Here is a 66472-nt window from a genome sequence, read left to right as displayed (position 1 = left end):
TGAATGAATGAAGCTTCAAGCCCGTGGCAATGTGGTGGCAGAAATGGTGGCCTTTCAGTACCTCCATTGCCATCTGTGCCCACAGAAGCCATAATCAGCTTCCTCCAGCAGAGCCAAAACTGCTGCTCTCTCTCCCTCGGTGGTGGGGAGGTGGGGAGAGGGGCAGAGAACCCACTAGGGCTCAATCTTATCATTCCAGAAAAGGGCCCTCGGCCCCTCCTCACCCAGGCACCTCCCAGGCTCCTCTCCTCCCTAGGCCTCTGTCCCTGGTGTCTCAGAGCAGTGCCCTTGGTGGGAGAGGGCTGAAAAGTGTGGTCAGACACGATCAGAGCCACAGCAATTCTGTCAGCCTGACTCTGGTCCCAGACCTCATTCCTTTAAGTCTCAGGGACCAAGGGGAAAGCAGACAGACCTGGGGTTTGTGGCTGTACACAATGGAGGCTTCTCATTCAACCTTAGATGCCCCTGTCTATAATTAGCAAGGTTACTTCCAGCACTACTTGTCAGCAAACTCCTGCAAATAATGTTGCTGTGAATGACCTTTTTCATCTTGCAAATGGGAGAGAAAAATGGTGAGGATCCTCACCCGTGAAAGAGATGAAATGGCACAGTTTTATTCACTACAGCATTATTGGTATTATCAAAAGAAAGGAAAAAACCTGAACATCCATCTACAGGGGGCTGATTATATCATTTATGACACAGAAATGTTGTGAACTATTATGCAATCATTAAAATGAATGGGGCCAATCCTTGTGTACTGAAATGGAAGGAGTCCCAAGATATATTGTTAAGTAAAAGGTAGTAAAGTACAGAACGGTGAAAATGAGATGCTACAATTTGTGTAAAGGAAATACATAGCTCTGCATTTGCTTGAAAATTATATAGAGAGAATATTACTAGAAAAATACATACAAATTGGTAAATTTTTGCCTCTAAGAAGAAAATTGGGGTGGCAAGGGATAGGGAGGGGTAACATGAGATGACTTTTCGCTAAATTATCTTCTTGACTTTCTAAATTTTGCATCATATACACATATTCATTACATATACAAAAATTAAGCTGAATTTTTTTTTTTTTTTTTTTTTTGCGGTACGCAGTCCCCTCAGTGTTGTGGCCTCTCCCGTTGCGGAGCACAGGCTCCAGACGCGCAGGCTCAGCGGCCATGGCTTACGGGCCCAGCCGCTCCGCAGCATGTGGGATCTTCCCGGATCGGGGCACGAACCCATGTGCCCTGCATCGGCAGGCGGACTCTCAACCACTGCGCCACCAGGGAAGCCCTAAGCTGAAGTTTTTTAAATGGCATCTACAACTCATGGGGATCTTGAGATGCTCCTGACTCTTTCCTGGTCTACGAAGGCTGAAGTTCTCTCCCCTGAGGGCTGAGGAGCCAAGGAGCCGTTGCCACCATAATTCTTGGAAGAGCGGAGAAGAGAACCCAGGAATACAGCTCCCCGGGAGCGTTCATAGCCCCTTCCACATGTGAGGTCACACGTCCCTCAGCAGAGACCACCGCTGTACCCTCTCCATGACCTGGCAACTCCAAGCCACTCCACACCCGTGCTGCCTCCAAATGAATCTTCTAGAAGTTCACGTCTGCTCTTGCCTAAACACTTTAACAGCTTCCACTGTCAACCAATTAAATCTAAACTCTGGGGAGTCTGGCCCAGGCAGTAGTATTTTATAATTCTTCAAGTGACTCTAATGTACAGCTCAAATGGAAAGCCATGGCCTTGGAACACTGCTGTCCAATAGAACTTTCTGAGCTAATGGAAATGTTCTGTATCTGCTCTGTCCAATACAGTAGCCAATAGCCACATGAGACCACTGAATACTTAAAGAGTGGCTCATGTGACTGAAGAAGGGAATATTTAGTTTTAATTAACTTACATTTAAATAGATACGTTAAAAGAATAGCTTTAGAGAATGAATCCAATGATTCTCACTTTTTAAAAAACAGAATCCAGGAGTTCCCTGGTGGCCTAGTGGTTAGGATTCCGGGCTTTCACTGCTGTGGCCCAGGTTCAGTCCCTGGTTGGGGAACTGAGATCCTGCAAGCTGCATGGTGGCCAAAAAAATTAAATAATAAATAAAAATAGAATCCTCTTTAAAAAAATATATTTTTCTTATACAGGATATTATACATACAGAAGAGTTATAAAACATAAGCATTTTTAAGAAAACTAGCTAAGGGAATTCCCTGGTGGTCCACTGGTTAGGACACCTCATTCTCACCGCCAACGGCCTGGGTTCAATCCCTGGTCCAGGAACTAAGATCCCACAAGTCTGTTCTAAGCCTGTTCTCAACATCCCCCTTTACAGATGGAAAACTGAGGCACAGAAAGGTTGAGTAACTTGTGGCTGGTCACACAGTTGGTAAGTGGTGGAGTGGGACTCAAACGCAGGTAAATGGGTTCCCAAGCCCATGTGAACACCCACATTCATTGTAGTAGTGCCAGCTTTACCAGCGCATAAGGCTAGTACCTAGAAGCTCACTGCAAGGTAACCCATTTTCTTGAACTATTACTCAATCGAATCTGATAAATACAGTGATCACTGATTTTATCAAGCATTTACCATGTTCCTGGCTCTATTCAAAGCACTTTAAAATACATTAAATTCATTCAATCCTCATCACAACCCTTTTTACAGACATGGAAACTGAAACTCACCCATTTCACAGACATGCAAACTGAGACTGGGAGCAGTGAAGTAGGTTTCCTAAAGCAATACAGTGTGTCACAGTGGTGGAGCAGGTACTTAGACCCTGTTATCTCTGACTCCTTGTAAAATGCATAAAACCATGAATGCTTTTTTTTTTTTTTTTTTTTTTTTTTTTGCAGTACACGGGCCTCCCACTGTTGTGGCCTCTCCCGTTGCGGAGCACAGGCTCTGGACGCACAGGCTCAGAGGCCATGGCTCATGGGCCCAGCCGCTCCGCGGTATGTGGGATCTTCCCAGACCGGGGCACGAACCCGTGTCCCCTGCATCAGCAGGCAGACTCTCAACCACTGGGCCACCAGGGAAGCCCATGAATGCTTTTTTATTTGGGGAGGCACCAGTGGGAGGGGCCAATGGAGGCGGTTTTGAAAACCACTGTTCTAAACTTCCCATCCTTCTCTCCTCCATTTTCCAGAAGGGGTAACCGGGCCCAAGAAGTAGTAATGGGAGCAGGTCACACAGCGTTGAGGGCTGGGACCGGAGCCAAACCCCTCGACTCTCTCTTAGGAGTTAAAGGGAAGGAACCTCCTTTGAAACTAATGAGCAGGTAAGTTTTTCACTCAGATGATCTCCTTTTCACTTTACAACCACACCATAAGGGTGGCTATTTGTATTAGTACTTTTGCAGTGGAAGAAAATTTTGTTTAGAAATTCTAGTTAAGTCATTTGCTAAAAGCAAGTTTCAAACAAACACAGATTGTTTCCACTAGACTAAATTGCCCCTTCCTCTAGTACTCTAAATTCCACAACCCTACTGCTGTGCCAGTTCCTCCTTCTTCCTGACATGGAAAGAAGAAGTCCGCCACCATCTTCCCTGACCTAGCTCCTCCAGACTCGCTTCAGAACCCTAGAGCCAGATCTGCACCCTCAAGCCTTCTCTGCTCTAGGGCCCCAAGTCCACTGTCTGTCTTGACCTCCCCCCCACACAAATGTAGACTCAGGCACCAGCATCAAAGGAATCATCTCACTGAGACATCTATGAATTGGTTCCAAGCTGGACTAGCAGCCGGGGGCCTGTGGCCGAGTGTTTTAGACGTTACTAATCAACAGAGGTCCAAAGCAGCAGCACCTTGGGTGATGAAATAGAAATGTGGGCACCCCACACCTACTGAGTTAGAATCTGCTTTTTAAGAGGATCCCCAGGTGATTCATTTGCACATTAAAGTCTGCAAAGCGCTCAATTAGACCTGAATCCCAGGGGAAGCAGGTTTATGCCCGCCCCTGTAACTGACCCTCTGTGGCTCTTGGCTTGGTTGGTAGGGGCAGCTGTGAATTGGTTGATGATGTTATTGTAAGGAGAACTTGGATATTAAATTGCAACCAAGGCCTGGGAGATTATTGCAACAAAGGGAACCCTGGTTGTTTTATTGCAACCAGCATCTGCATGGCAGACTGAATGAGAGGCCCAAGAGATTTGTTGCAAAAAGAATTGAAGAAGCCTTATTGCCATCTCCATACAACAAAGTGGAGAAATGGATAGGAGTCTTTGGTTTAAACTAAATTGGGGTGTGCTAAATTGGAAAATAGTTTAAAAAACATGTTTGTTGCACTGAAATGGCATATTTATAATACTGGCCTGACACTAAATAAAAGGAAACCAATTGTGACACTGGATTTACTGAAACATTTCTAAGAACTTGTGACAAGATTCTCTCCTAACAACAATAAGAACAACAAAGAAGGGTATTAGCCTGACAGAATCTGGACTATCACACTGACTGCATTTCAAACTGGAATGCATGGTAGAGTAAACACCAACTGGATCTAGCTGCTCTGTTGCAACAAGTTTGGATTTGCTATTGAAACAAATCGACAGGTCTGTGGCTGAGGGCATGCATGAGGACCTTGCAGAGTGCCCCGCTGTGCCAGCAGCCTGGGGCCTGGAGTGCCTGTGGACAGGGCCAGCCACCTCCTATCACAAGGTGGGATTATGCCGAGAGGCCACATTTTACAAAGGCAACAATTGTGAAATGCATTGCCATGGACAGAAGGACAACCAACTGATATGAAGGCCTGCAGGGAGCAAGGTCAGGCCTCAGCTAATGATAAGCAGCCCTTCCATGTCTGTGATGTTGGCAGGAAAGTAATGTGATCCCACCTCACAGTTGAAGAAACTGAGGCTCAGGGAGAAGTTCAGGGGGTAGCCCAAGTTCTCATGACTAGTGAACAGCAGGGTAGGATGTGGATCTGGGCCTTTTGGCTTCATCCTGCGCTTCTTTTTCAGGGAGACTTTGCACATGCTTTGAAGTAGGATCAGGAAACTTGTGGGAAGAAAAACACACATATTTTCTCTCTTCAAACCTAGAATATTTTGTTGCAAAATTTTAAGGATCTGGACATACTATAACATAAGATCCAAACAGCTTATTTCTAAGTTACCATAGGTGTCTGGAATTTCGGCAAATCCAAGATCAACAGAGTGACAGCAAATCAAAGATGTAATTACGGCAAAGTCTTGTTTGGCTTAATGGTAAGCGACGTGAATTCAAGTTTTGGCTCTATCAGTTCTTAACATATAACCTAGTCTGAAATGTTGTCTCTGGAATCCAGCAAGCTCACATTCGTCCTTTAAGGCCCAACTCAAAAGTCACCACTTTGTGAAGCCTTCCCAGATTTTTCCCCACTCTCACCGCCCCGAGAAAGCTAGTGACTTCACGTTTTATCGATGGTTTGGGATTTACTGGCATTCTACTGTCTCTTCCCACTAGAACAGAGCTCATCTTTGAGGGCTTAACTGGTGGTAAAGCCCAGATCTCTTTTGCCAGGAAGTAGCAGAGAACCGAGACCTGTCTAATGCACATGGAACGTGGCCACTTTGTGCCACAACCCCTCCGAAGCTTCCTCGATACCGAATTCCACAAAGGCCGTCGTAGGGCGCAATCCCCGACGTTTCAGGAGCCGCCCCACAGACTGTAAGCACGTCGAGGTCCAGGCCAAACCTCTGTGCGCTCAGGGGCGCGGTGCCCAGCTCTCGCCCCGGCGCCCAGCACGCTGCCATGCACTGGGTGCCCAGCAAACATTCGTGGATGGGGATGGAGCCGAGGGCAGGGAGACACTGCGCCTAGACGTCGACAGTTGGCAGCGCCGAAGCCGCAGTTGGGAGCGACCCGAGGGGCCGGGGGAGGGGCGCCAGGCCGCTCCGTCCTGCCGGGCGCCAGCTCCTCCCGGGCGGGCGGGCACCCACCGACAGCGGGCACACAAAGCCTACTCGGCTTGCTCGGCAATCGGCTCCTCACGCCTGTGTCGCCGCGCACCGCCAGGCGGCTCCAGGTTGGGCGTCGGGCAGTGGCAGGCACAGGGCGTCAAGAAGCCGCACTCATCAAACCGCCGCGGGAGGGAGCGCGGAGGAGGGAGGAGGAGGAGGAGTGAGAAAGGGAGGAGGGAGGAGGAGGAGTGGGGACCGGGAGGGGGGTGGAGGAAGAGGCCTCGCGCAGCGGAGGGAGCAATTGAATTTCAAACACAAACAACTGCACGAGCGCGCACCCACCGCGCCGGAGCGTTGCCCCCGATCCGCGCCCGCCCCGTCCGTGCGGCGCGCGGGCGGAGACGCCGTGGCCGCGCAGGAGCCCGGGCCGGGGGCCACCATCGAGGCGGGGGCCGCGCGAGGGCCGGAGCGGAGCGGCGCCGCCACCGCCGCACGCGCAAACTTGGGCTCGCGCTTTCCGGCCCGGCGCGGAGCCCGGGGCGCCCGGAGCCCCGCCATGTCGCGATCCAACCGGCAGAAGGAGTACAAATGCGGGGACCTGGTGTTCGCCAAGATGAAGGGCTATCCACACTGGCCGGCCCGGGTGAGCAGGGCGGCCCGCCGCCCCCTATCCACCTCCAGACTTGGGTTGCATAACACCCGAGAGGGCAAGAGCGCTCCGCGCGGAGGGGGTGGGGGTGGGGGGCGTCTGAGTCCCCGAATCTTTCCCGAGCGACTCAAGCCCACCCGCCGGTTATATAATGGTGGAGGCGGGGTGGTGGGGGTGGTGGTGGCGGCAGCGGCGAACACCTGGCCACACGGCGTCCGCGCGTGGTGGCGTGTGCGCGGCGTGGGGATCTGAGGGCGCCGGTCACTTCCCGGCCCCCGGCTCCGCGTGCTCAGTTCCGCCCCCAGCCCCCATACTCCCAGCGGTTTCGGGCGCGCTGCCTGGGTTTGGGCCAGCAGTGTAACTCCTCCCACCACCACCCCCAGGCGCCACCGCTACCCCCTTCAGGGACCCCCTTAGAGACCCCCAGTTTCTTCACTGATTGTTACCCCCAGTTCAAACTCTCCTCTTCCTACATTAGATGGTTAAGAAGGATCTCAGCCCTGAAAGGCTAGATGGAGGCGGAGTTCACTTCTAGAAAACTTTGGCTTGGGGTATCCGTAAGAGGTCTGAAGTTGGGAGGGTCGAGGAATCGTTGGGGGGGCGGCAGAAGAGGGGATCCGTCTAGCTTGGAAATCACCGGCTAGTACCCTTCACTCCTCAGGTCCACAAAAATATTTCTCCGTATGCTGCCGACTCAGATTGGGGGCTGAAGGTGGCAGAGCCCTTGTTGGGATTGGGAAGTCCAGTCCAGACTGCCCTGCCTCTTAGTGGAGGTGGGGGGAACCCGAGTTGCTTCTCCTCCCCATTTCTGAGCCTCTCCCGCCAGAACGGCCCAGTCTGCCATGTGGTTGATTAAGCCCGCCAATGTGAGGCGCCCACCCTCCCCCCACCCCAGCACCTGGCCAGGTGGGAGGGTGGGGCCCAAATGCCCAGCCTGGCGCATTCATCATGTTTCCCCTAAGAACTGAGACAGGTGAAGTAAGGAGTAAGGGAGGTTGCCAGAGGGTGCTGGAGGAGGTTGGGGGTGTCACAGGGCACAGTGTCTCTGGCACCTTATTTCAACGTTGGTGTAGAGAGAGGCCTTTGGTATCGGCCCTAGAGTATAGGACTCCTGTAGAGTGTAATCCAAGGGCAGAGAGGAGTAGAGGGAGGGAGTCTTCTGGGCAAGGGGACCAAGTGCAGAACTGCCTTATGGCTGTGGGTTGCTCTTTTCCACATGAGTCTGTGTCTTCATCTGGGCCAGACCCTGCTCTGAGCTTGGGAAGTTGCCCCAGGCTCCCTTGGGTCCTGTTCAGTGTCCAGACCAACTTTGGGGCCACTCCGAGAAAATCCAGGAGACCCTTCCTCACTCAGTACCCTCTCCTGAGGAATATACCTAATCCCATATGCTTTGAGCTCCTTGTTCCCTGCAACTTCTAGATGTCTGGCCTCCGGAATGGGAGTGAAGTACAGAGTGAAGCAGGGCTCTCCAAGCCTCCAGGGCCTTCTAGGGGACTTGGGTTTGGGGGGTGGGGGGCAGTGTGAGGAAGCAGCCACAGACAGCCTTGTGTGTGCATGTATGTGTGTGGTGTGTGAACACTCATGTACTTTACCCTGCACCTTTGATCCATCTGGCTTCTTGGTCCAGATGCCAAGGTCCTGGTGGGCAGGGCAAGAACTGAACACAGGTCTCTACTGCTTCTACCTCCTGGGGGTGGGACAAAGTCCAGAGACTGAGGAGGGGGCTCAGCTGGAATGGGGGTTGTAGGGAACCCCTTCAGGCTGCAGGGAAGAGAGAAAGGGGGGCCCATGCAGACCCACATTGGCCCCTGTGAAGAAGGCCTTCAGGTTTCTGGTAGCCTTTGGAGTGAGGGCAGCGCCTGGGACTGGGGATGCTGTCCATTTCCTCTGTTCACCCTAGGCCTCCAGGACAGAAGGGCAGGACAGGGAGGCAGTCTCTTGCTCTGTTGAGGCCTGGGCCCTTTAGATAAAGTTCGGGTTGGGGGAGGGAGATCAGACTGGATCCCAAAGAGATAGGACCCCACCCTTTGCCTGTGCTCCGGGCCTTGATTCTGAAAATTGGAGAGAGTGGTACACCCAAGGTTGTTATCTTCCGAATACCTCACCATCCTTGGGTGCTGTCTTAGTCTTGTGAGTGGCAGAGCCTGAAGGGGGGCCTGGCTCCTCCTGAGATGGAGGAGGAGTAGGGGGGCCTCGCTGACTGCTCCATCTAATAGGCAACCAGAGTCCTCAGCCATGGTGAAGGCCACTGTGTGGGCTTTCCTTCCTCAGCCCCTACTTCTGGGGAGGATGGCTGACTCTGGGTGAGACTGGAACAGCCCAGTGCTTGGAGAGTTCAGCCAGAGGGACCACGTGGTAGGCAAGACCTGCCTGGAAGGATGGTGTGACTCCATCTTAACCTTCTCCTTTCCTCTTCCTCCTGCCAGACTTCCTGGGGGATCTCCAAGCACTTAACAGTTAACCTCCAAGACTCAGGGATTTTCCCCCTGAGGTTCCTTCCTCCTTTCTCCACTTCCTGTTTCACAGTCCCAGGAAACCTGAGCAGCCAGAGGGCCTCGCCCATCTGTCCGCCCTCTGCCCTCCCCCCACATCCAGGCACCACCTTCTCTTTTCTGCCTCTTGGGCTTGCCACACTTTCCTGACCCCAACTGTCTCCTGCCCCACATTTTACGGTTCATGGGTCAGGTTGGGCCTGGGCCTTGGGTGTGGTGGTCAGAACCCTGGCTGGCAGTCAGGATGGGCTTAGCCTTCTCTGCTGCCTTTCTATGTGCTGAGCTGGTGCCCCTGGGCCTGGATTTGGTATGAGGCTGGGGGAGAGGTGTTCAGTCCTCTCTCCCCACTCCTCACCTGGGTACTTCAGGCCTTAGAAGGTGCCCTGGGCTCTGGGAGGATGGGACTTGTGCTCAGGCCTGTGTGATGGAATGAGGCACGTGCAGAGGGCAGAGGGTGGGGGGGTGGGGTGGGGGTGGGAGTGGATGAGCCCCAGCCGGGGTGGGGGTGGGGGAAAGTAACTTGCCAGGATTCCTGGAATGGCTGAGAAGTAGCAGAGCCCCCTCCCCTGTTGGCCAGTGGAGGAGGTGCAGTGGGGTACCCAGCACTCATCTGGCCCCACCCTGACCCACTTAGCTTTGACTCACTTGTTCTGAGTCACAACCTGGATATAAAGGCACCGCCTGGGAGACACATGTCTGTATTGGGAGTACAGGCCTCCCCTGAGACTTCATATCCTCTATGTCGTCGACGAAGAACCTCCCTTCACTTCCAAATGCAGAAAGACATTTCCTTTGTGGCTTGAAGGATGAAGGGTCCACTAGAGAAGGAATGTCTCCCCTTTTTGGGGTGAGGGGTTGGGAATTCCATTAAGTTAAAGGAGCACGCCTCTCCTGGCCCTTCCCCCACGGTTGCCTACACTCGAGGTGAGGTGGGATTGGGGTGGTTTTATGCTTTGGGGGTAGATGCCCATCTGCCCAGGCCCCTGGCCTCCCTCTTTCCTCTTTCTTCTCGACCTACCCTTTATCTGGCTAGAAGTCAGCAGGGCGGGTATATCTGGTGTGTCCCGTTCTGTCTATTTTTAATTCCCATCCATTCTTTGGTTTCTCCCCCGCCCCTGAGGCTGGGCAGCTGGTGGCCTCCTGGATCCCCTGTCACAGCGTTCAGCTACCTCTCTTTGAGTTCGCTTCCCACGGGAAAGAGACTGACGGGCAGAGCGCTGCTTTGCCTGGTCTGAGCTCCTTGAGAGGACCTCATGTCTCCTGTTTCTGACCCCTTCACTCACCATCCCCCCTTTCCTGAGCCTCAGTTTCTCCCTTTTCATCACATGTTTCCTACAAGCCTGTTAACGTCCTGGCTCAAGTGTGGCACTGAAAATGCAGAGCCCAAAGTAGTTCCCAGCTGGGACCCTTAGATATCCCCCTCCCCCCGCCCCGTCCTCTTTCCTGGTGCTCGATGATCCACCAACAAGAGGCCTAGGAAAGAGCTTTTGCTATTATTGTCCTCTGCCTGTCTCCTGGGATCTCTAAGCCTTGGAGGCCCTCATTTTATTTTTTGCTTCCCCCTCTGAGAGGAGGGTGGGGAGCTAGCAACAGGACCCAGGTATCCTAGCAGAGGACTGGCTCCTCCTTTGCCCACACCCCAGCTCTGCCTTCCTGAGAAGGGCCCGCAGCCCTCAGCCCTAGCTGTGGTTTCAGGCACAGCCAGGGACCCAGGTGCCAGACTCCAGGCTTGGGGGTGGGGTGTGTGTTAGTGTCCCCTCCTCCCCAATCTGGAGAGAGGGCCTGGGGGGGGAGGGGCAGTCACATTCCTGGTTGCTGAGTGGCCCCGGGGGCGGGGTTGGGTTGTCATGGCGATGGGGATTGAGCTGGGGTGGGGGACAGCGTGCCTTTCCACCCCCAGCTCTCACACCCCAGTGTCTTCCCGATTGTGGGGAGGGCCCAGTTTGTGCTGAGCCTTCCTGGGGGGGAGGGGCTGGACCTCTGTCCCCAGAGGCCACAGGGCAAGGGGGGAGGTGCTCAGGAGCTTGAAGACTCCATGTCTGGAGCAAGATGCCCCTCAGATTCTTGCTCAGGTTCCACCCCATCTCCTGGGTGTGTCTCAGCTTATTTCCATCCACCTAGCCTCCCTGTCTCCCCAGGCCCCCAGTCAGGCACTCTGTCCTAGTCTCTGTGTGTTTAATCACTGCCTTGGCCTGTCTGTCTCTTTCCTATTTGCACCCCGGGCCCCAGCCAACATGGCCACCTGGCCTCTGTCCGGTGGGAAGCCCGGCCGCTAGGGCTGCTGCAAGTGTTGCTGGGAGTTGTAGTCCTCTTCCCCCGTCCCCCACACCTCCTCCCCCCCCCCAGCTCAGCTTGGCCTGGGCTTCCAGGGCCTGATCTGGGAGAGGCTATCTGGGCCACTGTCTCTCACCATTTCCCTGACCTCAGACCTCTGCACCTTCTCCACCACAGCGTCCCTTATGCCCCCAGGACATTTGAGGCAGAGGATCAAGTCAGGAGCTCTAGTTCTGAAATCTGGCCCTCACTAACTTGTCCTGTCATCTTGGGCAAATCACTTTTCTTTACTGGGCCTCAGTTTCCTTGTCTGTAAAATAAGAGAGTCTGACTACATGACATGACTTTCAGAGAGTTCCCCAGAAGTCTTTTGGAGCTGCTACTGATGGGGGATATTGAATAGGCAGCCCTTGGCCTCACCTCTCCACTTCAGTCAGAGCAGGCTGCTTTGGTCTGTTTCATAGAGTCATTCAGCATATCTTCACTGTGCACTCACTGGGTGCTAGGCACTGTGTTGGGCTTATAAACAGACCTCTCTGTTCTCGGGGCAGGTATAGTCCACGTAGACATTAAGCAAACGGTAACATGAAGAACTGTAAAACTAGAATTGTGAAAAGCACTGTGAAGGAGAGGTGCTGAGAATTTTATCTGGGAAGCCAACCAGGTTGGGAGAGGTGGGGAAGCTTTCTGGAGGAAGTGATGATGGGGCTGAGGTTGGAAGGCTGATCAGGAGTTACTATAGGAGACTGAAAGGTCAGTGTGGCTGGAGCAGAGAGCAGAGGGGCAGCGTACTGGGGAGAGGATGATAGCGAGCACATATGCGGGACGTACTACACTATGGTCATTTAATCCTTACAACGCTATGGCTTAAGTACTGTGACCATCTCCATTTTACAGTTGAGAAAATTGAGGTTCTGTCAGTTGCCCAAGCTCATACAAATACTGTTGGCAGCATTGGAATTCAGACCTTGACATTAGGGACAATGGTGAACAGGTGGGCCCTAGAGTCCTGAAAAGCGACCGGAAGGTTTCTAGCAGGGGGAATGAAATGCTCAGACCCGCACTTGGAAAGGCCCCCTCTGGCTGCAGTGTGGAGAATGAGTTGTAGTGGGGCAAGAATAGAGGTTGAGAGAAGAGAGGGAGGCTGTGGTTTCAGTCCAGGCAAGAGGGGACAGTGGTTGGACCCGGGTGTTGGCAAAGACGTGGAGCTTATGGGCAGGATCTGTTTATGGACGCTGTTTGGTTTGTGAAAGAGAGGCGGGGATTCTGCTGGGCTTTTATGCCTGACTTCTTTTGAACAAAGTCACACTGCTAAAAATGGTTCAGAAACCCCTTTGGTGAACTCCTGGGTCCCTCTCAGTCTGATTTTTCACAGATGTGCCTTAGAGATCAGCCCCTTAACCCCTACCCTCCGGCCCCAAATTCGTGACCTCAAGACTCCAGCTCACGCTCACTTTACTCATCTTGCTCTCAGATTGACGAGATGCCTGAGGCTGCCGTGAAATCAACAGCCAACAAATACCAAGTCTTTTTTTTCGGGACCCACGAGACGTGAGTGAGGGGGCAGAGGTGGGGAGGGCCACGGGGGGACCACTTTGGGGAACGAGCAGTGGTGACGGCACGCCTTCCCTGTGGGGCTGCGCAGCTCAGATGCGGTGAGGGACTCGAGAGCACAGTCTCCCATCTCTCACCAGGGCATTCCTGGGCCCCAAAGACCTCTTCCCTTACGAGGAGTCCAAGGAGAAGTTTGGCAAGCCCAACAAACGGAAAGGGTTCAGCGAGGGGCTGTGGGAGATCGAGAACAACCCTACCGTCAAGGCTTCTGGCTACCAGGTGAGCTGCCATCCGCCCCAGAGACCTCCTGGAAAGCGGGTGTGGCCATAGGTGCCGGGAGCCCCTGGGCCCACGTGTGCTGCTTCAGGAACAGGGGGCTCAGACACCAACACCAGGGCTTTCAGAGTAGGAGCTCGTGGGGTGGGGGGTTGGGGGAGGCTTCTTGCAGAGGGGAAGGGGTTCCGGGTGTGTGATGTAGCTGTGGTCAGGGGCCACCTGTTAGACAGCGCCTGGGGGGGCAGGAACAGGATGGAGGCGGTAAGTGGGGACAGGCCTTTGGCAGGCCCAGTGTGAGTATAGGATGTGGCCTTAACTCTTTCCACAAAGGCTTCCAGGAGGAGGTGCTCGTGAGCCGGGCAGGATGAGGCGGGAGGGTGGGGGGCGGGGGTTGGCGGGGAAAGGGTCCCAGCTCCCTCTGGGAGAAGTTGACCCGAGGTTTTGCCTCCTGCTCCAGCCCTCCCCCCTCCTGCACAGAGCCCTGCCTGCCCGGCCAGTGGGTTTACCCCGGGGCTAATCCGACAGAGGTGGGTCTCAAATCACTTGTGAGACTGGGCACCTGGGTGGGGGCGGGGGAGAGGTGGGAGAAGGAAGGAGTGAGTGGCCGAGGGAGGGGTCTGGGGAGGGGGCCCAGCGTGGCAGTCGCTGGTGCCACTCAGCCTTTGCTGTCTCCGCCGCAGTCCTCCCAGAAAAAGAGCTGTGTGGAAGAGCCCGAGCCCGAAGCCACCGAGGGTGATGGCGATAAGAAGGGAAATGCTGAAGGCAGCAGTGATGAGGAAGGGAAGCTGGTCATTGATGAGCCGACCAAGGAGAAGAATGAGAAGGGGGCGCTGAAGAGGAGAGCGGGAGACCTGCTGGAGGTAACTGACCCCTACCTGGGGCCCCGGAGCAAGGCTCCTAGTCTGAGGAGGGACGTTACGACTTTTTCAGGGAGTGCCCGTCTGAGAGACAGACTCAGCCCCTAGTTTTGGGGAGTCCCTTGCTGAGAAGATGGGACACAGGAGACCTCTCAGCTAGCAGAGGGTTGGAGGACTGTGGGTCTGCCTAGGAAGGAGAGCCTCTGGGGAAAGGAGGGGGAGGCTGGTGTCCTCCCTCTCTAGCCTCAACCCACCTCATCTCTGCTAACCCTGCCCAGGACTCCCCCAAACGTCCCAAGGAGACAGAAGACCCCGAAGGGGAGGAGAAGGAAGGGGCCACCTTGGAGGGTGAGAGGCCCGTTCCAGTGGAGGTGGAGAAGAACAGCACCCCCTCGGAGCCGGGCTCTGGCCGGGGGCCTCCTCAGGAGGAAGAAGAGGAGGAAGAAGAGGAAGAGGCTGCCAAGGAAGATGCTGAGGCCCCGGGCATCAGAGACCATGAGAGGTGAGTGAGCCCCCTGCCCCTAGGCAGCTGGGCTGGGAGGGCCCAGCCCCCTGCTGAGAGGAGGAGGAGGAGGGCCTGTAGCAGTCAGCCTCCAGGGAGGCAGGGTGGGCTCTCCCAGGAGGCCGGCACTGGCTGGGGCCCGGCCAGGCCAAGGCCACACCATTAACCCTTCTCCCCTCCAACCCTCCCCCGCAGCCTGTAGCCACCAATGTTTCAAGAGGAGCCCCCGCCCCGTTCCTGCTGCTGTCTGGGTGCTACTGGGGAAACTGGCCATGGCCTGCAAACTGGGAACCCCTTCCCCACCCCAACCCACTCTCCTCTTCCACTCACTCTCCCCCTTCTGAGCTCAGACCCTGGAGATTGACCCGGATGGGGCAGGCCACCTGGCCCTCACCTCCATGTCCCCACACCCCTGTGACCTGAGTCAGGTCCATGTCTTCTGCTCTGTGGGATGAGATGAGGCCACTGTGTCCCTCCCTGCCTGGAGCTGTTTCCCAGTGTATTTGTTAGGGCCTGGACTGGCTATTTCCATCTTCTGACACCCCTCTCGCCCTTCCCCGGGCATTCTAGACCTCTGGGTTGGTTGGGATCAGGGCTATGAGTGGAAGGGATGGAGTGTAAGTAGCACGGTGGGCTTCTGGGGCCTGGGAGGGGCAATCTTCAAGTTGGGGTGGGGGAGTGGGCAAGAGGATGGCATCTTGTCCCTTCCTCCCGCACCTGTTCTCCCAGCTACCTGGATTCAGGGAAAGTGGGACAGCTTGTGGGAGAGGGGCTCCCTTCAATAAATCCTTGATGGTTGACAATGCCCATTCTCTTACGCCAACCCTAGGTGTTATGGGAGTTACAGTTTATCATCAAAAGATTTGGGGTCTTCCAAGTTCTTTGGGTCAAGGACCTGAGATCTGAAGGGTTAACTTCACCCAGCTCCTGTGGGAGTGTTGAGGAGTATCCATGCACCTTTAGACCTCAGGCCAGAGATGGGATGCCCTGGGGAGACCCTTAGCTGCCCTTTTCCCTCTCCCCACAGTGCTCAAGGCCAGCCTACAGTCACATACGTCACCCAGACATAAAGGAAAAGACACATTTTTTAGAAAATGTTTTTAATAAAAGAAAATTACAAAAAAAAAAAATTTTAAAGACCCCCCATCCCTTTGTGTGCCCCCCACTCTGCTCCTTTCTTCCCCACTGTTGCCCCCATTTCTGAGGTGCACTTGGAGGCTCCCCTTCTGTTTGGGGCTTGATGACTTTTCTTGTTGTAGTTGGGGCTTTGGTGTTCCTTCTGGTGTCATTTCCCATCCACATACCCTCACCTGGTCCCCTCAGTGTTGTCACCAGATCCAATTTGTAACCCACTGAGAGGCCAGAGGGAAATAAGCACCCTCTCCCAGCCTCTTTCTAGTGGTCTATTTGGCTCTTCCGTCTCTCGTCTCTTTCACCCTTGCCCCCCTCCCTTGGGCTCTGATGAAAAATTGCTGACTGTAGCTTTGGAAGTTTAGCTCTGAGAACCGTAGATGATTTCAGTTCTAGGAAAATAAAACCCATTGATTACTACATTGGATTTTGACTGATTCTTTGGGGGTGTATTAGTTAACTGATGGTGCAGGGGAATGGGAAAGGGAATGCAAATGATTTCCAAATCCACTTTTCAGATTGAGGTAAGGTGTGCCAGCCTTCTCCATTCTCAGTCTGTTAGAGATATCTAAAATTCTACATGAGGGCAAAGTCACAGAATATGGTGCCCAGTATTCTACTTCTGCCCAGCCACTGTTTAACACAGTTTCCCTCATAAGCACCTGGGAAAGTTTTTCTAAAAGTTTGCACAAGAAGTAGGGTGTGGGACTTCCCTGGTGGTCCAATGGGAAAGACTCCCCGCTTCCAGTGCAGGGGACCTGGGTTCGATACCTGGTCAGGGAACTGGATCCCGCATGCATGCCACAACTAAGAACTCCACATGCCGCAACGAAGATCCCACGTGCTGCAACTGAGACACGGTGCAGCCAAAATAAATAAATATTTTAAAAAAGAAGAGGTAGGTTGTGAGAGGTGACAGTATCAGTCACAGCTCACGATGGCCAGGGAAGTTAGGGTGTTGGGGCTGGTTGTAGAAACAACTTTGACCCTCAAGGGCAAAGCCAGGGATGCCCGCTACTGATAACGTGATGAGGGTCGGGGAGGTTGATAGCATGGAATCCTCCCAATACTCCTGAATTAAGTGGAATGGCTGGATTAGATCCTCTCAGGTTTCTTTCAGTCTGACATTTTGTGACTGGATCATCCACTGGCATTGGAAGGGCCCACGTTTCATCCCTTAGTTTAGAAAGCCTATGACACTTTCTTCACTGCCTTGGCTCCTTCCAGCAGAGGGCGGGCGGGGAGAGTATTGACTGTAGCCTCACTAGAAAGCGAGGCCCTCTGCTTTGAAGAAGCCGCAATCACCTAGAAAATGGAGCCGTCGTCTCTAGTAACTACAATTCCCAGCGGCCTCCACGCAGAGCACGTGCAGGAATGTGCCAGGCGCGATAGCATATTCCGCTTTGCCTTCAATTCCCGACGTGCTTCACGGTGCTCTTAGGCTTCCTAGATTTCCTACAAGGCCAAATTTCCTGTTTCTCGCTTGCTTTGCAGCAGCGGACTACAACTCCCAGCATGCAGAGAGGCTAGATTATCGTTGCGCGTCCATTGTACCATTAGACTACTTTTCCCAGAAAGCCGGGGGACGCTGTGGGGCGGGGCTTAGGTCCCACGTGCAGAAGGGACTGGCGGAGGCTCCGGGGCTCAGCGGGAAGCGGAGGTGAGAACCGCGTGGCCCGGACGTTTTGGCAGCTTTGGGCTGGTCCGAGAGCGGGAGCGGGAAGAGCCTTCTTTTACCCTGGCATGGCTTAGTGGCTTCGTCCGAGGTCTCCCTGCTTCGGAAGCTCGGAGCGGGTGGTTGCTGAAGACTGCTGGGGGATGGACATCACCCGTACCTAAGATGGGGCCGGCGGGGCCTTTGGAGCCGGGGTCTGAGGGAGCAGACGCTCTACCTCACTACCTAGCACGGCGCCCCAGAGCGCGCCATGAAAGCCCCACTGCGGAAGGGCACCAGCCTCTCCAGGGTTTGGAGAAAAAAAAGGAAAACATCTAGGGGGCTGGCTTCTGGGATCTCCTCCCAGAGCTTCAGATCTTGAATAGCTGAGGTTAAGGGACGTCTTGCAGCAATCACGCAGGAGTCTCGGGTCTTAAGATTGTCTTTTTTGGGGGCCGCACTGCGCGGCCTGCGGAATCTTAGTTCCCCCACCAGGGTTGGAACCCGTGCCCCCTACAGTCCTTCAGTGGAAGCGCAAAGTCTTAAGCACTGGACCGCCAGAGAATTCTGCTTCTATCAAGTCATGAACTAGGGCAAGTCTCCAGCTCTCAGGGCCTTGGTTTCCTCGTCCCCTGTCAACCTCCCGCGGAGAGCAGTGTGAAGATCAAATGCTGGGAATAGTGAAGTTCCTAGCATTAGACCTGTCACATAGTAGTGCTCCCTAAGCATTTTTTGATTCTGAATGGGAACACCAAGGCCCCTAACATTCATCCAGCATTAATTAAAAATAATATTAGGTCTTTTCCGTATAGAGAAGAGAAATGACCTGATATCTCACTGTTCAGATAAACCAGCTGATGTATTATTTTAAAGGTACGTGGTTAGAAAATGCAAACGTTATGGAAAGGAACAAGATGGAAAGAAATAGCCCTCCCAAACTTCCTCATCTCCAAAACAAGTACTTTATTTGTTCCCTGTTGCCTTCTTGTAAATATTTATGTCTGTGATAGAATATATATTTTTTAATTTACCCAAAAAAGGATACTATCCACATGATTCTGTACATTGCTTTGTTAAAATGTTAAAAATAACTCGAATGACAGAAACAACCCTGTAAAGTTTTATGGATGATGAAACTGAAGCTCGGAAGTCAAGTTGCCTAGGGTCACAGAATAAGTTGATGGTGGAGCGGGCACTAGAACCCAGGTCGTCTGATTCCCAATCCAGAGCTTTTAATGTCATTAGAGTGCACTTTAATTGTACTTTTAAGTTAGGCTTTATTCTTAGCTATGAAACAAGGTTAATGGTACCTCCTTCATCAGTTGTCCTTGGGCTTAAATGAGATGATACAGGAAAGCACTTAGCATGGCAACTGGAAGGTAGCAAGTGCTCAGCAAACTGAAGCACTTACTATTTTTGCCTTCAGTTGTCTCACCGCCCCATTGGTTTAGTCCATTATCCAAAATTGGGAGGCTTAGAGTACATACTTAGTTTGGAAATGTAGGACTCTATAATCCTAGAGTCTGGTTCTGGGTCCTTTTCCTTTAGAAAAGAAACTATCTTAGGGAGAAGTGGTTATTTCCTGATTGAGATTAGGAATTGGACATTTTGTAGGGACATTTTAATCCCAGTTTTTATCTCTGCCACCTGTTTGATTGTTTTACCTTATAACTGCCTGTTTTCTGGCTTTACGCCAGTGTTTTGTCCATTACTTGTTTTCTTTCCATCTTGCTGTTGGTGCATTTATTAAATAACTTTTTATTGAGTACCTACTACATGCCAGGCCCTGCTGGGATCTGCTGGATTCAAGGGTGATCTAGATAACATGGTCCCTGGCCTCAATGAAGTTTTGGACTTTGAAGTCAGATATATGTGGCTTTGAATGCTGATTCTCCCACATAGTAGCCTTATGACCATTGACAAGTCACTTAACTTCTCTGAGTCTCTATCGTCATCTGTAAAGCGAAGATAATATCTTGTGAGGATTCAGTAAGATCAAGTCCATTGAGCCATGAAGTAAGTGCTTAAGAAAATGTTGCTTCCCTTGTTTCTTTGCCCCTTTCTTTGTCCTACCCCAGAGCCGACTAGGAAGATTTCTGGGTCTTTCACCGGCCAGGGGATTTCTCACAGTCTCCAGCCATGCGGCTCTCTGCTTTGCTGGCCTTGGCATCCAAGGTCACTCTGCCTCCCAATTACCGCTATGGGATGAGCCGCCCAGGCTCCTTGTCAGACAAGAAGAAGAACCCTCCAGGGACTAGGCGGCGCCGGGTGGCTGTGGAACCTATCTCTGATGAAGACTGGCATCTGTTCTGTGGGGACAGGGTGAGAATCTCAGATGGGGTAGGGTGGCGGGGTGCTCCTGGGCAAGGATCTCCTTCCCTGATGGTCATCTCTTCCCACAGGTCGAGATCCTAGAAGGCAAGGACGCTGGGAAGCAAGGCAAAGTGGTTCAAGTTATCCGGCAGCGAAACTGGGTGGTCGTGGAGGGGCTGAATACAGTAAGTGAAGAGTGAGGATGGCGATGCTCAGGAAGCCTGTGCCATCCGTCCCTGTCCACTAAGAGCAGCACAGGGAGGCCAGAGACTGGCTGAGGGGATGGTGAGACAACTGAACCTTCTGCTTTTCAACTTGAATGCTCTGAGTTGTGGTAGACAAGCCCCCTTCTCACCTCCTGGGTTCTGATAGCCCCCTCCTCTTTTGGACAGCATTATCGCTATGTTGGCAAGACCGTGGATTACCGGGGAACCATGATCCCCAGCGAAGCACCCTTGCTCCACAACCAGGTCAAACTTGTGGATCCTGTGGACAGGCAAGCACATGGGGCTCTGGTCAGAGGGTTTCTTGCCCTCTGAGTCCACACAGCTGTTGACCATGTTTATCCAAAGGGAATGGTGGGTTGGATGTGCTGAAAATTGAGAGGGGCCATCCATGACCCCCCGTAGGAAACCCCAGTGCAGGGGTAGCAGAGAAACGAGATGGTGACCTTAGTGTTCTTAGTCATTGACTTTCGGGTTGGAACATAGGAGGGAGACCTAACTCCCTGGCTGGCCTCACTTCTTCTATCCCCTAGGAAACCCACTGAGGTGGAGTGGAGATTCACTGAGGCAGGAGAGCGGGTACGAGTCTCCAGAAGATCAGGAAGAATTATCCCTAAACCTGAATTTCCCAGAGCTGATGGCATCGTCCCTGAAACATGGATTGGTGAGGCTGGGTGAGGCGGCAAGAAGTGGGGGGGTGGGAGGAGTGGGAGTAAGGGATGTTAAGAAGCCCTCCCACCCATCTTCTTTTCTCTGGCTCAATAGGTGGCCCCAAAGACACGTCAGTGGAAGATGCTCTAGAAAAAACCTATGTGCCCAGTCTAAAGACACTGGAGGAGGAGGTGATGGAGGCGATGGGGATCCAGGAGACTCGGAGACATAAGAAAGTCTATTGGTATTGAGTCTGGGGAGAGCTGCTTCTCCCCTCCTTGCCTTAACCTTGAAGATTGGGGCCACCTCTTCTTCAGACTCTAATAAAGAGCCTTGGGTCCTGTGTGTGCAGCTGCTGTCTTTTGGTAGACTGGCACCCCTAACGCCTGTTTCAAGGACTGAGGGAGGGAGCATCTGTCTTGATGTTATGACAAAACCTGGATAGAAGTTAGCCAGCCTTAAGGTGGTCCTCCCAAAGGGCAGGGCCTGCAGATTCTGGGATGGAGATCTAAGGGAGAGACAGCTTCCCTCCATGGAGACCTCTGAGTAACAAGGTGCTACCTGTTAGGGAAGACAGTGGGGACTGGGGATGTGAGACCTAATTTAGCACCTCTGCAGGATTCGGTAGGGAGGGTGCATGTCTGTCCTTTCCTATACTTAATAGAAAAGACAGAGAAGTAAAGATTTCAATTTTTTAATAAATTAAAAATAACTTTTTGCATAATGTTACATAACAGAGGGAGAGAAAGGGTATGAAGCTGAAGGTTTGTAGGGAACCAGGATTCCACGGAGGATGCTGGTTCTCTGGCTGAGGAGGTGGGTGAAGACTCCGCCACCCAGTGTGGTACCTGGCAGTTTCAGATGGGGTCTGAGATATGCCCTTCCTCAGGCTGTGTCAGCTGTCTTCAGTCTCCAGAACAGAGAAGGTCTCACCCAGAGGCCTTTTGGTGGCCACCAGAACCAGGTTTCTCGGAGAGAGTTCAGGGCTGAAGATGGGCAGGAGCTCAGCATGGAAGCCTATGAGAAAGGCAGGGCTACTCAGAAGGGGAGAAATGGAACAGACTCTTAGCCACTTCCTGCTTAGCCTGTAGGCATAGCCCCTTTTCCCCATAGGGGAGGCTCCAGGGGGTCTAAGGAGACCCAGCTCTCCAGGAACATGAGTGCCCGAGACACTGACTCGGGAGGAGGCAGTCTGCAGCACATCGTAGGTTCTCAGTGCCTGGGATGCTGGCTTAAAATGCACCTCAGGGAGGTACCACCACAGGCAGATTCAGTAGGAATTTGCATTAACAAGTTCCCCTTCCCCCATCTGACTCTGAAGCAGCTGGTCTGAGAATCACCACAGCAAGGAACCTAGTCCTGGCAGGTGCAGGGGCCAGGACCTGAAGGAGAGCCCTAGAACTCCAGCCCCTCTGGGCCTGGGTCCCTGCTTTGGCCACCCTCACCCTGCTCCTGAAGGTAGAGCAGCCGGTCCAGTAGAATCAGTGTCTCCACCAGCGGGGCCAGCAGCAGGGCCAGGCTGAAGAAGGCCACCACACGGTTCTCCTGGGCCTGGTGGGCCCGAAGGGCAGCCAGATTCAGCGGCAGGTGGGGGTCAAGCCCCACCCGCTGGAGCCCCCGCTGCACGTATCTGTGGGGTCAGCCACAGAGAGCACTCAGTTTGGTTTTAGAACCCCCCTCCCCCATTCAAACTGTCCATTCCTAATTCAATTCCAGCTGTAATAGATTTGCCACCCTAAGGCATTTTTAAATGTTTTTCTGGCTGTGAGCTGTCTGTCCAATAGCAAATCAATCCAAAAATTTATTTTCATCCTAATCTGTCCAATTATTTAGCCATATTTTTAGCATTTCAAAAACTTGATAAAAGAGTGACAACTGCCTTTTAAAGAAAGTTTGAAGCTGCTTCAGAACTCAAAATCACTCCCCTCCTCCCAGCACGTTTAGATTTTCTTCAGGACATGCTAAACAGTTGAGGGTGGGAGGGGAGTCATACCTCCAGTAGGTGATACCCCCCTCCTCACGCCCCCCCCCCCAACTCCCCAGCCTCACTCTTCAATCTTCAGCTCGTGGACCCTGGGGATCCCCTGCACGCCTGGCCGACGGAGCTCGGGCCGGGCACGCCGGATGACTGTCTCCAGTGCTGCCCGGTAGCAGTGGGTTCGGAGGCCAGGGCCTGCTTTCTGCAGCCGCTCAGCGTATTCCTCCAGGGCGTGGCAGGCCCCCTCCCGTAGCCTGTAGGGCAGTTCACGGCCGGGCAGCCCAGCCACCCACTGACTCAGTGGGTAGCCACCGGGGTCACTCAGCTTCATGTAACAGCAGCCCACTGAGGCCAGGGCCGCCACCTCAGGGCGGCAGAAGTGCCTCAGCAAGGCAACACTCAGATCCCCACAGGCGTGGAGGCCTGTCAGCAGCAAGCGGGCCTCACTCTGAGGTGAGTTCTCCAGTGGAAGCAGGAGCTCCTCACACAGGGCCGTGGGGTCTACCCACCTAACCACATGGTGGGGGCGGTGGCGAGGGCCAGTGTGGACCACCTGTGGAGGCAGGACAGAACAGAGGCAGATGGGAAGCCGGCTTCCCGTCCCCGTGCCACCTCAAGCCACGGGAATGGATCTGTCCTCCGAGTTCCTTCCCAAGGAGGAAGGTGGGGGAGAAACGGGGGCAGAGGAGAAAGTGGAACTTTAAATCAGGAGATGGGATAGATTCTGGGTCTGTTATTAGTAACTGCAGGTCTTTTCGTCTGAGCTTCCTCATTTGATTGGCCACTTTTTACAGGTGGCTGTGAGAAGGACGTATCGGTGTGGAAAGCACTTTTTAACTAGAAGGTGCCTTTAAGATATGAGGAGGCTTTGGGAAAGGGGTAGCAGAAATAGAGACACGCCATGTCAAGCTGAGAAACTTAAAAGAGGAAATTAGCCTTGGTGCCCAATTCCAGCCAAGCAGACCCTGCTCTCACGGTCCTGGCTGCAGGAAGGGCTGCTCTACCTGTGGGTTCCTCTTCTCCTCTTTCTGCAGAGCCTGCAGGAGCTCCTGGTCTAGGCGCTGGGCTCTCTCCACCAGTCTCTGATCCCCTTCAATGCTCTTCACCATCAGCCCCAGCCCCAGGGACATGAAGCGGGAGAGATGGCCCTGGAGTCCCGAGAGGGAGGGTGGAGACAGCCCCGTTCAGTGTCCTCTCCACTGTCCCCCTCCCTATCTGTGGTTTGGACGCCTGGGTCCTAGGCCCCCAGAAGGCTTAAATTCTGCCCAGCTTGCTTCTACCACTCCTTAGCACCTGCCTCCCTGGGCCTGTGGCCCGATAACCTGTCTTCCAGCTGTTCTATCCCCACAACAAAAAACCAGAACATTAGGGGTCTGGCTCACCTGGCCTGAGCCTACATCCACAACTTGGGTGCAGCCTGTGAGGTCACTCAGCTTCTTCACCAACTGAAAGAGGAGGGAACAAAGGTCTCCTGCCATTGGTGTTGGCTCCCAGGGCAAACACCCATAATGAGGGTGGAGGAGCTGAAGATGGCAGAGGAAGATGGGTAGAGGGAAGAGACAAGAGACATGGAAACCAAAATGGGGTGTGCTGACCCCAGGCTCAGGCTACTGTCTTTGCTCCTCTCAGGCTAGTGATTCAGTCTCCTCCACAGAACAAGAGCCCTGCTGTGAAACCGTGAGCAGATTGTGAAGGTTATCAGAACAAGATTAAGCCAGTGATTCAAATACAGCCACCAAACAACCCAGCAAAAGGATGAAGATATGATTATAGTGTATCTGACAAGGAAGGGACCTTCTGGGGCCTCTGGTCCTGCAGGTAATATAAGGTGCCCACACCTTTGTAACCCATAGGCTTAAGGAGTCCCCAGGCTCCCAGATACCACCTATACCCCAGCCATCTCCTCACCTCTCCCAGCCTCCGAATCTCATGCTGCTTCTTGGGCCTGACATGTTTCCGGAATGGAGCTGTCAGTCGGGAACTCTGGCTGGGGTTCTCCAGGAACTCTGAGGGGGTCTGAAACCCAGGCGTCCGGGTAAAAGCCAGGGCATAGGCTGTGGACTTCAGGGCCAGCAGGGTGAGTGGCCACACCGACCTGTACCTGAGATAGCCCACCCAGGCCCCCAGTGAATAGTCCCATTGCATCCTGAGTGTGCAAGTTTACAACCCAGGAAGCCCTTGTGAGACTCTGAGCAATGGCTCCCTGCAGGGCTCAGCACCAAGCCCCCCAACACAGGTGCCCTCTTGCCCATACCTGGCCACTTCCCCTTCCCCAGGCTTCCCCAGCAGCAGTGTGGCCAGCTGTGGCGGGTTCAGTCCATCCAGGGCTTCCTGCCATGAGCAAGGGAGTGTGCCCCATAGGTTGTCTGTGAAAAATTCCTGTAGGGGAAAGGGAGAAGCAATCAACAGGCTACTACTCTTCCCATTCTTCCCTGCCCCACTCAACACATGGCCACTGGCTGCAACTAACAGGCACCTCTACTCATTGGCTGTCATCTCTTCTCTGAAGCCTGCTCTAGCCTCCCCCTCCTTCCTCTGAGCCCAAACTGCATTTTGGACACATCTCTCCTTTTAGCAGTGTCCCCACTTATTTATGTGTCTGTTTCCTCCACTCAACTAAAGGGCAGGGATGGTGGGTTCACATCTGCATCCTCAACACCACAGTGACTGACGCCCAGTATTAGTGTTACCATCTAGTAACCTACCATTAGATGTGCCAGACATTATATATGTCAGAATGTTGGGTGTTTTTTTTTTTTTTTTGCCCGAACTGCGTGGTTTGTGGGATCTTAGTTCCCCAACCAGGGATTGAACCCAGGCCCTCCGCAGTGAAAGTGCCGAGTCCTAACCACTGGACCACCAGGGAATTCCCTGCCAGAATGTATTTTTATTCATTCATTTATTCAACACAAATTCTGGAGCTTTGGCTAGGCACCAAGTTCTATCCTAGGCTCAGGGGATACAAACAATGAAGCAGACAGACAAGATCCTTGCTCTTACAGAGCTTACATTTTAAAAAATTATTTCAGATAACATCAAATGCCACATAGACAATAAAACACTAATGAAACAGTAACAATGGAGAGTTTGAGACAGTACTATTTTAGAGCAATGAGGGAAGACTTGTCTGAGAAGGTGACACTTGAGCTGAGACTTGAATGATGAACAGGAAACAACACATGTAAAAAAATTCAGGCAGTGGTTGCCAGAGTCAGGGGGTGGGGGTGGGTAAAATGGGTGAGGAGGGTCAAAAGGTACAAACTTCCAGTTACAAAATAAATGTCATGGAGATGTAATGTACACCATAGTGACTATAGTAAATAATACTGTATTGTATACTTGAAAGTACTGTGCACTTGAAAGTTGCTGAGAGAAGATCTTAAAAGTTCTCATCACAAGAAAAAAATGTAGCTATGTACGGTGATGGATATTAACTAGACTTACTGTAATCATTTCGTAATATATACAAATCACTATATTATACACCTGAAACTAAAATGTCAATTCTATCTCAATTTTTAAAAATTCAGGTAATAGCAAACACAGAATACTATAATATGCCAGGCACTGTCTGAAACATTTTACGTATATTAATGCATTTAATCCTCACAATTACCCTATGAGATAGTACTATTTTTATCCCCCATTTTACCGATAAGGAAACCAAAGTACAGCAATTAAGTATTCTGTCTAAGTCAAAAAGCTAGTAAGTGGCACAGCTGGGATTTGAAACCAATTTGACTCTAGAGTTCTTGCTCTTAACCACCCTACTCAATTGCCTTTCTGTGGAGGAAAAACATTCCAGGCAGATCAGTAGTGTACAGATCAGTGTAGTACAGTGAATGTGGGAGAGACTGAAATGTGATGGGGTTTAAAAGAGAGCAGGGGACAGATCATGTAGGGTTTTATAGGTAATGGTAAAGAATTACAATTTCATCAAAATACCTAAGAAGCAAGAAGTGTCCTGGTGAGATTTACATTTTTAAAAGATTAATCTGGCTGTTTTGTGAAGAACTGGGTATGGAGGAGAGGAAGCAAACAGAGAGATCAGTTAGGAAGTAGTCCAGGAGAGAGATGATGTTGGCTTGTCCTAGGGTGGTGGCAATGGAGACAAATGGGTGAATTTGGATCTATTCTGGAAGTTGAGCCAATAGGACTTGTTGAAGGGCTGGATCGTAGATCAATGAAGAAAAGAGCTGAATCGAGCATGGCTTCTGGGTTTGGGAGCTGAACAATTCGGTGGATGTTGGTGCCATTTATACATCATCTCATTTATTCTTCACAATGATCCTTCAAAAAGAGATCCATTTTACTGCTCAGGAACTGAGGCAAGGAGGAATGTTTTTTTTTATGCCTAAGGTTAACACAGTAGGGGAGGCAGGATTCTAGTCCAAGTCTGTCAACTCCAAAGTTGGAATTGTCCATTACACTGCAAAGCCAGGAATTTATTCAAAGCTTGAATGAATGAACATGTGTGTTCTCGAAACACCTCACATGTTTCTGGGAGAGTTTAACGTAGCTGCAGCAGCATGGCTCAAATGTCCATGCGTTTTATTACTTTGGACTCGAGAGGGTTAGAAAAACAACCTAGATGCTAAAACTATTAATATTTAGGTCATCTGAAAGAAAAAGAAGGGGGGGGGGGCTGCCCCAGCTTTAACCCTTTCTTGTACAGACAGAAGACTGAATAAACATTAGAAAAGAGATCAGAAGCTAACTCTACATTCTTCCCCTGCCGTGGCTAGGGAGCCACCCACATAACCAGGAACACCCCACCCACAACCCTGTGGCCTCACAATGATGTAGGCGTCCAGGATGGAACGGTAGAGCGTCACGACCCGGGTGAGGTTCACAGCTAGCTGCCTCCTCGCTTCGTGAGAGAGGCCCCGGGCGGAGACCCCCGGCATTCCGGGTCCCAGCCGGTGGCGCGGGGAGGGAGAATGCAGTGAGGCGGTAACCTGGGTCAGGACTACGCGGGTCCGGGACCCGGGCTTGGCTCAGCTCTGCAGAACCGGAAGAAAGCGCTCAGAACCCGGTCCCAGACGCCGCCTTTCCGGGATTCGAGCTTGGGGTTGAAGACTTGAGGCACCCTCCTGACGTCACAGGCCGCGACGTCCCATAGACCGAAGCTGTCAGCATTGGACGCAAACCGGGAGGCGGTGCCAGCGCAGTGACGCCACAGAGGCGTGCCGCGGCGCCCACCTCAAGGAGTGGGGCGGGCCAAGTTCCAGGTCCCGCCTCCAGATCCCGCCCCTTCCCATACACTTCCCTCTTCTAACGGAAGTGAGGCCCGGGGCCTCCGGCACGCTGCAGTGCCAGTTTGTAGCGGTCTCCTCACACCTTCGAATTGTACCTCCACTGGGCTAGAGGGGCCGGGGAGAGCATCCCGCCTCCGCCCCCACCCACGCCGCCCCGCCGCCGCCGCCGCCGCCGCCGCCGCCGCTGCCGCTGCCGCATCTCACACACTAGGAATCCCTGGCCTCGCTCCCGGAGGCAGGTGCGCTGTGGGTACGCGGGCCCGGCCTCCGGCGCGTTCCAATCCGCTAGCCTGCCGGCTCGGGCCTCGCCTACGCGCGCCAATTTCCGCATCCGGCTCCTGGCGCTTCCGGTCTTAGCTGGGCCCATCTGGGAGGTAGGTGTGTGAGGGTGGGAAGCTGGCTCCGTGGCTTGGACGACCAGAGTGTGCTGTCCCCAGCCTCGGTTTTCCCCTCCGCTAATATGTGTTGTCAAAGGTCCTTTCTTGGGAGAAGGACTTGAGTGAGCTGCATGTGGAGATTTCCTTCACGTGGAGATGAGGGAAATGGGTGCCTGAATTTCTATCTCTGTCCTTGGGACCCGCGCTGGGGATGCCTGGGTAATTCAGAGGTCAACTATGTCAAACCTGTGACTGCCTTCGAGCATACTTAGACGTTCCTTCCCTGGGCAAATGATAGAGCTCACCTATTCTGGCGTTCCAGATCACAAGAGTTTCAGATGGTTGGCCCTGCAACCCCCTCAGTTTACAAATGAGACTGAGATCTAGAGAGGGGAAATGGCCTTCCTAATACCATACTGCTGGAGAATTGTGGGGCTTCCCCGGAACCCAGGCTTCCTGGTTCAGAAGGAAGTCCTCCTTCCATCATTTCACATTTCACGTTATCTGAGAGGTTACTCTGATGTCTTTCCTCTCTCCTTTAAGTCCTACGGAGATGGGTCTTATCTTACTGGTTCCCAGGCCTATGGACTCCGTTATCAGGATCATTTTCTTCCCCAGGGTATACTACAAACCTCCAGATGTTGGCCTATGGGATTCAGCAGAGGATGAGTTGTCCATCCTCTCATTGGTAAGCTGTTTTTCCCAACTGTTCTCCCACCATCCACCGTCATCATGTCTACCTTACTCCTCAATCTGGATTTTGGCGAACCTCCCCCCAGAAGGGCATTAGAAGGCAATGCCAAGCACCAAAAATTTGTCAAGAAGCGGCGGCTCTTGGAAAGGAAAGGCTTTCTGAATAAGAAGCAGCAGCCCCCTAGCAAGGTCCCTAAGTTGCGCTCAGAACCTTCAAAGAAAGGGGACACTCCCAAGGTGGATGGCACTTGGAAGGCCCCTCCCCTTCCAAAAAAGAAGACTGCTGCTTCCAGCAGTGGGTCAGAGCAGTCCCTGGACAAGAAAGCTGCAGTGCCTTGGCTGACCCCTGCTCCTTCACAGAAAGCTGGTTCTGTTGTGGCTAAAGTAGATTTGCTGGGGGAGTTCCAGAGTGCCCTACCAAAGATCAAGAGCCTCCCAATTCGCCCCCAGAAGAAGGGCTCCCAGAAGAACCCTCCTCAGAAGACTGCCCCACAGATCTCCACCCAAGCTCACTCAGAGAATAAATACCCTGGAGCATCCCAGAAGATGCCAACGAAGATGGTGGCAATTGACTGTGAGATGGTGGGCACAGGACCCAAGGGGCATGTCAGTTCCTTGGCTCGATGTAGCATTGTCAGCTACAGCGGAGATGTGCTTTATGATGAGTACATCCTTCCCCCCTGCCACATTGTGGACTACCGGACCAGATGGAGCGGTATCCGGAAGCAGCACATGGTGAATGCTACACCCTTCAAGATTGCTCGGAGCCAGGTGAGAGGCATGGGAGATGGTGGTAGCAGCGGGGTGGGTGGGGAGAGGTCCAAATCATTTTTCTGCAAAGAATATCACCCTGGGGAGGCGCCGAAGGATTGTGGAGGGAGGGATGGAGTGGGTGGAGTAGCAGATGAAGAAGGCTTTCTGTTGGGATAAGGAGTGGTGAGAGTCTGGAAAGTTACAATTAGCGGGTGTAACGAACTTTATTAAGATCTTTTAGGTCCCAAGTGGAATCCTCATCTGGAGAACCGGGAATCTGCTAGAGAAATATCAGCCAGTGATGGACAGAGCAACAGGCATGAGTGCCAGGGGGAAAGGGCTCAATTTGAGAATGCCTTGTAGAGGTGGGGTCTAGGGTTGAGAATAGAGAGGTGGAGAGGGCTTCCCAAGCAAGAAGTAGCCTGTGGCAATGTGGAAAGTTGGTGGTAGGAGAAGGCAGAACATTGACAGAAGGAGCTGGGGCATATTTGTATAACTGGAACAGGTAGCCTGCAGTGGAGGGGATAAAAGACACCGGGCTGGTATGTTGGGGTTCTCATCTCACTCACTGAGCAAACCTAGCCACTGTAAGTCCTATGCTGAATACTGGAGGCCCAACAAATGAACAGGAGAGGAGGGTGAGCCGGTAAATGTGAAGGGGAAGGGAGCCTGCTGGTCTTGGAAGGCCTCCAGAGGGCGCCTTTGGTCCACTTCTTTGTAATTTCAGCTCCACATTCTTTGCCTTCTCTAGACACACACTGTTCCAATAATTCCTCATATGCCAGAGCAGTCAGTTGGAGGAATTTCATCAGAGGTGGAACAGCTGGATTTTAGAAGGAACTTGAAGAGTTGAAGAACATCCTGTGCACCAGGGGCATAGCTGAGCAAAGGCTTGGGAGAGGCAGAAGATGGGGTGGGCCTGAAAGAGCAAATCCACTTAGCTTTAAGGCAGGCTATATGTTGAAATTAATGCGAAGTAAAGGTGTTAGTGGTCAGTAAACTGCAGGTGCAGTTAGGAGCAACTAAATACCAAGTTGATTGGACTATATCTGGCTTTCATCATAAAAACCAGTGCCCAAGCTGGGGTATGAGACTAAGGTACATTCAGATGAGTCTTTTCCCTTCCAAGGGGTCCCATTGGGAGGCCAGGCATTGATTCCAGGCCTGTTGCTCTTGTTCACAATCTGTTTGGAACCCCATTTTGGTAATGGCCTTCAGAGCTCATGACATATTCTTTAGTTATCCTCATTGGCAGTATGTTCTTATGCGTTAAGATTCTGAAATGGTGAGAAATTATTTGGTTCCAAGAATGGTGTGAATAAGGTTCCTGACCAGCTGGTAAATACCCTCTGGTTATGAGCAGGAGGAGCTATGAAGCGCCGGGACTGATTTGTTAAAGCAGCATAAGTGTGGGCACTTGATCACTTCTCTCTGCAGCCTTAGTCTTAATCTTTTTCTTTTTTGAGGTGGGGCGCTGTACCTCACAGCTTGCAGGACCTTAGTTCCCTAACCAGGGATCGAACCCCGGCCCCAGGCAGTGAGAGTGCCGAGTCCTAACCACTAGACTGCCAAGGAACTCCCAATTCTTAACCTTTTATGGCTTGTAGGCTCTTTGAGAATCTGATGAAAGCCATGGATTCCCCCGCCCCAAAAAAAGGCAAACATATGCATATCTATTTGCATATAATTTGGGGCTTCCAGTACCTTCCTGGAGCCCATCTTTAACAACATTTATCCCAGCCTATGTCAAAGGCCAACATAATGATCATGGTTAAAGAACTTCAGGTATCAAGCCAGGACTGAACTAGGTAGTTACATGAACATCACATTGGGGTGGAAATTAATGTGAAGATAAGGTGCCACTGGTGATGTAAATCCAAACAGGGTTACACCATAGAAAATACCTACTTTTACCTTGGGGAGAGGAGACAGATTTCAGGTGAAAGAAAACTTGTGGAAGAGGGCATTTCAAGGATGAGGCAGGTGGGCAATTGGTTAAAAGAACCTAGAAGGACTTAAGCAGCCATGTTGGGCTTTGAAGATGCAGGGGCTACATCTTTGAATGCTGTTCCTCACCACCTCTTCTCCCATGCCTGTTTCAGATCTTGAAGATTCTCACAGGGAAGATAGTGGTGGGGCATGCCATCCACAATGACTTCAAAGCCCTTCAGTATTTTCACCCTAAGTCCCTCACCCGAGACACCTCCCATATCCCCCTCCTCAACCGTAAGGCCGACTGCCCAGAGAATGCAACCGTGTCTCTGAAGCATCTCACCAAGAAGCTGCTGAGCCGGGACATCCAGGTAGCGTCTTCCCAAATGCTGCCAGACCTCTGGCCTGGACACTGAAGGCTCTCCTGCTGCCTTTCTCCAGGCTCTGACCCTCAAATTCCTCTGGTTGTAGAGAGATCTGGATGGGATGCTCTGATGGGAAGAGCTTTGGGCAAAGGGGTCCATCTCTACATAGGGATAACTATTCCTGTTCTCTACCTCCCAGAGTGTTCCAAAGGATACTTGGAAAAGGAAAAAAGCCTGAAAGTGGGGATAAAACCCTAACTAAGAAAAGTAGAAAGCAGGTAGTTGTGGTGGTCTAAAAGACCACGTAGTGGATGCAAGAGGCTCTTATGTATTTCATATGTTTGGCAGTCAAAGAGGGGATGGCCTGCCTGGCATGAGGCTGTAGACACATGTCATATACAGATCAGTTAAGGAACTGGGGAAGGTGGAAGACTCAGAAGGCCTGTCTATGGTCTGGTTTGTTGTGCCTCTACAGAAGAATGTAGAACAATATGGTATGTCCATGTTGCTACAGAAAGGATTGAGGCAGACAGTAGCATAGGAGTTGAACCCCTGAAATGAGGTAAGGAGTAGGCTCTCACCACAGGTCTACCTTTGTAGCCCGCTACCTGCAGAAGCAGCAGCATCAGTGGGTTGGAGGGAGCCAGTTGGGAAGGGAAGAAACAGTCTCTTGTAGCTTCATGTTCTTTTCTTCCTCCCTTTTCTTCCTTCTCTCAGGTTGGGAAAAGCGGACATTCCTCTGTGGAAGATGCTCAGGCCACCATGGAGCTGTACAAGTTGGTCGAAGTTGAGTGGGAACAGCACCTGGCCCAGAATCCCCCAAAAGACTAGTGCCAGTGGGGACACTGGTGGTGTGGGGAGGCAGAGGCAGCACCACACCCAGGAGAACAGGGCAGTGGACCAGTGGACAGCTCTACCAGCTCTACACCTTTGGAAACTAGAGTTGTTGGGGAGAGTGAGGCTCCACCCCAGACTTAAAATCCATTAAAATTTCACCTCAGGTGTTGTTAAGTGTTCCATGGAAGGAGGAAGGCTCCATGTCAGAACCCAGCCCTGAAGGCTGTTTACCTCTTAAATGGTGCTAACCATGGGTCCCAGGGTGCTTTGCTCCTGGGAAAGCCTTTTGACTTTCAAGGGGCAGGGCATACTGGGAAGTGTAGTTTCCCAAACTGCCTTATCACTAGGGTGACCATATGTCTCATTTTATGCCTTTTGTTCTCAAGTAATTAGCAGCACCGTGTTGAACTTTCCAAAAGTATCCTGCTGGATGATAACTTGTATGATCACAGTTTCTCTCAGACTTTTTTTGGCTCAGAGTCTACATCCAGTCTGTGTTGGGATATCACCTGTTCTTTCCACCTTGACTTCCAGAGGAGCCATCCCTGGTGAGGTTTAGTTCTTAGGGTTACAAGGAAGTAGAGGTAAGAGAGTGTGACTTGGAAATCAATTTTTCGGATTTAGGAAAGCAGCCTCTTTCCTAAAGTGATAGAGGATTTATTTAATTTAGACCCCACTTGGAAGGTTAAAGAAGAATTCAAAGTGTTTTAATGGTTTTTAGTCTTTTACTTTGCTAAACCAAGCCTTTTAAAACTCAAATTATTCCCTTGATAAATTTTTATAAAGGAAAAACAATTGTGTGATGTTTTCTTTATAACTTCACGTTAAATAGCTTTGTCACAGGATCCTGTAGAGCTGTAATTCTGATAGGGGGTCCAGGGTCTGTGTGAATGACACTAACTGGGCCCTGGTTTCCTGGAAGTCATCAAGAAGCGCTGACCAAGCCTTTGTGTGTAGCCCATGTGCTCTGCTGCCTTGTCCTCGTCCCTACCACAAGTCAACGAGCACACCTAAAGTGACACCCCAAGCCATGCGAACACCCTCACACAGAGGGTATGTGACCAAGAGAGTGACTCAGAGAGTGGGCGTGCGGGAGGGATGGAGCCGGGGAAGAAGGGTGCTTCATGACGCCAGCCTGGTCGCTCCTGCCAGCTCTTCCTCGGTGGTATACACCCTCGTGTTGGGAAGGTGAATCACAGGTCTGACTTTGTGTCTGGGATCGCTGCACTCTGTCTTGAGAGAACGCAGACTCCATGTATACACCAAGGCTTGTGCCCTCTTGAGTGGCTAGTTTGGCTCCAGGGGCCAGAGTCACAGTCATGGCTGCCCATAGAAGGGAATTTCCTGCAGCCAAACTGGACCCCACATGTGGTCATTGCTGTTGTGTCCTGCGCTACAGGATCTGCTTGCACAGGCAGCTGTTGAGCTCTGAGCAAGTTGGTTCCTGTTGAACCCAAAATATGTAGTGTCCATGACACTTCACAAAGAGGTGCTAGGCGTCCTTACACACCTCTAAGTGGGATTAATCAAGGAAGGCTACACCAAAAAGCGGGGATACAAGTCTTATTTGAAATGAAGGCGAGTCTTACTTACATTGTGATCAGTAAACTAGAATATATGTGGAAAATTCTCATTTGAGTTCAAGTTTTAGGGTACCTGGCTTTGTAATTTATTCCACTGAAGTATAGTTGATTTACAATGTTGTGTTAATTTCTGATGTACAGCAAAGTGATTCAGTTATACATGTATATATACATTCTTTTTCATATTCTTTTCCAATGTAATTTATCGCAGGATATTGAATATAGTTCCCTGTGCTATACAGTAGGACCTTGTTGTTTATCCATACTATATATAACAGTTTGCATTTGCTAATCCAAACTCCCAATCCATCCCTTCCCCACCCCACTTCCCCTTGGCAACCACAAGTCTGTTCTCTATTCTGAGTCTGTTTCTTTTTCATAGATAAGTTCATTTGTGTCATAGTTTAGATTCCACATGTAAGTGATAGCATATGGTATTCGTCTTTCCCTTTCTGGCTTACTTCACTTAGTGTGATAATCTCTAGGTCCATCCATGTGAGTAGCAACTGGCTTTTATGCTCCACTTCACCCCCCACTCAGGTGCCCTCAGTCCAGCATTGGGAACAGCTCAGTCTCACTTTAGCTCACCAGGAAGAACCTGGAGACCAGAGGACCTTGCAGACATTTTCTTACTCTTCTCTTATCACACTTCCTGGTCAGAGCCCAGCTCACCCTGCAAGGTGCCTGGGGATCCCTGTACTTTATTATTATATTTTTAATAAATTTATTTATTTATTTTTGGCTGCGTTGGTTCTTTGTTGCGAGCAGGGACTACTCTTCATTGTGGTGCACGGGCTTCTCATTGGGGTGGCTTCTCGTTGCGGAGCACGGGCTCTAGGCGCGCAGGCTTCAGTGGTTGTGGCCCGTGGGCTCTAGAGCACAGACTTAGTTGCTCCGCGGCATGTGGGATCTTCCTGGACCAGGGCTCGAACCCATGTCCCCTGCATTCGCAGGTAGATTCTTAACCACTGCACCACCAGGGAAGCCCTGGGGATCCCTGTATTTTAATCCCCTCTTTCTCTGCCCCTCTGTTCCCAGGCTTCATCCAACTGATGACAGATAAGCCCCATTGCAGATTACTATGGAAATAGCAATCAGCAAGTCCTGTTTTGTCTTGGGTATTAAGGCTCTTCAGAGTGGAGCATACGTATAACAAAACACATGCTCTTCCAATAGCATTCTTTTCATAGCATAATAATGTTTTCTAATGCCAAGACCCCCTTCTGCAGGTGAGAAGGATAAAGGGAAAAGAGTGTGAGAAGTGTTATCATGCCAAACACATTACTGATCTTAAAATTTCATGTAACAAAGTGATTCTCAGAAGGGTAAGGGGGGATGTATTTTGAAATTTCAGGTGATAGCACTGCCATTCTCTCTACCCTTAAGAACCACTGATTGAGGGAATTCCCTGGCCGTCCCGTTAACCACTGGCCTCTGCACTCTCACTGTCGAGGTCGTGGGTTCAATCCCTGGTTGGGGAACTAAGATCCCACAAGTCACACGGTGTGGCCAAAAGAAAAAAAAAACCACTGATCGAGTTAAGGCTCTAAAGGAATCATTTGATTCCTAGTTTAACAGATGGTTACAGCTGACGATAGGAAGGATGAACAGCACTGTAATTATGAACTTACCCCAAGACACATTAGCACAAGTCCAAGTTTAGAGACGCAAATTCCCATGTATGCAATATGCCAAGTGCATTTATGAATATCCTATGTCTACAGTCTACGTATTATTGTTCACAGTGCTCTTTCATTTACCTGTAATTAAGGACAAGTCCACAAAACAGCCCATAACAGCATTTTATTGTTGTATTGATACTAGGTTTTAAGTTTGATCTTGCCACTTACTAAATTTGTGATGGTCAGTCAGTTTGTTTCTTGGAGCCCCAGTGGTTCTAGCATTAAAATTCTGGGGTTCTTTTCTAACCTTGAAGTTTAACTGATGGTTGCTGTCATTAATAATAATAATGGCAACCATTTATAGAGTGCTTCTCTGTGTCAGGCACTGTGCTGAGTCCTTTAGGAGCATTGTCCCATTCTCTGTAAGGTAGGTGGAGGTATTCCCATTTAACAGTTGAGGAAACTGAGGCTGACAAAAAGGAAGAAATATTCCCCAGGCCAAATAGCTGGAGGTTGGTGGTGCTGGCATTCAGACCTGCCAAGTCTGCCTGTCTGAAGCCTCTGCTCTTAACCACTGCCCTGCTTGGCTGTTAACACATTCAGGCAGCACCTGATGAGGCTTGGAATCCTTCCACTCAAATGTTTATTAAGTACCTGCTATGTGCCAGGCATTGTGCTAGGCACAGAGAAATGGCCTGTGACCCCGAGTTGCTTACAGCAACCTGAAGAAGAGAAACCAGTAAACTAATTTCAATTTCAATTTAAATCCTGCAAGGATTTAAAGCAGGGGAGTGATGTGGTCAGATCTGGGTTTTAGGAAGACGACGCTGGCAGCCCAATGGAAGCAGGATTGGGGAAGGGCCAGGAGCTGAGTTCTTCTGTTTGACTAATTTGATGAGCAGTGATGGAGTCCTGAATTAATGAAGTGGGAAGATGTATATGATCATCACTGAGGAGGTAGAGTCAGTAAGACTTAGAGATCAGGGCAAGAGGATTAAAGGTTGCCTTGATATTTCTGAATTACAGTGAATAGACAGCAGTGGTACCATTCACCAAGACAGAGAATATGGTGGGCAGAAGAGCAGGTTTTTGAGGAGGATGACTTGGGTATTGACTGATTTGACTTTGAGCTGCCTGAAGATACCCAAATGGAGATGTCCAGCCAGCAGCTGGATGTACCAGACTGGAGTTTATCAGAGTAAAAGAGATCTGGGGCTGGAAACTAAGGCTTAGAGACAAGAGTGTAGCAGTGGGATGGAAGCCTTGGATTGGAACGAAGCCTTTATACATAAAGGTATAAAGAGCAACAGAAGGTCAAAGTCAAAGTCTCAGGAAGTACCCATCCTTATAAGCTGCTGGAAGAAGAGAGGTCTGAGAGAGGGCTATTGGGTAAGAGGACAGCTAAGGAGAATCCCCAGGAGGGAGGAGATAGCATTAACAGCACGGAGAGCCAGTAAGCTGAGAGCAAAGAAAAGGGTCTATTTTGTAGCGATTTGGTGCCCTTGATCTCAGCAATGTCTGTGGTGGTAGTGGGGAAGGCGGCAAAACCTCAGCTGAGGTGGGCTGGAGAATAAATTGGAGGTGAGGAAGGAGAGGAGTGGGTGTGGACTGCTCTTTCTTGGCTCTGAAGAAAAGCAGGTGAAGGTTGCTGTAGGAGTGAGAAGTCTTAGGATGCCAATGGACAAAGCCAGTAGAGCATAAGGTGGCTCACGAGGGGGCAGGTGAAGTAAGCTACAGGGGATCCTGAAAGAGTAGGGGGAAGGGATGCCAAGCTTAGCCTTGGCCAGCAATAGGGATCCCTTGTCTTCTGGGACAGAAAGGAAAAAGGAACGGGTAGGGCAGATGGAGATGGTTTGGGATGATGGTGGAATAAAGTGATTAGCACCTGGTGACCTCGATTGCTCATTAAATGGGAGGCAGAGTGCTCTGCTGAGTATGAGGGGGAAGTCAGGGGACAGGAGCTTGGGAAGAATAAAGACGGTTTGCAGCAGCCACTGAGAAGACGGGAGAGCGAGCCGACCGAGAACACAAGGAAAGGCCTCTGAGCAACGGCAGAGTTCCTGATTGAGGTCAGAACCTGAATCTGCAGGAGCACTGCAAGCTGCAAGCTGCAAGCTGCAAGCTGCTTGTCACAGTTTTTTTCTAGCATCACTCGGCAGCCCAAACAGAGAAGTGGAGAGTTTAAATGCTTGCGGCTGCATAGGCCGCAATGGGAGGACAGTGTGTGGTCCTGGAGGTGAGTGTCTGAACTGAGATGGAGATGAGATTGTTGGAGTCCATGGAGTCAAGGACCTGAGAGGCTGACCTGTTGAGTAAGCGCTGGAAGCCCCCAGATGGCTGGCTGTAGGATTACATATCTATATATCTGTACCTATATCTATAGATAGATAGATAGATAGATTTCTTTTTGGTTGCACTGCACGGCACGTGGGATCTTAGTTCCCTAACTAGGGATCAAACCCGTGCCCCCTACGGTGGAAGCATGGAGTCCTAACCACAGGACCTCCAGGGAACTCCCCGGCAGCAGGATTAGAAACAGGAGGATGGGGAGCCTGAGCTAGATCCTTAGGGACCTGAGATAGATAGATGCAGCAAACAAGGAGTTGAAGATGCAATAAACATATGGCGTGAGCCTCAAAGAGTTGGGTCAGGGATTTCTAAGAGGGCGGCTGAGGCATCGTGGAGAGTTCTGAGGCCTCCCAGGCAGCGGTCATGGCCTCCGCCAGGGCTATATCACTCTTGTTTTCAGACCTGATTTTTGTCAGAGTACCTCTTTCATGCATCTATCAAGGACAGTTAAATAAATGATTAAGCCAGGAACAAGAGTACTAATGAAAGACAGGTATTTCTTTCAGCCTTAGTAGTCATTGATTTTGGTTGATGTCATTCACTTTTCAGTCACTTGTTCAAGAAATATTTATTGAGTACAAACCATGTGCCAGGTACCGCTGTAGGCTAGCAAAGTCTGCACGAACTTCCCTTGTAGTGGGGTGATGAGTGACATGAGGAAAAGTAAGGGGATAAGGCAGATATGTGTACGTAAGATTTTAGATGGGCTGTTTAGAGAAGACCTCGCTGAGGAAGTGACACTTGAGCAGACCTGAAAGAAGTGAAGGAGCAAGTCATGTAGATATCTAGGGGAAGAACATTCCAGAGAAAGAGGGAGGTGCAAAGGCAGGAGGAATGTTCGGTGTATTTAGGGAGCAGCAAGGAGGCCGGCATGGCTGGAACAGGGGAAGCCAAGGGGAAGGGGGTAGGAGTTGGGGTTAGTGAGCAGGGCGAGATACAGGCAGATAATATAGAGCCTTGTAGCCCATCGTAAGGAGTTGGGCTTACTATCTGCACAAAATGGGGAACAAATGCAGGGTTTTGAGCAGACTGGTGTGAACTGGCTCAGGATTTAAAGGACTCCCCCTGACTGCTGTGAAGGGAGGAGAGTGGGAACAGAGAACCAAAGAGGAGGCTCTTGCTGTAATCTAGGCAAGAGATGATAGGAGTTGAGGCAGTGGATGTGGTAAGTGGCCTCATTTGAGACTAATTTTACATACACATGGATGATCTTTGGCGTGGTTGATGCTGAACAAATGTTTAAGCCAAGACCGACACCTTTGGCTTTTCAACTCTCACCCAAGCTCCTGTATACACTAGCCCACCAAAGAGAGCTCAGGAAGTACATGCACCCTCAGAAGTTGGGGACCCAAGGATGGTCAGGAGTGGAGATTTGCTGCAGACTCTGAGCAGACAGTCAGGGTTGCACTATCTCTTTCGCGCAGTGACTAAATGGGTAAGTAACATCTAGTGGCACTGCTAGGGGAGGGGTCCTGGTGAGTCCCTTCCACCCCAGCCCCTGGCCTGTGGGAACTGCTGCACAGGTCTTTGCTCCAATCTCCTCTCTGCCCTCCCACCGCTTAACTGTGCTGACTTGCTGGTTTAGTTTGTTTCTTTCTTCAATATGTAAGGCTTCTAGCCTTATTTAGGGATACCATCAACTCTGTGCTTTCTTTGAAAGAGTATATATAATGCATAGGATTTTGAGAGAGATGGGGGTGGAGGGAAGAGGCAGAGAGAGAAGGTATTTTTAAGAATTTGCCATGGAAAGACAAGTACATCTTAATCTTCCTCCAGGCTCAACTGAATTCCACTCTGAAGTGTTTTAGAGCAAAGCTTTGGAATCAAACAGACCCAAGACAGTACATGGAAAGCTGTTGCACAGTGGTGGGTTCAGAGTCAGAGCCACTCCTTTCCCAGACCTGGGCACTGAGGATCGGGCCCTGTGCCTGTGACCCTGACCCCCCTGTCCCAATGCAGCACCAGGAACCTAAATTGTCTGGCATCCCTAGACCAGAGGCAGCTTCCCCAAGGGGCAGGTTCTTCACTCCCTTCTACCTTGTGGAATCCTGCTCGGTTCCTTCTTGGAAAGATTCCATGAGACGGATCCAAACCATAACCAAAGGAGGAAGAAGGCAGACTGCCCCCACCCTGGGAGCTGGGGAGGGAGATGGAGCCCACACCCAGGACCAACAGGGAGGCAGAGGCAGATAATATAGCCCGATAGCCGGACACCTAAGGCTGGGGCTTGGACGCCGGGCTGAGCTGGCAGAGTGGGTAGGTCTGGGAAGCTTTCCTGAAGGGTGGGAGGGTGGATCTGGGGTCAGATCAAAGGGGCCCCCGGGCTGGGGAAAGGGCAGAGCGATCTGTTGCCTTTCTGCTAGGTTAGAACCCACCCCCATGCCCACTCTCCACTCCAAGGCAAGAACTGCCTCCTCCCAGCTTTGGAATCAATTCCCTGGGGCTCCTAGGAACCTAGCACCCGTGGGTCAGGGAGCTCATCAGAGGAGACTTGGCCCAATGAGACCACACTGCCCCCAAGCAGGGAGAAAGGCACACACTGTGTGTCCTTGACTCAGGATGGCTCCCTCTCTAGGCCAGCCACTGCAAGCTCAGTGGGAAGACTAACCAAAACTCCGGATCATCCGGAAACCTGGAAATGTGTGGCTAACAGTCCTAGAGCACTGGGATTTAGGAGGCGTGAGACCGTGGCGAGAGGTTGGCAGCTGTGAAATCCAGGAGCTGCTGGCTCCTTTGATCCCCCAGGGACGTGTCCCTGAGTATCCCAAGTGCCAAAGCTCCCGCTTGGATGTCTTTCCCAGATTGGTGGAGAAGACGCAAGCGGGGTGGGGTGGGGTGGGGGGTTGTCACAACAGTGTGTCCTCAGCCTGGCGAGCTGAAATTCACAGACACTAGCCCAGTGCCCTTTAGGAATCCAGACAGGCTGGGGGGCCCTGGTGGATGGGATGGGGTAAGGGGTACTGGGTTGGGGGATGCAGGGAGACTGTACAGTCTCTCTTTGACAGCTAACATTTTCCAGAGCTGGAGCCTACAGGGGAAAGGAAATCAGAGCTTCCCACTTCACACATCTTTTTCCCATTTTGTTCATGCTGCCCAGGGAAAGCCATTAGGGCTAGGTCAGTCTGGGGCCTCCCCCACACTCCCATGTCTCCAGCCCTGCTATAAGGAGGGGTGGGATGGCAGGGTCACTGGAAGGACAAGGCCCTAGCCTGGCAAAGGGGCCAGACTCTGAACTCTTGTATCCCTTCTTAATTCCCTGCCTGCTCAAGATGGGAGGATGGGGGCAGGGACCAGGAATCTGGGCTCCTGGGGCCCTCCCTTACTCTGCTCTAATCCCCCTGCACCTCTGATTCTGTCTCCAGGGAGTCTGGCCCCCTGGCCTGGGCCTGGTCTGCAGCAGGAAGGGCCCTGGTGTTGGGGAAGCTGGCCCTTATTACCCGACTCTTGGGGCTTCAGCCCCCTTCCTGGAGCCATTAGCACAGCTGGTTTCCATAGGCCCCTAGGAGCCAGGCTGGGGGCCAAGCTACTAGGTCTTTTTTTTTTTTTTTTTAATTTATTTTTGGCTGTGTTGGGTCTTCATTGCTGCACGCGGCTTTCTCTAGGTGCGACGAGCGGGGGATAAGCTTCGTCGCGGTGCACGGGCTTCTCATTGCGGTGGCTTCTCTTGTTGCAGAGCACTGACTCTAGGCGCGCGGGCTCAGTAGTTGTGGTGCACAGGCTTAGTTGCTCCGCAGCATGTGGGATCTTCCTGGACCAGGGCTCGAACCCGTGTCCCCTGCTCGAACCCGTGTCCCCAGATTCTTAACCACTGCGCCACCAGGGAAGTCCCAAGCTACTAGGTCTTACCTGGAGACAGTAGCTGCATTTGGGGGCTAGAGACAGGAGGGGAATGTGAGAGCTAAGGAGCTTTGAAGTGGTGTTCTCCCCAAGCTGGCCGACGTTCCTGAGTCTGACCCATCAGCCCCCTTACCCTGCCCACAGCCCCCCCACCAGGGACAGTGAGTCCAACACCCTCTTTCTGTCTCCATCCAGAACCTCAAAGCTCAGACCTGCGGCCCCCTCAGTTTCTCCTCTGGGACCTCGCCCTTCTCGCCTCCCTCCTGCCTCTTTCCTCTTCAATCCCAGAGTCTGATTATCTGGCCCAGTGCCCACCTTCTGCAGTTCAGGCCAGAAGAGGGATAGAGCACCCATCCAATCTGCAGCCTTGCCGATTTCTTTCTTCCTCCAGAAACTCCAGACCATCTCAATGGAGAGAGGGGTTCTTTACACCCCTGGCTCTTCTTCCATTTGCCGTCCTCAGAGAGTGGGAGAGGAGGCATCTGGGAGATGGTTCGGGCTCCCCAGAACCAGTTTTGGGCTAGACTGCAGGCTGTTCATCTTTTCCAGGGTTAGCCACTGTCCCCAGGTGCCATGCAAACCCAGGTGTCCAGCCTGCCAAACCTGTCATAGCTACAGCCTTCTCCCTCCTGCCTTGGGCTGCCAGGGTTAAGGGGCCAGTGCAGGGCAGGGAGTGGAAATGGCAGAGGGGTCTGGCCCTAGTCACTGCATCATAAAAGCTAAAAGGAGTTTAACTGCAGGTCTCGGTGCTGACTGACTTCTTCATCCAGCAGTGCTGCCCTGGGGGGATTCCTTCGGGGGGGGAGGGGCCACAGCTGGCCAGAGTCAGGTCCAGGCCCATCCAGCTTCAGATGCTGGCAACTGCCACCAACAGTCCCAGCCACACTGAATCCCCACCTCAGCCGGGAGGTTCTCTGAGAAGCGTGGAGGCTCCAGAGGAAGGGGAGTCGGATTTGGTGCCTTTCACTGCAGTAGGAGAGAAAACTGAGCAGGGGCCTACGTGGAGAAAGGGATGACCTCCCATGCCAGACTGGCAAGAAGCAAAGTCTAGGTGGTGGAGCCACGGTAGAGGGACAGAGAAACAAAGAGCCCAGGGTCAAGGAATAGAATCAGTGCAGTGGTGGCCAGGCCTTGTGCAGGGGGTCTCCAGGCTCTTCAGTGACTGCCCACACCTCTGCGCCTGCCCCCTGAGAAGGCGAGCAGAGCCAGGGGCCTCTCTCAGGCGAAAGAGATTCAATCCGAACACTGTCTTTAGCCAGTGCATCCCCACCTCCTCCTTCTCCCCTCCCTTGCTCAGCCCCCCCACGGCTCAGTGTGCCCAGCCCAGCCCTGAGGAAAGCGTTGGCGGAAGGAGCTGGGAACCAGGTAGCAGAGCCAAAAACAACAGAGGAGCCGCCTGGCTGCCTGGGTGCGGTGCAGATCCTCCCCTTGTCTAACTGTAATCCCTCCTATCACAGTCAGTCCCCTCCTCACACCCCGTGGCTCTGACCCTACTGGGCCATACTTACCTCCCTCTTTGCAGGGCCCTGGGGCTGGCCCCAGAGGCCACTTGTCATCCCCTACCTTTGAGTCTAGCTGCCCCTTCCCCCGGTCACTCGGATTCTCTGCTCACGTCTTCCTTAGTTCTCAGGGTCTCTCCCATGTGCCCAGATGTTCCTGGGAAATGAGTTGCCTCCTTTCTAGTTCTCTGCCTCCCAGCTTGCACTTTAGCTTGCTGGAAGCTCTTTTTTGGTCTAACTGCCATCCATCCTGTTGCAACGGCAATTTCATTTGCGGAGAATCAGAGCCGGCCTTACCAGATTTGAAAAGGGCTGGTCCCTAAACCCAGGGAGACACACGAATGGAACATCCCCTTCGGTACCGAGGATCAGAGCAGACTAGGAGGCAGGATGCTTAAGTCTACGCTCGGTGCTGAGTGGAATCCTGAGGGCTCAGGGAGGCCAGGAGACACAGCTGTCCTGCCCCAGGCACTCCCAACTCCCCTCTTCTACTTTCCGACTTCCCCACCCTCTATAGAAGTCCTGCTTTATTTGCTGCCCCTACCCTGAGTGGCAGAGACCCAGGTGTCCAGCCCCACCTGGGTTTAATTTCTACATGACTCCCAGCCAACAAACTCTGTGATCCAGCAGATGCAATAACACTGGTCAGGGTGAGGCCCTTCTACAAGTGCTGGCTTTGGCCAGAGAATCTCCTTGGTCCCAGTTGGGGGTGAGGGTGAGGGGTTCATGACACTCCCACTCTTCCCATCACTCCTCCCCCACTCAGCTTCAAGGGAATGATGGAGAGGAGTGGGGGAGCCTCCTCTTCCCAAGCCCCCAGACCCCTCAATCGTGCACGCATCTACATCTACTCACACCCACATTCTTGCAACCATTCAGAGCCTGCCCATCTCCATTCCTTGTGCAAAACCAGCCACTTTCCTCATAGCCACACTGCAACGGGAACAAATCCCCAGAGTGTTTCTTTCCTAACTCTCTCAAGCCAGTTGGTTTCCTCCCCACCCCACCCCCATCCTGCCTCTGCTCCCCCAGCTTTTCTCACCAATTAAGCACCCTCCCCCACCTGAGTCTCCAAATTCCTAGGGGGAACCCCAAGAGGAGTATGACCAAGGCTCCTAGAAAGGGGAACGCGTTGCCCCAGGAGATCTGCAGCAGATTTGGTCATAATTAAAAGGCCAGCGACACTAGGAAATTCCTTCTCCTTATGGATCCCAGCGGGAAATTAAAGCCAGTTGTGACTGAATGACTGATGCTGGCTAAACTCCTCCCCATCGCCTTGTTCCAGGGCCCTAGTCCCCGCCCCTTGCCCCTAGGCTCCCCCAGCCTCCTCTGTTAGCCCCCTTTCCCGGTACCCCCAGCCCTCTCATCCCACTGCTCCCAACCCCAGTCCCCCAACCCCCTTCCCCTGAATCTCCCCTAAGCACCCCTTACACATGAGCCTCCATGCTTCTGTGGGGTAACAGGGCTGCTGGAGGCTGAGGCATCCAGCCTAGCTGCCCGGCACCATGCTCTGGACCCTCTGCCCACCTCCCTCAGCCAGGGTTGGGGTGCGGGGGCTGAAACTCAGGCCCAGAGCTGCCAAACCACAAGCACATCTGGAAAAAATTCCCCTCCCAGCCCGACTTTCCTTTGTCTTACTTCTGTCTTTTTGGAAATTCTGGCTGCCTGGCCAGTGGGGGGAGTGAGGAAGTGAAGGGAGGGGAGTGGGCCCAGGCCTCCTTCCTCCACCCCAGGGAGCCCCCACCTCCAGCCTCTCCAGTTTCCTCAGCCAGACCACATCCCTCCTCTGTGCTCCTGCAGGTCTAGGCTCCCTCATTCTGGTTGACCATCTTTTGAGCGAGGTTTCTACATCCTTCTCACAAGGCTTGTGGGGGAGAGGGCCACCACTGGCCCTGCTCTTTTGCAGCAGGAGGGATGCATATTGAGGAGACTGGACTATTCTGGCTGGGGTCTCAAGAGGGCTGGAGTGGAGATGGACATGGGACCTGGGTGGAAGAGGTAGGGGGCAGTGAGGGGGAAGGAGAGGCAGCAGGAGTCTGCTTTCCGCCATGTTCCCTCCCCCAGCCTCTCCTCATCCCTTTGGCTGGGAGCCTGATTTCACTGTCAGAACCTAATCCCCCTCCCTTTACCTACAGCGTTGCTGGAGCCGGGTGGATGGGGGAGGAGCACAGGCTGTGCCTTAACCCCAGGCCCTAAGCACCCCCCAGGGACCACCCCCTTCCCTCCACCACCTCTGCTTTTGTCTGTCCATCCTCCGAGAGCCCTTCGACCTGCTGCCCCCTCACTTCCAGAAGACCAGGCCACCCGCACCCCCAAATAAACTCTCCCACACCAAACCTGGAACCCTAAAACCAGGCTGGAGCATCCAGCTCCCTTCTTCAGAACTGACATTTTATTGGTTATTGCAGGGTGGGACCCTGTCAAGAAGTCCTTTCTACAGTCTAATCTCCATCCCTCCTGCTCCAGAGTCACCCTAGTTGCATTATTTTTTTTTCCTACACATCCGTAATTCAGAGATTTTGCTCTTTACAGCACAGAGGCTCGACCTCCAGTGTGACTTTGGTAAATCCTCCAGCCCCTCTCCCTTGGCTCTCCTCCTCCGGGCTCCTCCCCAACTAAGGCCCCTACCTCCTTAGACCGTTCCCGGGCTCTAAGGGAAAGGGCCTAGAATCTCGGAGAGCCTGTCTTCTGCTCCACCCATGGCCACGCTGGCAGGGAGGGGCCAGGGCAGGAACCCAGGGCTGGGACCAGATGAGGGGATTTTCTTCACCGTCTCGGAAGAAGCTGGGAGGACAGCTCCGGCAGGGTGGCGGGGGTGGGGTGCGGTACGGGCATCGGGGCCACGTGCACGGATTCGCCGAGGGCAGCTGGGCTGCAGTGTCCCTCAGCGCTAGACAGGCCCCCGGGTTCCGCCCGCTCAGGGTACCGCATCCTCTGCGGTCGGCGGTCTCGAGTCTCCCGGCCTGTATCCGAGGTTCCCTGCCTGACTTCCTTTTGTTTCTCTGTCTCCTGGCCCTCTCCCCCGGGGTCTCGCTCACTCCCACTTGGGTCTCCGTGGGGAGCCGTTCCCTACCCCCTTCCTTTGATCTCCCACTTCAAAGCTGCTCGCGGCGGGGCGGCCTCTCCTTCCGCCAGTTTTACGGCTCAGAATGGTGACACCTGAGACCCCGCTCCGCCCCTTCCCCGGGGCACCCAGACTCCCCGCAACCTAGGTGGCAGCGCGGCGCGCCGAGGGTTCCGTGCCTCAGTCCCCGCCTCCCCTCCCTGCCGCCTGCTGCGATTCCCTCGGGGGTCTGGGGAGCCGAGTGACAGAGAAAGCGCCGTAATAAAGAGCTCGTGTCAAGTGATTGGCTGTGACCTCTGCCCTCCGCAGCCTGGCGCTCCAGGCTCCTGTTTAACCCTTCGATGCCCGCCCAACGCTTTAAGAAGAATGAGTCTCTTTGCTTCAACTTCCAGCGTCCGCAGGCGCTACTTGAGCCCGATACCGGGTGGGGAGTCGAGGGTGGTGGGTAGGGGGTGAAGCCCCCTCCCAGCCTCTTCGAGTTGTTCCAGTAGGGGGCGCCGTTGCCTCACTTAGGTGCCTGGCCCCTAAACCCCAGGGCTCCCCAGCCGGTCTCGAATTCGGAGCGGTCACACTGGATCCAACTCAAGCTTCAGTGGAGCCGGAGCTCGGCCGCGCATTCTCTTCCCCAGCTCTGGCTTGCAAGCAGGTGTTCACCCGCCGGTGGTGTCGCCGGGTGTCCGGCGCCAAGGAGTCGAGCGCACCGTGTCAGGTTGGGCAGGGATGGGGAACAAGCGAGGTGCGACCCTGTGCCTCGGACTGCAGGACATGAGAGCCCAGCATCTGTGCCCCGGGCCTAGCGCCCTCTCCTCTCGGTTGAGAGCCCAGTCCGAGGGCTATAGCCCTCCGTCCGCCTCCTCATCCACCCACTGGCGCGGGAGCCAGCAATCTCGGGCCCTCTCAGCGAATTCTGGACCCGCCCACTGGGCTAGATCCAGAGGACGGGGTGGGAGTGGGGGTGGGGTGGTAATGCAGGGCCGGGGCTCAAGGCCCCCCAGGTGGGGTGGAGGGGGGGGGCGGAGCGGGAGGCGGGACCACCTCATTCTTGGGCAAGGGCGGGTCCACAAAGGGTATAAAAGCTGCCCGCGCGAGAGCCCAGGCCGGCTTTAGGGTTGTCTTCAGACGAGTCCTGGTTCCTGAGTCTTACCATCTGGCGAAGGCGGTGGAGACATCTCTTTCGACTAAAGGACTCAGCGTCCAGTGCTCCAGCCGAAGGATCTAAGGGGACCGCCACTAGCACCGTCACCATGCCCAACTTCTCTGGCAACTGGAAGATCATCCGATCGGAGAACTTTGAGGATCTGCTCAAAGTTCTGGGTAAGGAGATTTTTGAGCGCCCGGGAGAGGAGAGGGGGCTCCGCCGAGGTCTCGGAGGTGGGTACGAGAAAGAAAGGGAAGTTGGAATCAGGGCGTGGGAAGCTGGGCGCCTGCATTCCCAAGAATAGGGGTCAGACGCCTGGGTCCCGGGGCGCTGAGCCCGAACACCTAAATCCTTCTTCCTCTGGCGGGGCGCCCACAGACGCCAACTCCTGCGGCGACTCAGCCTCTGAATCAAGTAGAAACCAGAAGCATGAGGTCGGTATTCCCTGGGGTGAGGCAGTGGGGTTCTCCGCAGTTCGGAAGCTGCAAACCCTGCATCCAGGCTGGGAGCCTGGGTCCCTACCCAGCCGAGCCTCCCACCCCCACCCCAGGCATTCCTGCCCCTTCCCCTTGCCCCCCGCAGGTAACCCAATCCCCGGGCAGATTCCAGATCTCTCTGTGCGGGGCTCCACCCACCAGGTGATCCGTCACCGCAGGGCCCCCAGATCCCCCTTTCAGAACTTTTCCACTCTGCTCCCCCCACCCTCCATCTGTGAGACAAATATTTTCCTACAGCGAGCAGCTCCAGAATCCTAAACTCGCTCTGGATAATTATCACTTTCTTAGATTTCAACAAATGGCTTCGTGTGAAACCCCAGCCATCCCCTCCCTTTGAGAAAATCCGAATTCTCTTCTCCCTGCCTCCCTGGAGACGGGCTGCAGCCCAGCTAGGTCTGTTGGTTAAAGGTGGAGGAAGTTGAATCTACCCAGACTTCCCTTCCCAACTCCTGTGTGCCCTCTGGTGTCTGGGGAGGAGGGGTGGGGAAAGCCTGGGCCGGCTGGGGAGAGGGCTCTGCAAAGAGATGGAGGTTAGTCAAGGACCCAGCCACTGGGAAGCCACCTGGGAACCCTGGAGCCATCCATTTCTGAACTGAACAGAGAGACCCCAGCTGGAATGAGCAGAGGGCACCCTGTGTGGGGCCGGGGGCTGTAGAAATGAGTCAGGAACTAGGAAGGGGCTGGAATGCAGTGAGGAAAGCAGGGATTTCCATCCTTCCTTACCATTAGTTCTGCTTGCAGTCTGACCACAGTATTTCTTGTAATCATGTCAGCCTTTCTTGCCCTACCCTTGTTGAAATTAAAGATCCAGGACTTCCCTGGTGGTCCAATGGGGACCCCGCACTCCCAGTGCAGGGGGCCTGGGTTTGATCCCTGGTCGGAGAACTAGATCCCGCATGCATGCCTCATGCAGCAGCCAGGATCCCGCGTGCCACCAAGATCCTGCCAAAGGATAACAATTTTCCCTTCAGAAACCTAGATGCCATTCCATCCCCCGACTTCTCTGGATTCTGGCCCCTCTCCCCAGTGGAGGAGGCAGTGGCCTGGCACACCCCCAGGCCCCAGCTGGAGGATAAGATCCCAAACCCAACCCTGTTGTCTGTCTGTCCTCAGTCTGTTTGTCCTCCCTGCGGGGTCTCTCAGAGCCACGTGCCCTCCTCAGGGCTTGCTGTGGGGCAGATTGAAAACAGACCCATTAGACAAACACAGTCCTGAATCAGCCAACGTTGGCTGAGCCTGGCCCCAGCACCACAGGTACCAGAAGCGGGCTGGAGGGGTGTCTCCTCTGGACCTAGCCTTGCTTCCGCAGGAATCTCAGTCCCTTCTCACCCCTCTTTGTCCTATGCAAGAGTCTCCCTCCTGGGGAGGGATGCTCAGGTATTTGGGGGATACCCGTCCCATCCAGTATGATGGTTAAGACACATAGCTAGCAGCTCCTGTTCCTATAACGGGAAAGATGGATAACAGGATGGACTTCCCGGGTAGCACCAGAGAGTGAAGTAGTCTTTTTGTCCAAGGAGGCGGAGTGGGATATGTCTCTTTTACCAAGTCAATTAGTCCTGGGAACCTCAGTCATTTCTCCCTGGACCCAAGAGATTGGCAGCCAAGAAGTGGGCTCCTGGGGCTCCTGAGGGACAGGGCTTCCTCCCACTCCCTTCTGTCTGGAATAGAGTGGGTCTGCTCTGGTGCCGAGGGGAAAGGGGATTTGTTTCTTCTCTAGGGACCCAGGTCTGGAGGAGGGCTAGGGGGTCTGGACCGCATTGGGAGGTAGGGAATCCCACTTGCCTGGCCCAGCCCAGCTTGGCCCCTCATCCCACCCATTGCTTCCCTGAAGCGTTCTGCTCCAGTTCAGGGCAGGAGGCCAGGCCAGGTGAAGGGTGTAGAGCTTGGACCTGGGCCCTGACTAGAGGTGCCTCCCTGCCTGCTTGACTTCCTGCCAGAGGGCTGCTCTCTCTGGCTCCTCCACTCCTTTTAAATAACTAGGGAATAGAGAGAAGGGGTCCAATCTGGGAAAGGATAGGGGGACAGGCACAGCGACTCTGAATCCACAGAGACTGAATGAGAAGACCTGACCCCTGAAGTTGGGTGGGTGTTCCTGGAGTCGGGCCCACATCAGGGGAGGGGAGGGGAGTGTCCCTTTCTGTTCCAGGAGGGCAGGTGGGCAGGAGTCCGATGCAGGGAACTTTGTCTGAGCCCCAACTCTGGCTTCTTCTTTGCCTTCCTTTTATCAGTGAAAATAACAACAACAATAAGAGTAGCTATTGTTTCCTGAAAACATATAGATGTGCCTGGCACTGCGTGTGCTAGGGCCTAAACACACATCATCCCATGTGATAGGCTCTTGAAGAAGTTACTGTCTCCATTTTACAGTTGTGGAATCTAAGGCTCAGAGAGGTTAAGCCATTTGCCCAGGGTCACCCAGCCTGCAAGGGAGGGTGAGCCAGGTGGAAATCATGGCCTAATGGATCTTATTTCACAGCCGGTGGTGTCCCCAGGCTTCTAACCATTCTGTAGGGGGAAACAGCTGTCCCACCTCTTCCCCTGCTGAGAATCCCTGCTCCTTCTCATCCTGGGGAGGGACAGAGGCTCAGCAAATAAAGGCCACAAGACAGGGGAGGTGAGTGGGCAGAGAGGGAAGTGGCCCCTACTCCAGGACGTGAGTAGTGAGGCCTGGCTGGGGAAGGCCTGCCCTGCATGTGGGCGGGGGTGCAGACGCAGTGACTCTGATGAGCCCACCCCAGCAGATGGTCTCCAGCAGGATGGACAAAGGACCAAAAGTGAGGTGAATTGAGCCAAGGTGAGCTGTCGCAGGATGAGAGGAATAGGGGGAAGCTGCCCCCAAGAACCGAGTGAAGAGCTGAGACTTGGGGATCCCGATCCAGGGCTGCTGACTCATCCAGGTGGGGCCGTAGCTAGAAGCAGAACTCCCAAGGGCGGGGCACTGCCTCTCTGTCCCTCCTCCCTGAACCCACCAGCCATCGGGGCTGTACCACCTGCCCTCCCTTCAAGGTGCTTTCTTGGACACCCAGGCAGCTTGCCCCTCTTCCCAGCCGCTCATAGTTCAGCCTGCTCCTGCTGTCCCTGGGGAGAGTGTGAGCCAGGCGCCTGGAGCACCCATAAGAGTCGAGCCTCTCCTCTCCCTCCAGGGGTGAACGTGATGCTGAGGAAGATCGCCGTGGCTGCAGCATCCAAGCCAGCAGTGGAGATCAAACAGGAGGGAGACACTTTCTACATCAAAACCTCTACCACCGTGCGTACCACAGAGATCAACTTCAATATTGGAGAAGAGTTTGAGGAGCAGACTGTGGACGGGAGACCCTGTAAGGTGCGTGCCGGGACTGGGTCCCTCAGGGTCATGGCATCTATTGCCCTGCCTCTCAACATGACATTTTCCAGTCTTTTCCTAGAGTCTTTCCTCCAGTTCCAATGCAGAAAGTCCCTAGATAGTCGTGGTGGGAAGAAAGGGGGTGCATCCCCTATACCTCTCACAGCATTGTCCCTGCTGTGGGCCCACCTCACTTGACCACCCTCTCATGCAGAGCCTGGTAAAATGGGAGAGTGAGAACAAAATGGTCTGCGAGCAGAGGCTTTTGAAGGGAGAGGGTCCCAAGACCTCCTGGACCAGAGAACTGACCAATGACGGAGAGCTGATCCTGGTAAGGCCTGCCTCCTCTCAGCTCACAGCAAGCCCAGTGCTACCTTCAGAGATTTTCCGGGACATTCCAGGGTGCAGGAGATTTAAGAACAACTGTGGCTGGTCTCCCCGTCTCCTATGAAGCTGCTGGGGCAGGACTAGGCTGTCCCTGTCCCATACAGTGTCCTTGTGCAAACGTAAAAGGGTGTCCCTTCCATTTGGAACAAAGGACGTGCGCTGAGAGGTCCCAACAGTTCTCCGCGGGGATCTTCCTGGCTTGGGGAGAAAGACTTAGGATGGACCCCTGGGGCTGTACTGTCCTCCATCCCATGATGCCCAGGCATTTTGTGACCAGCTCTTACCTGTCAGTCCTGAGCCAAGAAGTAGGTTTGGACCTGGAGGTCAAGCAGAGTACCTCCGCCCAACCCTCCTGCAACCAAACACAGGACCCAGGCTAACAATGACTTCTCCCCTTTCAGACCATGACGGCGGATGACATCGTGTGCACCAGGGTCTACGTCCGAGAGTGAGTGGCTGTGGCCCAAGAGCCGCCAGAGCCTGCCACCAGCCCATGCTCCCTGCTTCACTGCCCCATGGGCTGCCCCTCCCCCATTCCTTCCTTCTAGGCTAGCTCTCCCCTCACCCCAGTCACTTCTGGGGGTGCTAGGATGCCTCCTGCAGGGGCTCTGCTTTTCTTGGCCCCTCCTCTCCTCCCATACACCAACAAAGTGGGATGGATGGCAGGACCCCAGATCACCCGTTCCAGAATCACTCCCCCCATCCCAAGTCAGCCGTCCCAGCCCCAAGCCAGCCCAGAGCACCGTCTCTCTCTTTTTCTGCAAGGGGACCTGAGGGCCCGACTGGGAAGACCGGCCCTCTGTCTTCCACTCTTTGTCCCTGTAGCCCATACAGTGTAGAATATTTATTGGTTAATTTTATTAAAATGTTTTAGAAAATAAAACCTGTCTCTGGCTCATTGGGAAGGGGTTGGGTAAGTCACCTGAGTTCAACTTTGCCTCTAAATTGCAGTGTGAGAGAGTCGATGTTTCAGCAGCACCAGTGCGACTTACACACCTGGGAGGGAACCACCTTCCCTTCACCTTTCTCATCACCACCCCCTCATTTTCTGCTGAGTCCATGAGCATCACCTTCACTTCCCCTCCTCCAGCCTCCTTTGTCTCCTGCTCTGGCTTCCAAGGCCACCAGGGCCCCCCTGACTCTGAGCTGGCATGCTGGGGAACTGATTCCCACCTTCTCCCATGATGGTGACATAGCTTCCTCCTCCTCCAATTGTTCCTTCTCTCTCCTCCAACCCCAATCTGTGGGCGACCCTGGGCCTGGCCTTGGCTTCCCACCTGGTTCCAGACAAGCTCGTCACCGCCCACGGGCTGGCCTTGCTCTTACCCAGGTATCCTCTGTGTCTGAGACAAACCCACCTCTGCCTTGAGATCCCTCACTCTGCCCCATCTGCCCTGTCTCCTGGGTCTTCCAGGCCCCTTGGGTCCTCCTCCCACTCACCTCACTGAGCCTCCACACTCAGATCTGTCCCGTGTCTTCCCACATTCCATCATCATCTCTCAAATGCCTGCCCTCCTTCCCCAGGCCACTGCCCTAGACCATGCTTTCTCACTGCTCACCTCCTAACTGTTTTGCCTGTTTGCTCTTTACATTATCATGCTGTGATAGGGCGAAATGAGCACAAGTGTTAGAATAAGAGAGGCTCAAATCCTGGTTCTGCCACTTGCTAGTTGTGTGACCTCAGACAAGTTACTTAGTGTCTCTGAGCTTCAGTTGTCTGGAGTTTTTGTTTTTGTTTTTGTTTTGTTTTTGCGGTACGCGGGCCTCTCACTGTTGTGGCCTCTCCCGTTGCGGAGCACAGGCTCCGGACGCGCAGGCTCAGCAGCCATGGCTCACGGGCCCAGCCACTCTGCGGCATGTGGGATCTTCCTGGACCGGGGCACAAACCCGTGTCCCCTGCATCGGCAGGCGGACTCTCAACCACTGCGCCACAAGGGAAGCCCCTTGTTTTTGTTTTTAATTGAAGTATAGTTGGTTTACAATATTGTGTTAGTTTCAGGTGTACAGCAAAGTGATTCGGATATATATATATATATATTTTTTTTCAATTCTTTTCCATTTTAGACTATTACAAAATACTGAATACAGTTCCCTGTGCTATACAGTAAATCCTTGTTGTTCACTTATTTTATATATGTTAGTGCATATCTGTTATTCCCATACTCCTAATTTATCCCTCCCCCATCCCCTTTCCCCTTTGGTAACCATAAATTTGTTTTCTATGTGAGTCTGTTTCTGTTTTGTAAACAAGTTCATTTGTATTATTATTTTTTGGCCACACTGCCTGGCTTTTGGGATCTTAGTTCCCTGACCAGGGAGTGAACTCTGGCCCCCTGCAGTGGAAGTGTGGAGTCCTAACCACTGAACCACCAGGGAATTCCCTGTATTATTTTTTAGATTTCACGTATAAGTGATATATAATATTTTTCTTTCTCTGTCTGACTTACTTCACTTAGTATAATAATCACTACGTCCATCCATGTTGCTGCAAATGACAATATTTTATTCTTTTTTATGGCTGAGTAATATTCCATAGTATATATATATATATATATATATATATATATATATATATATATATATATACACACACACATGCCATGTCTTCTTAGGCCAATCGTCCATTGATGGGCACTTGGATTATTTTCCATGTCTTGGCTATTGTAAATAGTGCTGCTCTGAACATGGTGGGGGAGTACATGTATAGTTTTGAACTAAACACAAAATAATATAATTCAATAGCTTATGTCCTGGGAAGTTTCAGCTGGGTCTAGCTTCAGGTGTGACTAAGTCCAGGGACCCAAACAAGTACATCAGCCTCTCCCTTTGCATCCATCCTGCTCACCTCTGTTTCTTTGTGCATTGGTCGCCTTCAATCCTATCACACAGAAATGTTCTCTGAGTCATAGGAAATTGGCTTCATATGCCCCAGGCTTACATGGTTACCGCTTGAGATCCAAAAACAAGTGGGACTCTCTCCCGGGGTCTATATCTTCAACATCCCAGAAGGACTCAGTCTGGTTCTGCTTATATCACATGACCATCCCTTGGACCCTTGGTCTAGTCGCTGTTGGCAAAGCAAGGGGCCCACTGATTGGCCAGGCCTGGACCTCATGCCACACCCATGGCCAAGGAACAGGTCTGGTTCAGTGATTAACAATCGCATCAGAATCCCATGGGATGGGAAGCAGCACTTTTCCAATGAAGAGGGCTGTTATGAGTCTCAGGCTTCTAATCTAGAAAACAGCAATTATATATAACATCTACCTCACAAGCGTGTTGTAATAGTTCAATAAGATAAATCTCAGTACGTACATAGCACTTAGCAATAGGAAGCTCTTAGCCTCTCTGATCTATCCTCCACAGTGCTGCCAGAGGATCCTTCAACACATACATTTTATTATGTCAGAGCCCTGTTTAAAAAACCATAAAACAAGACACAAAATCCCTTTAGCTGCACCCCCTCTTTTTGTCCAAAATAAAGTCCAAACGGGTATTAGAGGCCCTTCAAGACATGGCCCCTGCCCTTTCCGGTGTGTGTTCCTCCAGGCAGGCCTCAGCTCCAACCTCCCCTGCATGGTATGCCGCCCTCTCACCCACCGGCATTCAGCTGCTTCTCCAAAGCTTAGCTCCTCACACGGCCTGAAGCGGCCTCTCCCTCCATCGGCACAGTGCACAGTTGGTGGTCACGCTTCAGAGCCTCTGTGTCGGCTGGGGAGCCTCCTCTCCCTGCAAGACCAGGATGCCCTGGGGCCAGAGCCTTCTGTTCCTGCCCCAAGAGAGGCCACATTCGGCAGCTGAGGGCAGAGGGTCAGGGCCAGGGAGCAGGCAGACAGTGTGCAGAGTCCTTGGGTAAGCAAGTCCCGTCTCTGAGTGTGGGGTGGGGGAGGTGAGGGACCCTTTCATTTATTCATCCAACTATTGTTTCCTGAGAGACTCCTAGGAGCTGGGCACCCTGCTAGGTACTGGAAACACAGAAATGAATAAAATGGACAAGATCTCTGCCCTCATGGGGGCTGTGGGGGGGGAGGGGAACAGACCTTTAGTAGGGGAAGATGGTTAAAAAGTAAATGCATCAATAAATATGCAAGGGACTTCCTTGGTGGTCCAGTGGTAAAGCACCCACCTTGCAATGCAGGGGACGCGTGTTGGATCCCTGGTCAGGAAACTAAGATCCCACATGTCGCAGGGCAACTAAGCCCATGAACCACAGCTACTGAGCTCACGCGCCTCAACTAGAAAGCCCGTGTGCCGCAAACTACAGAGCCCACGAGCTCTGGAGCCTGGGTGCCACAACTAGAGAGAAGCCCATGCACCACCACGAAGACCCCGCACGCCTCAACGAAGACCCCGCGTGCCGCAACTAAGACCCGATGCAGCAAAAAAAAAAAAAAAAAATATATATATATATATGCAATTATCTGTGTGGTAGGTACTATGAAGGAGAAGCGGAGTAGAGGGAGAGAGCACCGCAGAGAAGACCTCATTTAGATTGGGGGTGGGCAGAGCATCAGAAGAGCAGGTGTTTTGGAGGACAAAGCACTTAGGGGGGCCCTGGAGGACTCAGTGGGGTAGAGCAGAGGGGAAGGTGCTCTAAGCAGGGAGAACCATGGGGTAGAGTCTCTAAGGACAGTTTGGGGCTGTTCAAGGTCCCATAACTGGAGTGCCTGGCAGCTGGGGGCGGGCCATCAGTGGCTGGATCGTGCAGAGCCTGAAGGACCTGAGGGCCACAGTAAGTATTTCTTTTCTTTTTCTTTCTTTCTTTTTTTCTGACTGCGCCTTGCGCAGCTTGTGGGATCTCAGTTCCTGACCAGGGATCAAACCCGGGTCCTCAGCCGGGAGAGCACGGACTCCTCAGGGAATTGCCACTATTTCTTATTTTATTCTAAGAGCAATGAGAGGCCGTTGAAGGATTTTAAAAAAGGGGGTGGCATTTCACTTGTGTTCTAAGGATTTTCTTCTGGCAGCCAGGTGGAGATGGAACAGAGAAAAGGGGAAGTGAGGGAAAGCCATCAGAAGACTGGTGAGATGCTCGGGCAGAAGGTGGAGAAAAATTTGGGGGAGGGTGCAGACTGTGATGCATTAGAAGGGAGGCGTCAAGAATGGCCATCTGGGGGCTTCCCCGGTGGCACAGTGGTTAAGAATCCGCCTGCCAATGCAAGGGACACGGGTTCGAGCCCTGGTCTGGGGAGATCCCACGTGCCACGGAGCAGCTAAGCTCGTGAGCCACACCTACTGAGCCTGCCCTCTAAAGCCCACGAGCCACAACTACGGAGCCCACGAGCCACATCTACTGATGCCTGCACACTCTAGAGTCCGTGATCCGCAACAAGAGAAGCCACCGCGATGAGAAGCCCGCGCACCACAACCAAGAGCAGCCCCCACTCGCTGCAACTAGAGAAAGCCTGTGCGCAGCAACGAAGACCCAATGCAGCCAAAAATAAATAAATAAATAAATAAATAAAAATTTATGAAAAAAAAAAGAATGGCTGTCTGGCTTTTGTCGCTGCTGGTGCTGTTTTCAGAACTGGAAGAATGAATCAGGCTGAGCTTTCTGGATGCGTTTTGTGTTTGGTTTAACCCAGAAGAGTCTTAATATGTCAGCCTGAGCCCTTTCTTTATCTTCGGCATCATCTCCTCCCCTCTCACCCCATCCTTGACTCCAGCTCTGTCTGGCCTGCATCCAGGCTGCTGGCTCCCCAACCTACCCTTCCCCCATCAACTTGACTCCCCACTCCCACCCTGGAGAGGCCTTTTTTCAAGCCTTTCCCAGGCCCTTGCGGCTGGAGCTCTGTCTGTCTGTTCGGGGCATCTGCTCTTGTTTCTCTGCCTAGCTTGTCTCTTTCTGAATAAAGTTGTTGAGAATGGCAGACAGAAGAGACATTTCTTTTTCCCAGGAGATCTCGGAGGGCAGGGACTGGGTCTCCCCCAGTGGACTGGGGGTTCTCTGAAGGCAGTAGCTGTGTGTCCACCCTGAGACCGAGGCGCCCCTTGGGCAGGCACCTCCTCCTGGCTCTGCTTCTCCAGTACTTCCCTGCCTGCCAGCCTGAGATGACGAGGAAGTTACAGTCCTGGACCCAGGAGATTGGACCAGGGAGAGGCCACCTCACCCATTTGGCCCAGCCCAGCCCAGCCTGTGAGAAAATCTCTCCAGCTTCCCCTCCCAACCCAAGGCCTCTTGGGTTCCTCTTCTGTTACCTGCCCTCATTACTCAGCAGTGCGTTGGAGGGAAAATGCATAGGACCCCCCACCCCCTGCATGCATCCTGAAAATTCTGTGAGATATCTGTGGGCAGAGTCTTTTCTAGAGTCCAAGCTTCTCAGAGGGGAGGGAGAAGGTGAAACCTCTGGGGCAACAGAGGGGCCTGGGTCACTGAGCCCCAACAAGGGCCAGAGCAAGAAGAGCCAGAGAGGAAGGGAGGGCAAAGCCAAGGGAGGGGGTATGTGTGATTCTCTCCTGAGGTCAGGGCTGGCACACATGGCAGGGGCACTTACAGGCACTGGGACAGTCTACAGCGACATCTTAGGGAAACTGAAGTATACACACACACACACGCCAAGAAACAGGAGCATGGAGCTGAGAGAAAGGTCTAGAAATGTCAAAACCAAGAGAGTCAGGGCACAGCTGAGACCAGAGAGGAGAAAGCCCTGGGGAAGCCAAGGCCCAGGGTACCTCTGAGGCCTCCAGAACCTGAGGGCAGCTCCGTGCCAGTGTGTGACAGGAGGAACCACGTTACAGGAATCCACATGGGAGGGATTGGCCGAGGTGGAGCCAGATACAGGAAGCCCTGAGAGAGGGGAGAGAGAGACAGAGAGAGAGACAGAGAGAGAGAGACAGACAGACAGAGGGAGAGACAGAGAGATCTAGGCTGGAGAAGGCTGAGATACTCAGGAGGAGGGGAAGAGGGGGAAAGAAAGGGCCCCAGGGGTGGGGCTCAGAGGAGAGGGGGCATGCTGGTCAGGCCCTCTGACCCCAGGTCCCAACAAAGGGCTACTTAAGGACCGCCACAGGCACAAGATGGATGGGACTGGGGCCGCCAGGCCCTTTGTAGCGGAGGATGAAAGGGAGCAGGCTCTGAGGAGAGTCCCCCAGAGTCCCCCACCTCTTGCTGGCTCCTCTGCCTCTCTCCTCAGTGACTTTAGGACTCTTCAGGTGTCAGTGGAAAGGGAGAGACTGGGGTGGGGAGGTGGGGAGGAGTCCACCCAGGGATTTCTCCTGCCTGGGCCAGTCGTACCTGAGAAAGACGAGGGACAGGATAGCAGGACAGGGACAGCTGGGGGACCTGGGAGGGTCCTTCAGTCCGTCTAGAAAGTGAATCCGTCATATGCAAATAGGATGCAAAAGCGATGCCTACGGAGGTCCCCTGGCGGTTGAGACTGCGGCTCTAGTGAGGGTCGGGGGTCCCCAGGTCAGGTCCTCCCACCTCTCCTTCAAGCCTGCCACTGCCCTCCTGACCTCTTGGCTTCTTCCTTCCCCTGTCCCCCTTGGTGCTGCCAGTCGAGAAACCAGTTCTGTCCCTGCCCTGGATAAGGATCTCTGGGCTGGGCTCTTCCCAGGCAGCGGCAGAAACCTGGCTGGCTGACAGCACCCTCACTCCTAGCCGGGGCTGCCAAGAGCTCCCCACTCCAGGCCCACCCGAGGGTGGCCTGGCCCCTTCCTCACCATCCCTCCTACAGTCCAGTCGCACCTTCCTTCCCAGCCCTATTCCCACTCAAAGAGAAGTTCTCCTCAGAGTAGCCTTGTAGGGGGCAGTGTCCCTCCCTCACCTTCTTCCTTGGGTGTCCCAGGAACCCCAGTCCCTCTCCTCCCATCTCTGTTCCCCTTTCCCTTTGGGCTGGTGGGCTGGTGGGGTTTGCCTGAATTGCCCCTTCCTCCCCCGCTCCCCGCCCGCTCCCCACAGGGCTGTGACAATTGCTCCCAGACAGCAGGGTCAGCCCCTTGCCCAGTCACTGGCACCAAAGGGGGTGAGATGAGACAGGGTTGACCCCACTTAACCCCAGCCCCTGGTCTCCTCTTGAACCATCATTCTTTTCCCATGACATTCTCGTCCTTTTCTCATCCCTTGGAGCTGCATGCCCGACTCCTCCAACTGGAAGGGACTTTAAAAGGTCGTCTCCTCCGTTCTTCTGCCTCCTCATCAAATGCCTGCCTGACCCCTGCCCCCGGCCAGCACCCCAGAAACCTCATTCCTATCCCAGCCCTCCACAGGTTTGGCCAGCCTCTCCCAGCTTCCCCCAGGGGATCCAGCCACTTGCAGGGGAGTAGGAGATGAGAAAAGCAGAGAGGAAGGCAATTCTGGCAGCCATCAGAGGAGATCTGGGGGTGTCTGGAGGTAACTGGACTCAGGTCTCAGCTCCCACCCCCACTCATTGAGGTGAGCAGGTGTGTCAGGTCAGGTTGGGATTCAAGCTGGTGACTCAAGCTGGAGCAGCCTGACAGCTGCACGGTCCTCGGCAACGTGCCCTCCCTTCCAGCTGCCCCAAGGTGGAATCTTAGAAGCTGGGAATTGTAGAACCAGAGAACAGAGTCCCAGAAGGAAGGGCCTTTGGGGATCATGCCTCTCCTTTGTTCAAGAAGCAACCGAGGACCAGAAAGTGGTGTGGCCTGCTTGGGGGATCACTCAGGCAGCAGGGAAATCATTGGTCACATTAAGAGGGGTCTGCTTGGTCCCAACAGGTGTCAGCAGGACCCCTCCACATCCTCTTTCTCCCCAGCCAGGGAAGTGGGTGCCCCAGGGTGGAGAAGTGTTAGTCTTCCCCATAGGCTCTCTTCCATCTCTCACCCTGGAAGGGGGACAAGCCTCTGCTCCTTGCTGGGCCTCTCCTCTCCTTCTGGACTGAAGATTCTGAGGCCAGGATAGCTGTGGGAGCCCTTCAGGCTCAGGTGGGGGATTATGGGCTAAAGTTTCAGCAGGAGCCTAAGGGCAGGGGATCCTGGGCTCAGCCCAGAGCTGCCTGGGGAGGGAGAGCCACCCTCACTTGGCCCAGCTTTGGGGCGGGACACTGGAGCTTCCTCAGAGGCCTGATGGTCCAGCCCCCAGTTCATTTCAGCCCACCCAGGGTGTACCTAAGCGTCAGGAGACCCAAGGACCAGCCCATCCTCCTCTTCGTTCGACCACAGCACAGGTGTCATTACTGTTTTCAGGGATGCCTACAAAGGCAGGGCCCAGGCCTGGCCTTGGCCAGATGGGCAGCATTTATTCCCTCGACAAACATTTACGGAGCATCAGCTAGTCGCCAGACCCTGTGCTGAGCAGGACCAATGCAGTCCCTGACTTTCATCCGTCCTCTCATCCATTGAGGAAATACTCCCCGACCTCCTAGTACGTGCCAAGCACATCATTCCGGCTCCTCGCCCTCAGTTCCAGAGCTGAGCCGGGATGGGACACCCCACAGCAAGCTCTGTGGGACAAGGTGTCAGAAGGGCCCTCTCGTGCCATCCTCAGCCTCTGCCATCAGGCTGCCCAGGTCTCAGCTCCAGCCCCTTTCCTCACAGCTGGGTATAGAGGCTAATCTTTCAGTGAAACTTTCCTGTAATTGTCCTTCTGTCATCACAGTCCCTGACTCAGAAATCAGCCAAGGAACTGCAGAAACAGAGGCAGAAAGGTGAGGTCATCCTTCCAGCAGCCTGTCTCAGGGCAAGAACGTGGGGCACAACCCGGCTGAGTCCCGGGACTTAACAGAGACGGAGAGATTGCACCCTCCCACAATCCTCTCTGGCTCACTCCTTCCCTTGCCCCCAATTCCTCCAGGGAAGTCCTTCCTAAAGGCTAACTGAAGTTCCTCCTGCTGTAGCTTCAGCTCCTCAAGGGGCTGGAACTCAGAGGACAGGCTCCTTTCCTCAAGCAGCTTTAGAGACTCAGAAGAGGAGTAGTGTGGGCGCACCCACGTGGGGACACTTTCTCCACCTCTCCCAGCTCTCTTTTCTTTTTCTCTTCTCCACCCCTCATCCTTTCCCCTTCCCTCCTCTCTCCTCAGTCCCTGACTCCAGCTCCTGGCTCAGTGCCAGCATTGTTCCTGCCTGGCTCCCCGCTCCCCTCCTCCTTCCCTCCCTGCCCCCTCCAGCCAGCCCTAGGGGCACCAGCCTGCCCAGTCCCTGCCCTCAGTAGCCCCAGACTGGGGGGGGGGGCGGGGTGGGAGGAGACCTTTCTGATTCCATCCTCTGCTTCCTCTTTGCTCTGCCCTTCTAGTCCCCACTGATGGCCTCCACCCTGCCATAGAAACCTGGGAGCTTGGGTTACGCAGGGGCCCTGGTTATTTTTAATGCCACCAGCTCAGAAGATAAATATACCTCCCCCTCCCCCCAGCTGCCCTGCATAGACCAACACCTCCTCCAGATACCCTCATTCTCCCACCTTTTATCCAATCTCCTCAGTCTTGCTAAATGCCTTCCCATCACATTCCTCCCTAGTGGGTCCCCCCACCTTGGACTCTCAGCAGGAAGACAGCCTGACCCCCAAACCCCCATAGATGAGGTGGGAGGTGTCCCGGTGTCCTGCCTCCACTCGGTGGCTTCCTGAGACAAGGGCTCCACGGGAGCTTCCCCCTCGGCTGGCATGGCTGGGGCAAGACTCAGAGAGCCCTGGGGAGGAGGCGCTGGACAGGAGTCACTCCTTGGCCCCAGCCTCAGCCCTGGGGTCCCTCTCCTATTTGGCCAGGAGAGGGGCCAGTGGTCAAGAGCCCACGGCCTCTTCCTCTCCCTTATCCCACTCCATTTCTGTTTGATCCCACAAGACAGGCAAGTTCTTCCTGGAATTAACTTCCAGGCCTCTTGTTTTGGCTCAAAGAACCAAACTCTGGCAGGGAGTTCCCTGGTGGCCTAGTGGTTAGGATTCTGGGCTTTCACTGCCATGGCCTGGGATCGATTCCTGGTCGGGGAACTGAGATCCCGCGAACCACGGTGCAGCCAGAAAAAAGACAACCCTTTGGCAATATTTCAGGGCAGGAACTGCAGCTCTCCAGGGAGGACAGGAGCGGGGTTCTGGGGTCCAGATGGACTGTTGTTCATTCCTAGAGTGTTGGAATCCCCAGGGTTGAAGAAGCCACCAAGGTCCTCTAGGACAGATCACAAAATGGATCACCCTAGAGTGGTAAGCTGTCTTGTGTCCCAGTAACGGGGCTCACACTCCCTCTGGTGGCAACCTGCTCCAGGACAGAAACAAGTCCTGTGCCCATCTCCTTTGTCTGGGCTGGCATCTGGGCCCGTAGCATCTACTCATCAGGACGGGTTCTGATCTCTGGACCCACTAAGAGAAGTCTGGGCCCTTTTACCCAAGAGCCCCTCAGGCACTTCAAATGACCCCACCGTATGTATTTATTTTCAAATATTTCACATACTCTATCAATAAAGAACTACATTACGCACAGTGGTGTACCTCTCCATCCCCCTTGCATCTCCTCCCTCCTCCCAGAGGGAACTACTATCCTCTCCTTTATTTTTACCATGATTTTGCCTTTCAAAAACGTTTTTACTACATACGTACATATCTCCAGATAACACATTGTTCTGCAGGGTTTTGAACTTTGATAGAAAAGGCATCTGCCATGTGGATTTTACTGCAGCTTTGCTTTTCCTTCTCAACACGATGTTCGTGAGGCTCGTCCCTGCTGATACGTTTCCACAATTGTACTGAATGAACACACTTCATGACTGTGAAAAATTAAAAAATCTGACAGTACCAAGACACTGTGGAGCAATGGGAACTCTTTGCACACTGTTAGTGGAGAGTAACCTGGTATGCCCGCTTTAAAAAACGATGTAGCAGGAAGTCGCTGGTGGTTCAGTAATTAAGACTCCAGGCTTTCACTGCCAAGGGCGTAGGTTCGATCCCTGGTTGGGGAACTAAGATCCCGCAAACTGTGTGGCCAAAAAAAAAAAAAAAAAAAGATGTGGCATTGTGCCATTGTGCAGTGGAGTTGAAGATGTGCCTTCCCTCCAACAAGCAATTCCCTTCCAGATGGCTCCGAAGAGAATGGGACACACACGGGCCCCAGAAGACCTGGCCAAGAATGTTTGCAGCAGCATGGGTAGTAACAACCTAACACACCCCACCTTATTCACTCATTTATTCATTTCACAAACATACACTGAACACCTGTTGAGGACCAGGCGCTTGGACAGACTGAGAGGCGAGTTCTCTGTGCTCAGATTGGGTGGGTATTATTTCCCCCATTTTATAGATGAGGAAGCTGAGACTCAGAGAGGTTAAGTGTCTCTCCAGGACTCAGGTCTGCCACCAGAGCCTATGCTCTTAACATCCTCACCACACTTCGTCCAGGTGCCTGGTCCTTCAGTGGGCACGTTACGGTGTGTCTGTGCCCTCCTTCAGCAGGGTGCTCGGAGCCAAACTCAGCCCTGGAGTGTGGCCAGACCAGCGTGGGGTTGGACAGTCAGTCAGCGAACACCTGATGGGAGCTCAGTGTAGGCAGGGCATCAAGGTACCACCAAACACAGATGGCACCTTCAGCATCTCCCCTGGGATCCCAGCCCAAGCCAACCCTAGCTCCCTGATTCCAGCTCCAGTCCAGCCCCAGCTGGCCTTCTCTGTCCACTGCTCCTAAAAACTGGGTGGGTGGGTGGGTGTTGGTGGGGTGAAGACTGGATGATTTTAACCAGGGGAAAGTGTTTTGAGTCCAAAGTTAGTCATCTCCCAGTTGGTGCTGTGTGTGCTAAGGTGGCCCTGAGTGAGATGCTAGGAGAAGCATGAGGGATGGTAGAGATTAAAGACTTTCCCACAAGGTCCTCTCTGACTCATCCCCTGACCCCGCCCCCCCCATCATCACCTTCTTTCCCAGAGAGAGGGAGGTGCAGGCTGAGTCAGAACTCTGAGTTCAAGTTCTATTTGTGTGGTCTTGGATAGGTTACTTAGCTTCTTTAGGTTGTTTCCTCTGTTAGAAAATCATGAATGATAATGATGATAATAGTATCTACCTCACTGCCTAGATATTATAGCTTACAATCATCATCATCATCATCACAGGATTTCCCCAGGGAATGTAGCTTTTCTTGTGGCAATAGTGGCGCCCGGTGGCCGTGCCCCAGTGCAGCCCCTTTTACTTTGCGGGGGTGGAGACCTGAGCTGAGCCGGAGCAGGCGGGTGGTGGCTGCTTTGCAAGCTGCTCAGCAAACCACAGACCCAGAGCGTCGCAGAGAGAAGGGAACAGCTCAGCATTCTGTACTTTTATCCTCTGTCCCTGAACAACCTAGTCCATGCTCACAGTCCCCCAGCTTATCCACCCCACTCGGGCATCGTCCTTCTAAATGTGATCCCCAACCCTGTACATCTGGCAGCCACTGCACCTCTCCCCATGCCACCCTCCCTCCCCACCCTAGGGCCAAGCCACCAGTATGGGAATCTTCCCTGTCCCCTCCCGCCATCCCACATCTAACTCTTATTGGAACCGACACATCCTAAGTATTCTCACACTCATCCCTCCTCTTCGCCCCTAGGCTCTGGTCTCACCACCTCGAAGGTGGCAACTGCCTCCTGATTGGCCATCCTGCCTGTCTCCCCCCAGCCCGCCCCAGTCCTTCACAGTGATCTCACCAGGTTACCCGTGGTTGAGGTTAAAACCTTTTCAGGGCTCCTCGCTGCCTGGAGGGCAAAGGTCCCAAATTAACCACACGGCCACCTCCTTTGCCCCCTCCCCCCTCCTCCTCCAGTTCATCACGCCTCTCTACCCGGATCGTACTCTATGGTTCCCACGTCTGTCCTCCAACGTGCCCATCGGCTTCCTGAGGACAGGGCTCCACATTAGTCATTTTTGATTCCTTCACAATATTTATTTAGTGCCTATGGTGCACCTGGCACTCCATAAGTGCTTTCTAAATATTATTTGAATAAATTACTGTGGAAACCACGACCCAAAGAGGTGAACTGACTAGTCCAAGGTTGCATAGAGAGACAAGGCTCTTTGTTCAATGCTTTTCCCATGCTACTTGCCTTCCCTTAACCCCTCCCTCAGGATGTAGAATGAGGAGTCCAGCTGGCCTGCTGTGGATGTGAGGGAAAGGAGAAAGCTGCAAAACAAAGCCAGCCCCATCATCCCTCCAGCCGAGAGAGGAGAAAATGAAGAGAGAAGGAACATTTCTGCCTCCCAGACCCAGCTCCAGCTCCAAGCCTCCCTCACGGGGATGGGGAAAAGCAGCATGGAAAGGGAGGGTCCAGCCAGTACCCAAAGCTCTCAGGCCAAAGCCAGACTTCCCAGGAGGGGTCCCTGGGCCCGCTCTCTGCTCTGTTGATCGCTTCCTCGGCACCCGCTCTCTCCCTCTCTCTATGTCTCCAGATCTCTCGGTACAGAGCTTCCCAAAGTTGCCGTCTCTCTTACCATCTGGTCTCCAACCTACTCACTTCCTTCTTCCCATCTCTTTTCTTGTTGTCAAAAGACTTGTGACTCCTTGCTGACGTTACTCCTTGCCACACATGTCCAGCAGGACCCATCTAGTCCTGGAAGTGGAGGGGAAGAGAGAAGGGGGACAGGGAGATTAAAAGGAGGGGTCAAGTTAGGGATAGGGCAAGAGTGATGTCCTGCCCC

General features: G+C 53.0%; 5 protein-coding genes across 8 annotated transcripts; 4 read left to right on the top strand and 1 right to left on the bottom strand.

The window, feature by feature from the left end:
* Positions 1 to 6105: 6105 nt before the first annotated feature.
* On the top strand, positions 6106 to 16022 carry HDGF (heparin binding growth factor). Of its 2 annotated transcripts, none has more exons than XM_027095297.1 (6): positions 6106 to 6510; positions 12757 to 12833; positions 12977 to 13115; positions 13793 to 13972; positions 14248 to 14471; positions 14667 to 16022. In XM_027095297.1, exons 1-6 carry the CDS (start codon positions 6424 to 6426, stop codon positions 14671 to 14673), a joined length of 714 nt encoding a protein of 237 aa, XP_026951098.1. In that variant the 5' UTR covers positions 6106 to 6423; the 3' UTR covers positions 14674 to 16022. The 2 variants fall into 2 exon arrangements, with proteins under 2 accessions (XP_026951098.1, XP_026951099.1); XM_027095298.1 differs by lacking the exon at positions 6106 to 6510 and adding an exon at positions 9643 to 9932.
* Positions 16023 to 17157: 1135 nt separating this feature from the next.
* On the top strand, positions 17158 to 20789 carry MRPL24 (mitochondrial ribosomal protein L24). Its single transcript, XM_027095299.1, has 6 exons — positions 17158 to 17262; positions 19335 to 19578; positions 19659 to 19754; positions 19962 to 20065; positions 20327 to 20457; positions 20559 to 20789. Exons 2-6 carry the CDS (start codon positions 19396 to 19398, stop codon positions 20693 to 20695), a joined length of 651 nt encoding a protein of 216 aa, XP_026951100.1. The 5' UTR covers positions 17158 to 17262; positions 19335 to 19395; the 3' UTR covers positions 20696 to 20789.
* Positions 20790 to 21122: 333 nt separating this feature from the next.
* Positions 21123 to 27539, bottom strand: METTL25B (methyltransferase like 25B). Of its 2 annotated transcripts, none has more exons than XM_027095294.1 (8): positions 27219 to 27539; positions 24677 to 24801; positions 24331 to 24523; positions 23805 to 23867; positions 23427 to 23570; positions 22494 to 22975; positions 21890 to 22074; positions 21123 to 21461 (listed from the first exon to the last, which is right to left on the bottom strand). In XM_027095294.1, the coding sequence occupies exons 1-8, from the start codon at positions 27327 to 27329 to the stop codon at positions 21340 to 21342; spliced, it is 1425 nt and encodes a 474-aa protein (XP_026951095.1). In that variant the 5' UTR covers positions 27330 to 27539; the 3' UTR covers positions 21123 to 21339. The 2 variants fall into 2 exon arrangements, with proteins under 2 accessions (XP_026951095.1, XP_026951096.1); XM_027095295.1 differs by having other exon boundaries at positions 24331 to 24438; positions 27219 to 27334.
* Positions 27540 to 27553: 14 nt separating this feature from the next.
* Positions 27554 to 33429, top strand: ISG20L2 (interferon stimulated exonuclease gene 20 like 2). The gene is made up of 4 exons (XM_027095296.1): positions 27554 to 28054; positions 28676 to 29521; positions 31606 to 31806; positions 32518 to 33429. The coding sequence occupies exons 2-4, from the start codon at positions 28790 to 28792 to the stop codon at positions 32629 to 32631; spliced, it is 1047 nt and encodes a 348-aa protein (XP_026951097.1). The 5' UTR covers positions 27554 to 28054; positions 28676 to 28789; the 3' UTR covers positions 32632 to 33429.
* Positions 33430 to 47621: 14192 nt separating this feature from the next.
* CRABP2 (cellular retinoic acid binding protein 2) lies at positions 47622 to 52821 on the top strand. Of its 2 annotated transcripts, XM_027095016.1 has the most exons (5): positions 47622 to 47905; positions 48108 to 51126; positions 51373 to 51551; positions 51766 to 51882; positions 52340 to 52821. In XM_027095016.1, the coding sequence occupies exons 2-5, from the start codon at positions 51039 to 51041 to the stop codon at positions 52388 to 52390; spliced, it is 435 nt and encodes a 144-aa protein (XP_026950817.1). In that variant the 5' UTR covers positions 47622 to 47905; positions 48108 to 51038; the 3' UTR covers positions 52391 to 52821. The 2 variants fall into 2 exon arrangements, with proteins under 2 accessions (XP_026950817.1, XP_026950818.1); XM_027095017.1 differs by lacking the exon at positions 48108 to 51126 and having other exon boundaries at positions 47640 to 47905.
* The last annotated feature ends 13651 nt before the right edge of the window (positions 52822 to 66472 follow it).

The sequence above is a fragment of the Aethalodelphis obliquidens genome, unplaced genomic scaffold, assembly GCF_003676395.1.
Source record: "Aethalodelphis obliquidens isolate GAN/ISIS:26980383/991018 unplaced genomic scaffold, ASM367639v1 scaffold90, whole genome shotgun sequence".
In the NCBI taxonomy this organism is placed as follows: Eukaryota; Metazoa; Chordata; class Mammalia; order Artiodactyla; family Delphinidae; genus Aethalodelphis; species Aethalodelphis obliquidens.
Note: the sequence above shows the minus strand (reverse complement) of the source record. Positions and strands in the feature narration are given on the sequence as shown.

Coding starts and splice junctions, on each gene's coding strand:
- MRPL24 (XM_027095299.1), top strand. CDS start 19,396: ATGCGGCTCTCTGCTTTGCTGGCCTTGGCATCCAAGGTCACTCTGCCT. Junction 19,579..19,658: donor ATCTGTTCTGTGGGGACAGG/GTGAGAATCTCA, acceptor CTCTTCCCACAG/GTCGAGATCCTAGAAGGCAA. Junction 20,066..20,326: donor CTTGTGGATCCTGTGGACAG/GCAAGCACATGG, acceptor TCTATCCCCTAG/GAAACCCACTGAGGTGGAGT.
- ISG20L2 (XM_027095296.1), top strand. CDS start 28,790: ATGTCTACCTTACTCCTCAATCTGGATTTTGGCGAACCTCCCCCCAGA. Junction 29,522..31,605: donor TCAAGATTGCTCGGAGCCAG/GTGAGAGGCATG, acceptor TGCCTGTTTCAG/ATCTTGAAGATTCTCACAGG. Junction 31,807..32,517: donor TGCTGAGCCGGGACATCCAG/GTAGCGTCTTCC, acceptor TCCTTCTCTCAG/GTTGGGAAAAGCGGACATTC.
- HDGF (XM_027095297.1), top strand. CDS start 6,424: ATGTCGCGATCCAACCGGCAGAAGGAGTACAAATGCGGGGACCTGGTG. Junction 12,834..12,976: donor TTTTTCGGGACCCACGAGAC/GTGAGTGAGGGG, acceptor ATCTCTCACCAG/GGCATTCCTGGGCCCCAAAG. Junction 13,973..14,247: donor GAGCGGGAGACCTGCTGGAG/GTAACTGACCCC, acceptor AACCCTGCCCAG/GACTCCCCCAAACGTCCCAA.
- METTL25B (XM_027095294.1), bottom strand. CDS start 27,329: ATGCCGGGGGTCTCCGCCCGGGGCCTCTCTCACGAAGCGAGGAGGCAG. Junction 24,524..24,676: donor GGGGAAGGGGAAGTGGCCAG/GTATGGGCAAGA, acceptor GGGCTATCTCAG/GTACAGGTCGGTGTGGCCAC. Junction 22,075..22,493: donor CACGAGCTGAAGATTGAAGA/GTGAGGCTGGGG, acceptor CTGACCCCACAG/ATACGTGCAGCGGGGGCTCC.
- CRABP2 (XM_027095016.1), top strand. CDS start 51,039: ATGAGAGGAATAGGGGGAAGCTGCCCCCAAGAACCGAGTGAAGAGCTG. Junction 51,127..51,372: donor AGGGCTGCTGACTCATCCAG/GTGGGGCCGTAG, acceptor CTCTCCCTCCAG/GGGTGAACGTGATGCTGAGG. Junction 51,883..52,339: donor ATGACGGAGAGCTGATCCTG/GTAAGGCCTGCC, acceptor CTCCCCTTTCAG/ACCATGACGGCGGATGACAT.